The sequence below is a fragment of the Budorcas taxicolor genome, chromosome 8 (genome assembly GCF_023091745.1).
Source record: "Budorcas taxicolor isolate Tak-1 chromosome 8, Takin1.1, whole genome shotgun sequence".
Classification (NCBI taxonomy): domain Eukaryota; kingdom Metazoa; phylum Chordata; class Mammalia; order Artiodactyla; family Bovidae; genus Budorcas; species Budorcas taxicolor.
In genome coordinates this window covers 76,376,504-76,448,592 of record NC_068917.1, presented here as the reverse complement: position 1 = coordinate 76,448,592, position 72,089 = coordinate 76,376,504, and the positions used below count along the sequence as shown (strand labels likewise).

The following is a 72,089-nucleotide window of genomic DNA, read 5'->3' as shown; positions in this document are numbered from 1 at the left end:
CTCATAAGTTCACTTTCTTCTCCTTCCAGGAGGGAACAGGACTAAGTTATCAAGTAGCGCCAGGCTGGGAACAGCTCTAGTTTTAGGTACATCATAAATCTTCAAAACAGTGAGCTGCTGTGCCACCTACAGATGAGGACATGGAGGCTCAGAAAGGCTACCAGCGGGTCACGCTGCAGGCTCTGGATGGGTGGGGCCTTTCCAGCTCGCCTCCCACTCCTCGGGGTCTGGACCCCAGCAGGCGCTTGCCCCCATCACCTTGCTTCCTCGGCCTGGGGAACCCACATCTCCACTGGCCAGATATCCTGCTTTTCTCAGGGCCCCAACCTTCTCCCCGCTGAGGCTCACAAACCGTGAGGTCACGCCCCCTTCAAAACCCTCTACAGGAGACTTCCCTGGTGGTCCAAGGGGTTAAGACTTGGAACTTCCAAAGCAAGGGACTCAGGTTCAATCCCTGGTCAGGAAACTACGATCCCAGAAGCCCCAGGCAAGGTCAAAACGAAACAGAACAAAAAGACAAAAACCTACAGCTACCCTTCTCCGGGGTCCTCCTGGTTACCTTATACTCCAGTTCTACAGCCCACAAACCGCACCCAATACACGGGGAGGTCCCGCTGCGGGTCACTAAGAGCGCCCACCCCTCGGCCCGCCAGCCGGAGCCGGGGACACGACCTTTCTCCCCTCCCGCTTGGGGCAGCAGCCAAGGGAGGAAAGGGCGGCGGCTGTGAGAACGGCCGGCCACGGAAGAACCCAAAAGCCCAGAGACGTGCTGTGACCGGAAACCTCCCGGCGGCGCAGCCGTGCACGGAGCCAAGGCTGTGGGGATGACTGCAAACCCGACCCCGACCTGGCGCCCCCCGCGGGCCCCCTCCCTCCCCGAAACCCCTCCCCCAGCAGCTCAGGCTCGGTCTCCTCCCCTCCTGGACCAGTGATGATTCACCAGGGACACCGTCCTCGCATGGACAGGGGTGGGATAGGCCGGGATCAGGTCTCCGCCACGGCCCCAGGAAGGCGACCCCCATCCCCACCTAGGCCCTCCTCCCTCTTCGCACCCTGCCCCTCCTTCCCTCCCCTGCCCGCCCACCCCGTCACTCTCTCCCCTCCCCACCTGGTTCCCCTCCTCTCCTCCCCACCTGGTTCCCCTCCTCTCCTCCACCCTCCACCCAATCTCACCCCCACCCTGCTCTCCTCTTCCCTCCGCCCCTGTCTCGCCTCTTCTCCATCCTGTCCGTGTCCCCATCTCCCCCCACCCCGCCCCTCTCCGGTTCGGCTCCCTTTCCGCCCCGCCCCTGGCACCCCGCGCACCCCGCGGCGCAGTCTCCCGGGCTAGGAGCGTCACTGCTCGTCCCACCTCCCACCCAGCCAATCAGTCTTCTCCTTACCCGGCCTGCCCTCCCCGAGGAGACCAGAGGCCGGAGACAAGTCGAGCACGCCGAGTGCAATAACCGGGCGAGAGGGCACTGCCAAGTGCAGAAGAAACAGGAAGACGGCTGGGGTGGTTGGCGGGGGCGGAAGGAGCAGACATCCATCCTTCAGCCAAGATCAGCGAGCTGAAGTTAGCCCCGTGTATTTAGCACTCTGTCACTTAACAAAAATGCTTTCCTTCAAATGCTCTCTCGAACCTCAGAACAACCCGGGGAGGCGGGTGTTATCTCCTTCTCAAAGCCGAGGAAAGGACCGCGTGGGGAAATCGAGTCACTGCCCACAAGGTCCCAGGCTGGGTGGCGGAGTCCGGCTGGATCAGACGCGGAGCCAAGCCGGACTCCACATCCTGTTGCCCAGAAACCAAAGACCGCTGGAAGCACGGGTGATGTGCTAGGCCGGCCCCGTTTGAGAGCCACTTGCCTGGATTCCTCTCTTAAGAGTTTCGAGGGTGCAGGCGTGTAAAAACGGGGATGAGAGCAGGGATGCGAGGAGGAGCTGAGGCCGGGACGTTTAGGTAGTCGTGGGGAGAAAAGGGTAGACTCTAAGGTTTGCCTTAGGATTTCTTCCGCTGCTAGCCTGGCTGGTGTAAGGCGGGGGCAGGGAACTGTATTTTTAAAAGTCTTGGGAGCTGCGATGGAGCGGCAGAAACCCTAGGCAGGAGAGCGTCACTCGCCAGTGCCCCCGAGTCAGCGTAGCGCACGACGCTCCTTAACATCCCGGCGCGCGGAGATCTTACAGCGCTGCGCTCGGAAACCGCGCGGCCCGGGCTCAGCTAAAACAAAAGGCCTGGGATCGCGGCCCAGTGAGGATAAGTCGGCCGTCTTGCGCAGCCTCCTTCACCCGCTCACTCTGCCTTACCGTTTGCGGCAGCTTCTTCCTCCGGGTATCTACCGGAGCTCACGGCCTGTACTCCAAGGCCCCCTTCCCAGCGAGGGCCCCCTTCCCTTTTGACTGTCTACTTTTCTCCTCAGCATTTAGCAGGGTCTAAGCAGTGCTCCTCAAACGCGAAAGTGCCTGTGGATCCTCCTGGAAAACTTCTTACAATGTTACAGGGAAGACTCTATCTGCTTTACTTCGCTTCCCCTTGCTTTTGTTCTTTAGAAGGATAGGTCTGTATACATAATCACCTGCCTTGGGGAGCCCTGCCCCTCTGCCTGAATTTAGATCTCAGTGCCTTGGGTTTGGGAGACATCCTGACCCAGTCCAGCTGTGAATGGCCGCAGGACAGAAGAAATTAACACATCCCCTCGCTGAAGCTGACCATTCCGGAGATACCTGCAAGATTAATGGTCTTTTTACTTTATTTCCTACCTACCCGCCACTTCTATATAAAGAAACTGGCATCCAGACCCCAAGGTGATTTTGAGACACTAGTCTACCATCTTCTCTGCCAGCTTTCCGAATGAAGTCACTATTCTTTGCCTCAACACCTGTCTCCTGTCTTACTGGCTTGGCATGGGGCAAGCAGAGCAAGCTTGGATTCCGGACCAACAACAAAGACACACACTCCGTTGGTCCAAGGTGGATCCTCATGTTTCTAACCTGTTCCCATCTTGTGTCTTTGGATCTGTGAGCAACCCTTTAACTAGAAAGGACTTAAAGCATTAGACCATATCGTATATATTTTAATAATAATTATATAGGCATATAGCCATACACCCATTTACCCAATAACCTTATTCTGTCAATCTATCTCTAAGAATAAAATAACAGTATGCAAGCATAGATATTTAAGGCTGCTTACTGCAGCATTATATGTAAATTTAGCAAAATTAAAACAAAGGAAAAACAGAAGAAAAGGTTTCTTTAACAAAATAACCATTTTCTCAATGAACAAAATGTTAATAAATCATGAAAAAAGTTTTAATAAAATAAAACATTAAAAATTGGAAAAAATAGATCATATTTTTCATATTTATCTTGTTTTACTTTCTCCCACACTAGAATATAAATTCCAGGAAGTAAAGATTTGATTTTATTTCTTGTCTAATCTGTCTTCAGCACCTAGAAGGGTTCTTGGCACACAGTGTGGACTTGTGGTTATTCACGGAAGGGTGAAAGGAGGGAAGAAAGCAGAAGTGATAAATCCAATGTCCTACAAAGTAGAATTCAAGGTGAAATCAGTAAATGGAACAAAGGAGATGAGAAAAAAATACATTTTTGGTATTTACATTTTATATGGGAGGAAATAACAATCACAAGTAAAAATCACCCAAATAACAAGGAGAATCACAGATATCACATTGAGTTTAGAAACCTTAACTCCTCTGTCTTGGCCACATCTCATAGGAAAATGGTGACATAGAAGGCCTAAAAACAAAATTAACTTGATTTAAGAGTTCTGTAGTTACCATTTTATTGTGTTAAAATGTAACATAAAATTTTGAATTTTTGTATGTATGATTTGATGACATTAATTACGTTCACACTGTTGTGCAATATCACCGCCCACAGAAATTTTTCATTTTCTCAAACTGCAACTCTGTACCCACTAAACTCTATCTCCATCATTTCCCTGTCCTCCCCAGCCCTAGGCAACCCACATCCCAATTTCTATCTGTGTATCTGACTGCTCCAGGTACCTCACATAAGTGGAATCTACAATATTTGTCCTTCCATGTCAGGCTTATTACTTCGTTTTCAAGGCATCCATGTTGTGACATGTGTCAGAATTTCCTTCTTAGTTAAAATTGAATAATATTCCATTTTACGTGTATATGACATTTTGTTTATTCATTCACCTGTTAATCGACACTTAGGTTGTTCCCACCTTTTGTTTACCGTGATAATGCTGCTCTTTAACTCTTGGATCAAAGAGAAACTCAAGAAGAAATGAAAGAGTCTTTAGAAAATAAAGACTGAGAATATTTAATATTTGAAAAATAAATTTAAGGAAATCAAAACAGAGATTAAGGCAAATATTAATTATTATAAAAAATTTTAAAAGCAGTGAACAAATTTTAAAAAAAAAAAGATTTTTTTTCTAATTACGAAAAACGGCTAAGACTTCCGTGATGGTGCAGTGGTTGGGACTCCATGCTTTCAATGCAGAGGGTTCAGGTTCAATCCCTTGTTGGAGAACTAAGATCTCACATGCCGCAGGGCACGGCCAAAAAATAAATAAAAAATAAAATGTTTTCATCAAGAAAATGCTATAAGAGATGGCCGGAAATAGGAGATACATGCAGGTGGTGCTAAGAAGAGAGAAAAGGAACCATAGGCGTATTTGCTTCCTGCTCCACGGCCTGAGGCTGACCTATTCAGAGCTCAAGTCTGACAGTCCTTTCACATACTAGGTTTGTGAATGTGGACCTATTATTCAATAGGTCTGAATACTATTGTACTGAATACTCTCTGAACTTCAGTGCGTTTATCTGAGAAGTAGAGATACATCTATCTACTTGTAGAGGCTTCCCTGGTGGCTGATATGGTAAAGAATCCGCCTGCAATGTGGGAGACCCAGGTTCAATCCCAGGTTTGGGAAGATCCCCTGGAGAAGGGAATGGCAACCCACTCCAGTGTTCTGGCCTGGAGAATCCCATGGACAGAGGAGCCTGGCGGGACTGTAGTCTATGGGGCTGCCGAGTTGGACATGACTGAGTGACTGTCACCTACTTCTTAGGAGGGAGAAGTAAGTGAGCTACTGACCAGAAAGGACTAAATACAGGGCTTGGCACACAGGGAGACTTATTACTATTAATTTTGTTGATGATGATATTGTTCATGAGAATATTTATATTTTGTTTCCCCCTAAGAGAGGTCATCAAGAGGAGAATGTGAGTAGTGTAAACCTTAAAAAAATATCATTGACAAATTAGAAAAAGCAAAATGGAGCTTATTCAGAAGAGCTGAGGAATAGCCTGTCAGGAAAAGGAGGCTATGGTGACCTAATAGGCGAGTTGGAAAAGACAAAAGAAAGGTCAGCTTTTATTAGGTTTTAGGAGGAAATTGGGGAGGGTCATTTTAAACAAAAGTTGATTGGAGGAGAACAAGAGGCAGTTTCTTATCAGCTACCAGAGGTGGTTAAACTGTTGTCTCTAGGGCAAGGAGAGATCTTCCTTCTTAATCTTAAAAACAGGAGATAAAATCCCCCAGTGGAAAATGCCTTCCCTTTCAGAAAAATTCTCATCAGTTTTCTCCCTGCTGGTGTCCTGGGCTGAGTGTGTGAGAGCTCCCCCTCAGGACTGCCCAATTCCATTTTAAATGAGGTTTCCTTTGTTAATTTTCATGCCAGCAGTCCCCCCCACTGGGTATATACCTGGAGAAAACCATAATTCCAAAAGATACATGTATCCTAACGCTCACTGCAGCTCTATTTACAATAGTCAGGACAGGGAAGCAACCTGAATGTCCATCAATGGAGGACTGGATAAGGAAAATGTAGTATATATATACAATGGAATATTACTCACCCATAACAAAGAATGAAACTGAGCCACTTGCAGACATGTGGACCTAGAGACTGTCGCATAGAGTGAAGTTAATCAAAAACAGAAAAACAAATATCGTACATTAACGCATATTTATGGAATCTACAAAAATGATACCCACGAACCTATTTGTAAAGCAGAAATAGAGACACAGACATAGAGAACAAACACGTGACCACCAAATGGGAAAGGGGGATGAATTGAGAGACTGGGATTGACACAGATTCAATGCTGTGTATCAAATAGATATCTGACGAGAACCTACCATATAGCACAGGGAATGCTACTCAGTGCTCTGTGGTGACCTAAACGGGAAGGAAATCCAAAAGAGAGGGGTATATGTATACGTGTAGCTGATTCACTTTGCTGTGCATCTGAAACTAACACAAAATTGTAAATAAAAATTATAAAAATTAAGTTTTTACAAAATAAACTGACTTACCCTTTTGTGTATGTTGATGAAGACAGCTCAATAAATAATTAGGCTGGCAACATGTTTGAAAAAAAAAAAAAGCAAATGCCCAGTAGAGGGTGTGAGTGGGGGCTGTTCACCTGGGTCAAAAGCAAGACAGGCATCCAAGGGGCACAGCAGGTCAGCACGGTCCAGGAGGCTCATGCTGGTCAAGGCATGACATGCCCTCTCTTCCTCCATCGCCCCACAGGCAAACGAGCATAAAAATGAACATGTCACCATCTATACTGGGAAAGGCCTAGTTGTCCCTGAGGCTTTTCCTAGCTCTGCTGGCCTCTGTTCAGGGAACTCAGGCTGAGCAACACAGAAGAGAAGCTGGACAGAGGAAAATAGGACAGGTTTCCAGCTCACATGCTGATTGTGATGCTAGTGGTAGCAGCATGCTTACAGAACCATGACCCAGGTATGGACTTCAAAATGTCTTTAGCTTCTCACTAGTCTAAGCTAGGAGAGATAGGAGCAGGGCAGTATGAAGCACTTGGCAGAATAGGTTCCCTGCCCTCCGAGGAGTTCTGGGAGAACCTGATGGGTGGCAGGCAGTCCCAAAGGGCAAGGAACAGCACCCAGCTGCCAGCCACACCCAGTGTCATGGCCCCAGAGGCACAGACAGCAGAGAGCCTCTATGCTCTAAGCACAGCTCATTCATTGGGTAACCCCTCCCACTGGGTCTTATCCCCTCTGGGCTGGTGAGGCAATGGGGAAATGCCAGATTCTTGAGCAGAATAAAGTGTGGATCACAATAAACTGTGGAAAATTCTGAAAGAGATGGGAATACCAGACCACCTAACCTGCCTCTTGAGAAATCTGTATGCAGGTCAGGAAGCAACAGTTAGAACTGGACATGGAACAACAGACTGGTTCCAAATAGGAAAAGGAGTACGTCAAGGCTGTATATTGTCACCCTGCTTATTTAACTTATATGCAGAGTACATCATGAGAAACGCTGGACTGGAAGAAACACAAGCTGGAATCAAGATTGCCAGGAGAAATATCAATAAGATCAGATATGCAGATGACACCACCCTTATGGCAGAAAGTGAAGAGGAACTCAAAAGCCTCTTGATGAAAGTGAAAGAGGAGAGTGAAAAAGTTGGCTTAAAGCTCAACATTCAGAAAACGAAGATCATGGCATCTGGTCCCATCACTTCATGGGAAATAGATGGGGAAACAGTGTCAGAGTTTATTTTTTGGGGCTCCAAAATCACTGCAGATGGTGATTGCAGCCATGAAATTAAAAGACGCTTACTCCTTGGAAGAAAAGTTATGACCAACCTAGATAGCATATTCAAAAGCAGAGACATTACTTTGCCGACTAAGGTCCGCCTAGTCAAGGCTATGGTTTTTCCTGTGGTCATGTATGGATGTGAGAGTTGGACTGTGAAGAAGGCTGAGCACTGAAGAATTGATGCATTTGAACTGTGGTGTTGGAGAAGACTCTTGAGGGTCCCTTGGACTGCAAGGAGATCCAACCAGTCCATTCTGAAGGAGATCAACCCTGGGATTTCTTTGGAAGGAATGATGCTAAAGCTGAAACTCCAGTACTTTGGCCACCTCATGCGAAGAGTTGATTCATTGGAAAAGACTCTGATGCTGGGAGAGATTGGGGGCAGGAGGAGAAGGGGATGACCCAGGATGAGATGGCTGGATGGCATCACGGACTCGATGGACGTGAGTCTGAGTGAACTCCAGGAGATGGTGATGGACAGGGAGGCCTGGCGTGCTGCGATTCATGGGGTCACAAAGAGTCAGACACGACTGAGCAACTGAACTGAACTGAACTGAACTGAACTGAGCAGAGTAAAGTAAAGGCCAGACAGAAAATAGCTAGTGGGAACCTGCCATATAGCACAGGAAGCTCAGCTAGGTGCTCTATGATGACCTAGAGGGGTGGGGGCAGGATGAGGGAGTGGGAAAGAGGCTCAAGAGGGAGGGGATGTATGTATACATCAGCTGACTCACATTGTTGTACAGCAAACACAACATTGTAAAGCAATCATATTCCAATTTAAAAAATACTAAAAAAAAAAAAAAAAAAAAAAGCTGGGCAAAGATGCATCCATCAAAACCACACGAACAGAAGTCAGTGGATACAGTGCCTGTCCATCGTATAAGCTGCCCAGAAAATCAAGATGACCAGGAAGCAGCTGGTATTTACAGCCGAGACTCTCCCCTGGCCCTCACTTGGGCAGAGGCAGCCAAAGAACACTGCCCGGCAGCACTTTAGGGAATTCCCCCCACCCACACTCTATAATAATCTGCCTCTCTTGTTGTAATCTGAGCCAGTTGCCTCCAAGGATGGGCATGTGACCCATGACTCCCGTGGAGAGATTGCGATGGATGTTGCTGTTGTTCAGTTGCTTGGTCGTGTCTGGCTCTTTGCAACCCCATGGACTGCAGCACGCCAGGCTTCCCTGTCTTTCACCGTCTCCTGGAGATTACTCAAACTCATGTCCACTGAGTCAATGATTCCATCCAACTATCTCATCCACTGTTGTCTATCTCTCCTCCTGCTTTCAATATTTCCCAGCATCAGGGTCTTTTCCAAAGAGTTGGCTCTTTATATCCAGTGGCCATGGATGTAGGGGGGATCTTTTTTTCTGAGATTACCTTTGTAAATGTGGATATGATCAAGGTGGGTGGAGGGCAATTTTAGCCACCCATGGAGAGCTCCTTCCTGACAATGAAGCCAGCTTGTGGAGAGCAGAGCCATGCCTGCATGCTTCAATTATGCAAGTAGGTAAAGTATCTTTCTTCCCCTTAAACTAGAGTTTGTCTGAAACTTTCAACTGGAGTTGGCTTAATATACCTGTATGGGTTGAATCTCATACCCTGAAAAGATGTGTTCAACTCTTAATTGCTGGTACCTGCATGTGCGTGTGTGCGTGTGTATGCGTGTGTTAGTCGTTCAGTCATGTCCAACTCTTTGCAACCCCATGGACTGCACACTGCCGGGCTCCTCTGTCCATGGAATTCTACAGGCAAGAATACTGGAGTGGGTAGCCATTCTCTTCTCCAGGGGATCTTTCTGACGCAAGAATCAAATCCAGGTCTCCTACATTGCAGGCAGATTCTTTACCATCTGAAACTATCAGGGAAGTCCTGGTATCTGGGAGTGTGAGCTTTTGGAATTAGGTTCTTTGCAGATGTGATTGGGCTAAGATGAGGCCATATTAGACTAGGGCAAGACACAAACACCCACAGGAGGGAGCACCGTGTAATGGGGGCAGAGACTATGTATCATTAAGCCAAGGGATGCCAGGAGCCACCAGGAGCTAGGAGGGAGGTGTGAAAATTCCCTCAGATTCTCTCTCAGAACTTGCAGAAGGCGCTAATCCTGTTGATACCTAAGTTTTTTAAATATTTATTTGTCTGCACCCGGTCTTAGTTGCAGCACGTGGGATCTTCAGTCTTCATTGAGGCATGCAGGATCCTTTTTAGTTGGGCCATGCAAGATCTTTAGTTGCAGCATGTAAACTCTCACTTGTGGCATGTGGGATCTAGTTCCCTGATCAGGCATCGAACCCAGGCCCCCTGCATTGGGAGTGTGGCGTCTTAGCCACTGAACCACCAGGGAAGTCCTGACACCTGAATTTTTACCTTGTAGCTTCCAGAATCCCAAGAGAATAAATTTCTGTTGTTTGGAATCATCTACTTAGCAGTGCTTTGCTACGGCAGCCCAAGAACCTAATTCAACCCCCTCACAGATGGTGCTGGGTATGGTATCATGTTCTACCCCTTCCCTCTAAGAAACACATGCAAGAGACTTTTAGGAAGTGTTATCAGTGGTACAGGGCTTTCTAGGTGGCTCAGTGGTAAAGTATCCACCTGTCAATGCAGGAGACACAGGTTCTATCCTTCAGTTCATTTCAGTTCAGTCGCTCAGTTGTGTCCGACTGTTTGTGACCCCATGAACTGCAGCACGCCAGGCCTCCCTGTCCATCACCAACTCCCGGAGTCCACCCAAACCCATGTCCATTGAGTCAGTGATGCCATCCCACCATCTCATCCTCTGTCATCCCCTTCTCCTCCTGCCCTCAATCTTTCCCAGCATCAAAGTCTTTTCCAGTGAGTCAGCTCTTCCCACCAGGTAGCCAAAGTATTGGAGTTTCAGCTTCAACATCAGTCCTTCCAATGAACACCCAGGACTGATCTCCTTTAGGATAGACTGGTTGGATCTCCCTGCAGTCTAAGCGACTCTCAAGAGTCTTCTCCAACACCACAGCTCAAAAGCATCAATTCTTTGGCACTCAGCTTTCTTTATAGTCCAACTCTCACATCCATACATGACCACTGGAAAAACCATACCCTTGACTAGACGGACCTTTGTTGGCAAAGTAATGTCTCTGCTTTTTAATATGCTGTCTAGGCTGGTCATAACTTTCCTTCCAAAGAGTAAGCGTCTTAATTTCATGGCTGCAATCACCATCTGCAATGATTTTGGAGCCCAGAAAAATAAAGTCAGCCACTGTTTCCCCATCTATCTGCCATGAAGTGATGGGACCAGATGCCATGATCTTAGTTTTTTGAATGTTGAGCTTTAAGCAACTTTTTCCACTCTCCTCTTTCACTTTCATCAAGAGGCTTTTTAGTTTTTCTTCACTTTCTGCCATAAGGGTGGTGTCATCTGCATGTCTGAGCTTATTGATATTTCTCCTGGCAATCTTGATTCCAGTGTGTGCTTCTTCCAGCCTAGCGTTTCTCCTGATGTACTCTGCATATAAGTTAAATAAGCAGAGTAGTGATAATATACAGCCTTGACGTACTCCTTTTCCTATTTGGAACCAGTCTGTTGTTCCATGTCCAGTTCTAACTGTTGCTTTCTGATCGGCATACAGGTTTCTCAAGAGGCAGGTTAGGTGGTCTGGTATTCCCATCTCTTTCAGAATTTTCCACAGTTTATTGTGATCCACACAGTTAAAGGCTTTGGCATAGTCAATAAAGCAGAAATAGATGTTTTTTCTGGAACTCTCTTGTTTTTCTGATGATCCAGCAGATGTTGGCAATTTGATCTCTGGTTCCTCTGCCTTTTCTAAAACCAGCTTGAACATCTGGAAGTTCACGGTTCACATATTGCTGAAGTCTGGCTTGGAGAATTTTGAGCATTACTTTACTAGCGTGTGAGATGAGTGCAATTGTGTGGTAGTTTGAGCATTCTTTGGCATTGCTTTTCTTTGGGATTGGAATGAAAATTGACATTTTCCAGTCCTGTGGCCACTGCTGAGTTTTCCAAATTTGCTGATATATTGAGTGCAGCACTTTCACAGAATCATCTATCAGAATTTGAAATAGCTCAACTGGAATTCCATTACCTCTACTAGCTTTGTTCATAGTGATGCTTAGGTTGGGAAAATCCCTTGGAGAAGGACATGGCAACCCACTCCAATGTTCTTGCCTGGAGAATTCCATGGACAGAGAAGCCTGGCAGGGCTACAGTCCATGGAGTCACAAACAGCAGGACACAACCTAGCAACTAAACAACAACAGCAGTCAGTGGTACACCATATCTTACCTAGAGATGTAGTTTTGGCAGTTGTTTTCATCAGATCCCAGTTTGTTGGCTATCCTGCTCAACTCCTCCCCCAGTGCCTATGCTATCAGACATCTTAGTGGAAGCCCTCACCATATCTTGCCTAACTTGCCAAGTCCCCTCAAACTAATGGGTTTCATCATTCCTCTTGTGAAAAATCTCCATTGAGAGACTTCCCTGTAGATTCAGCGGTTAAGAATCCTCCTTCCAGTTCTGGGGACTCGGGTCTGATCCCTGGTCAGAGAACTAAGATGCCAAATGCCGCAAGGAACTCAGGCTGCACCCTGCATTGAAGACCCAGTGTAACCAAAAAAAAAGGTAAAAATCTCCATTCGTTACCCAGGCCTGACAGAAAAATTCCAAGGTCTTTAAAGTGTGATTGGAAAATCTGAGTAATTTCATCACAACTCATCTCTATCCTGTCTGCCCTCCTTCCCTAGCCATGTGCCCTATACCTTGATGACACTAAATGTATTACTGTCTCTGGAGTTGTCATATAGAAAACAGTAGCTCCAGGGGGCAGACAGCATCAGCAGACAGTCTGAGAAGGCCTTCATCCTCGATGGCCCCATTCTCAAGTCAGAAGACCCAAGCTGCGGTCTTGATTTTTGTCTCCGATTCAATGCACACCATGAGGATTCCAGACACAGGGCTGGCATCTCACCCACCTGCAAACCAGATTTGTGTCAAGTTCCCATCCCATTTCTGACTCTGACTTTTCACATGAGCGGACTGAACACCGGGCCAGATGCATGATGAGTTAAGAAAGGGCAAATGGCCACTGGGAGTTTGTTCGCTAACAGCCACCACCTCCGCTGTCTCGCCCACCTCTCCATGTTGCTGCTTCTGCCCGTGCTGGTTTGGTGACTGTGCTGTGTAACACACAGGAGGAGGGGGAGGAGGAGGGAAGTCATGGAGAAATGGGGTCAGATGCTGGGCGATCAAACCACATCGTGAAACAGAAGCTGTGATGCAGCTCCCAGAACCACCTCTGGCCACAGCCCCCCCCAGGTCTGGAGGACAACCCTTCGCTTATACTGACGGGAGATCCCTCGGCCATAAACTGATGGGTACAGTGTACACAGCTTACCCCCTACCTCAAGGTGGATCAGCTCTGCAATGTGGTTTATGTCCCAGAACCTTCCCCAAATGGTTAACCCAAAGCTACGCGTGACTTGAGACTGCATCCTGGCTGGACCCTGGCCCTTCTTGATCCTGCTTCCCTCTCTCTCTTAGGTTTTTTCTGAGAAAGTGGCGTGAAAGTGAAAGTCACTCAGTTGTGTCTGTTTGTGACCCCAGAGCACTGCCTGAATGAATTATGTTCAGAACTTCCCTGGGGGTCCAGTGGGAAAGAGTCCACCTTGCAACCTACTGCAGAGCATGTGGAACTCTGCTGGATGTTATATGGCGGCCTGAATGGGAGGGGAGTTTGTATATGTATGGCTGAGTCCCTTTGCTGTTCACCTGAAACTATCACAACTTTGTTTTTTTTAATTTTTTACAATATTGTTCTATGTTTTGGTTTTTGGGCCTCAAGGTATGTGGGTTCTTAGCTTCCCAATCAGGTTCTTAGCTTCCCGATCAGAACCTGTACCAATGAAGCCTTAACCACTGGACCCCCAGGGAAGTCAAACAACATTGTTAATTAACTATATTTCAATACAAAAAAAAAAGTTAAAAAAAAAATCCAGGACTTCCCTGGTGGTTCAGTGCTTAAGATTCTGTGCTCCCAATGCAGGGGGCCTGGGATCAATCTCTGGTCTTGGAACTTGATCCCATATGTCACATCGAAGACCCGGTTCAGTACAGTTCAGTTCAGTTCAGTTGCTCGGTTGTGTCCGACTCTTTGTGACCCCATGAACCGCAGCACGCCAGACCTCCCTGTCCATCACCAACTCTCGGAGTTCACCCAAACCCATGTCCATCAAGTCGGTGATGCCATCCAACTATCTCATCCTCTGTCATCCCCTTCTCCTCCTGCCCTCAATCTTTCCTAGCATCAGGGTCTTTTCAGGTGGCCAAAGTATTGGAGTTTCAGTTTCAGCATCAGTCCTTTCAATGAACACCCCGGACTGATCTCCTTGAGGATGGACTGGTTGGATATCCTTGCAGTTCAAGGGACTCTCAAGAGTCTTCTCCAATGCCACAGTTCAAAAGCATCAATTCTTCTGCACTCAGCTTTCTTTATAGTCCTGGTACAGCCAAATAAAAAAATAAAAATAAACTAGAAGCTACCCTGCTTTAAAAAAAAAAAAAGAAGAATCCTCCTTACAATGCAGGAGACTCAGGTTTGATCCCTGATCAGAGAACTAAGAACCCACATGTCACAGGACGTCTAAGCCTGAATGCCTCAACTAGGGAAGTCTATGTGCTGCAATGAAGACCCAGCTCAACCAAAATTGAAAAAAAATTTAAAAAATCAGTGACTTTCACAAGAATATCCCTCTCAGGGTCTGCTTCTGGGGACTTGATCTAAAACAGGCCCTTTTAATAAATAAATAAATAAAAGTAAAATACCATGAATGGGTAAAACATATATGGGAGCGTGGGGATGAAACTCCAGATTCATTCTGAAAAGGAAAAGGCTGTGTGTGTCCATTTGTAGGGGAAGGAAGCACAGCTTCCTGTTTGTCCTTAGAGTGCAATAAACTGAGCACTTTCCTCGTATCAAAACCCTATTTTCTCCTGATTCATTTCCTACATCACAGGGAAGCTGACAGCTTCCAAAATAAGGATCAGTCCCATGTTCTTGAAAAGCAGTGTTGATCATGCAAGAAAGTCCATCCTCTTTGAAGATATACTAAAGGGACCAGAAACTGCTTTGAATGAAACTCTAGTGTGAATGTGGTCCTTTTCCTTTTACTAAACAGATTGATCTGTTGGGTCCAATTCAAAAAGGCCACAAAGGCCCAAACTGGCCAAAGTCACAAGCCTACAGTAGCCACTCAGGTTCCAACTGAGAAGATCATGCTTAATAAAGATGGTCATTCACTGGAAGGACTATTCACTGGAAGAAATGATGTTGAAGCTGATGCTCCAATACTTTGGCCACCTGATGCAAAGACCCAACTCATTGGAAAAGACCCCAATCCTGGGAAAGATTGAAAGCAGGAGGAGAAGTGGGCAACAGAGGATGAAACGGTTGGATAGCATCACTGATGCAATGGGCATGAACTTGGTAAACTCTGGGAGACAGTGAGGGACAGTGAAGTCTGGCATGCTGCAGTCCATGGGGTTGCAAAGAGTCGGACATGACCGACGGACTAAACAAAAGCAAAATATAATATAAATATATATAAATACAATATATAATAAAAAACTCTCCTGGGCCCATGCCCTGCTCTCAGGCAAATTTATTATATCTTCCAGCACGGTGGTTATTGACACAAGCTCTGGAACTAGCCTGTGTGTGTTTGATTCTTGGCTCTGTCCCTTGGTGGCTGAATGGCCCAACCTCAACATCCCTGTCAGTTAAATTAGGGGCTCCTGTATTATTAAATGCATTAATACAGGAGTTGAGCAGAAACCCATGTACATTCCATGATGCAGTTTAGTAAGTTAACTTGTTATTATCATAAAAAGCAATTGCTCATTCATTTAAGGGCATGTGGGTCCCCCACTAAATAGCTCTACATATCTGAGCAAAACACTTAAAGTGTTTCAAGCTCGTAAACACTAGGTTCAGCCCTATGCCTTCTGAAGTCCTTTCCAGACCTAAAATAGAGCTCAGCCTGGTTCCTATTCCAGGTCCTGAGCTACAGTTATAACCAGGACATATTCCTCATTGATTCATATGAGACTTTTTTTTTTTAATGTTCATTTTATTTACTTATTTTGCTGTACCATGTCTCAGTTATAGCACACGGAATCTTCAGTCTTTGTTTCAGGATCTTTAATTGCGGCATGCTAACTCTTAGTTGCGTCATGTGGGATCCAGTTTCCTGACCAGGGATGGAACCCAGGCCTCCTGCCTTGGGGGTGCGGAGTCCTAGTCATGTTCCCATATGAGATTTGTGATGGATGACTTTGTGTGTCAGCTTGACTGGGCCTGGATATTTGGTTAAACCTGAGGCTGGGTGTGTCTGCGATGGTCTGATGAACAGCACTACTGGGGTCCTTACAAGAGGATGTGAGAACCAGGAAGAGGGGGACCTTGAAGGCCCGGCAGGCCTTGTCTCCCAGGCTCCACCCTCTCAAGGCCAACTGACATCCAGGGAGACCTAGATGACCCAGCTTCCTCAGACCATAAAAATAAACAAGCAGCCAGGGCACTTCCAAGTATGGTCAGCTGTGTCCTGACTCAAGTTCTGTCAACAAAACTGATGGATTTATAACTACGGTTACAATTGCTGAGCTCACGTTGACCAGTTCTTCCCGTTCTCCCAAGAATGAGACACTTCAGCAGTATTTACAGTGGCAATTGGAGGGCCACATGGGGGTCATGTAGGAGATGTGTCCAGACAGCAGACTCTTGAGAACAGCTGTCCATAAAAATGAGCATCTTTTTAAGGAGAATCTGTTCACAAAATAACAGTAACAGCCATTCACTGGGCCTGGCTCCACACTCTTTACATGCATGAACCCATCTAGGCCTCCCAGAAAACCTGCCAGGCACATATTACGTGGGATCTTATAAATACAACAAACTAGTGAATATAACCCCAAAAGAAGCAGACTCACGATCTAGAGAACAAACTACTGATTACCACCGGGGAGAGGGGAGGGAAGAGGGGCAAGATAGAGGTAGGGGATGAAGAGGAACAAACCATTATGTATAAAAGGAAATACTGTACGCCATGGGGAATAGGGTCAATATTTTATAACAACTATGCTATGCTGTGCTTAGTCACTCAGTTGTGTCTGACTCTTTGTGACCCCATGGACTATAGCCCTCCATGCTCCTCTGTCCATGGAATTCTCCAGGCCAGAACACCAGAGTGGAGAGCCATTCCCTTCTCCAAGGGATCTTCCTGACCCAGGGATCGAACATGCATGTCTTGAGTCCCCTGCATTGCAGGCAGATTTTATACTGCCTATGGCTGATTCATGTTAATGCATGGCAGAAACCATCACAATATTGTAATTATCCTCCAATTAAAAATTAAATTAAATTTAAAGAAAGATTCTGTGCTTCCCATGCAGGGGGTGCATGGTCAATCCCTGGTTGGGGAACTAGGATCCCATGTGCCACTTGGTGTGGACAGAAAAAAAAAGAAAAAGTTTGAGATGAAGCGCTTGTCTTGGATTATCCAGTAGGCCCTAGTGGCCATCATGAGTGTCCTTATAAGAGAGAATCAGAGGAGATTAGGTGAACACACAGGGGTGAAGGTCTGTGGAGATGGAGTCAGAGGCTGGAGTGAAGCAATCACAGAACGCCTGGAGCCTCCAGAAATTGGAAGAGGTGAGGAGAGCTCCTCCCCCTGCCAACAACTTGATTGCAGACTCTAGAAATGGGAGAGAGTAGGTCTCTGTGGTTTTAAGCCTTTACATTTGTGGTGGATTGTTACATCAGTCACAGGAAACTAATACACAACCCAACTCATGGGTGCCTCCGGGTTGTCACGCCGCATGTGCATTCCATCTGGTCTGGCTGAACTTCAAGCGGCCAGCTCTTTCCTGTCTTCAGATCTCAGCACAAGTTTAGGTCTTACCTTCTCAGAGAGACCCTCCTCAACCCCACAACCTCTCCTGATGGGCCCTCAGCATTCTCTATTACGTCATCCTGTTTTTTGTCTCCATAGCACTTGTCACTGATGTTATTATTGTTTGTAACTTATTGTAAATAAGGCAGTTATAACAAGCCACTTACCAAGTGGCTCAGTGGTAAAGAATCCACCCGACCATTCAGGAGACACAGGAGATGTGGGTTTGATCCCTGAGTTGGGAAGATCCCTTGGAGGAGGAAATGGCAACTCACTCCAGTATTCTTGCCAGGAGAATCCCATGGACAGAGGAGCCTGGTGGGCTACAGGCCATGGGGTCACAAAGAGTCAGACATGACTGAGCATGGAGCATGGGCATGCACGAACAAGCCACAAATATAATAAAATGTAAATGAATTTCTGCATCTTATTTATTTCTCCATGACCCAATTTGTAAGAGCAAGGACTTTATCTGTCTTATTCAAATGTTGAAACACCAGTGCCCAGAACACTGCTGTGTTTCTTAGGATGGCTGTAACAAAATACCACAGACTGAGGGGCTTAAACAGTAGACGTTTATTTTTCTCACAGTTCTGGAGGTGGCAAGTCCAAGATCAAGGTGTAGGCAGGTTTAGTTTGTTCTGAGCCCTCTTTTCTTGGCTCGTATACGCCACCTTCTCCCAGCGTCCTCACGTGGTCTTCCCTCTGTGCGTCTGTCCTAATCCTTTCTTCTTACAGGGACACCAGACACACTGGAGTAGGGTCCACCCATACGACTTCATTTCACCTTAATTATTTCTTCCAAGGGCCTATCTCCAGTCCATTTCTGAGATACTGGGGGATTCAATATGTGGATTTTTAGAGGACAAAATTGCCCATAATATCTGCTTAACATAGAGTAGGCAAGCAACACATGTGCTCTTGGGTGAATGACAGAACTATAAGAATAGCTGTGAAAAACAAATGAAGGTGAAAAGTTGGAAAGTCAAAAAGAAAACTCAAATGGAGAGTGAAAGTATCAGTCGCTCAGTAGTATCTGACTCTTTGTGACCCCATGGGCTGTAGCCCACTAGTCTCCTCTGTCCATGGGATTCTCCAGACAAGGATACTGGAGTGCATTACCATTCCCTTCTCCAGGGGTTCTTCCTGACCCAGGGATCAACCCAGGCTTCCTGCACTGCAGACAGATTCTTTATCATCTGAGCCACCAGGGAAGCCCCAAATGGACAGTAAACACATAAAAATATGTCTGATCTCGCTAGAGTCAAAGAGACAAAAATTAAGAGAAAAAGGAGATATTATCATTTGCCTATCAAGACAGCCAAGGTTAAAAAGAATGGATAGCAAAACGGCCAAGGTTAAGAATAGACAATGAGGGGCTTCCCTGGTGGCTCAGTGGTAAAGAATCCACCTGCCAAGCAGGAGACATGGGTTTGATCCCTGACCCAGGAAGATCCCACGCGCCACGGGGCGACTACGCCAGCCCACCACAACTACTGGGCCTGTGCTCTAGAGCCTGGGAGCTGCAGCTACCGAAGCCCGGGCGTCTACAGCCTGTGCTCCACAAGGGAAGCCACCGCAACCAGAGCAGCCTCAACTAGCAACTACAGAAAGCCCGAGCAGCACTGAGAGACCCACAATAGCCACAAATAAGTAGATCAAGCAAACGAAGCAAAGAGAATAGACAACGGCCATCCGTAGGTATGGGAACACGGGGAACCAGCCCTTTGATGCTATGCTGGTGAGGCTGTACTTGGAACACACCTTCTGCCAAGCAGCTTAGCAGGACGTACTTTGCAAAGCACAGTGTTCTGAAGGGTGAGCGGACTTCCTTAAAGAAGTGACCCAAAGGGTAGGTCTGTGTCAAATGAAGGGGGAGAAGGGAGCAAATGAGGCAGAAATAACAGTCTGTGTGAAGGCCCAGAAGCCAGGAAGCATGGTGCCTTCAAACACCTGAGACAGTGGAAAGGGAAGGTGCCCAATTATGCTGTCCCTCATAGACCAAGGTCAACACCAAGGTCACCCTAGTCCCCAGATCACACCTATTCCAACATTTACACTCACATCTGGCTCATTACTCTGTTTTCTTCTCTTTTTCTTTTTTAAAATGTTTCTCTATAGTTAACAATGTCTAGATTCTAGGAATCTGATGGTGAACAAACCAGGGAAGGTACCTACCTTGGGGGACTTCCATTGTCATGGGGAATGCAACTTTATTTTTAAAATATGTATTTATTTATTTGGCTGAGCCAAGTCTTAGTTGCGACATGCAAGATCTAGTTCCTTGACCAGAAATAGAACCTAGGCTTCCTGCACTGGGAGCACGGAGTCTTAGCTGCTGGACCACCAGGGAAGTCCCTAAAATAGGCTTTTAAATAAAATATATTTAAATGTCTATTTGTTTATTTTTATCTTTCCCCGCTTGACAAGAACAGGAGTTTGACCTTTACAACAGTGGCCACTGTAAGCAACTGAAGAGATTTGAACAGAAGACTGTCTGACCAGATTTGCATTTTAGAAAACCACTCCGGCTACCACCTGCAGAATCCTCTGAAGGCTGGTAACACGGAGGCAGGGAGGCTTATCAGGAGTCCACACCATAATCCAGACCAAAGTTTAGAATGAGCAAACCGGAGGCGAGGCAGTATGGAGAAGTAGATTGATGAGAAATACGGGAGTCAGGGCCAATGGACTTGTGATACGTTTGACCAGGGGAGGCAGGCAGAGAAGGAACATAGGTGCCACTCAGGTTTAGAACTGAGCTGCTAAGTGCTGGCAACACTTCCCCAGGGGAGACAAAGAACAGGAGAAGGAGTTTGAGGGGAATGGGTTAACTTCTTTCTTTGATATAATGAAGTACTAGGAGATCTCATTGGAGAAGTCCCAGGAGGCAATGCATGTATAAAGATATTGTCTAAATAAAGTCGGGGGCTTCCCTGGTGGTCCAGTGGTTAAGAATCTGCCTGCCAGGGGAAATGGGTTCGATCCCTGGTCCAGGCCCACATGCTTCAGAGCAACTAAGCCTGAGAGCCACAACTACTGAGCCTGTGCACCTAGAGACTGTTCCACAAGCAGAGGAGCCGTCACAAGAAGGCCGGGCGCCGCAACTAGAGAAAGCCTGCCTACAGCAACCAAGACCCAGCACAGCCAAAAATAAATAAACAAATATTTTTAAATAAAGGGAAAAAAAATTTTTTTTAAGGAATAACGTCAAACCGGAAGTCAAAACCCACAGCTGGGGTGAGATCTTCCAGGTTGGATGTTAAGACTCCCCAGGACCTGTCCACCCATCTCCACCTCTAGGGTCAAGAACAAGAAATCCAAGTGGGGTCAGGGGACTGCCAGGACCGGGGGGTATTACACATTGCTTGATGGAGAACTGTGGGAGCTGAGCACTGTCCCCACAGAAGGCGGATTCTTTTTTTATTTTTAAAAAATAGGGTTTTGGTGTTTTTTTTAAATTGGAGGATAATTGCTCTATAATGTTGTGTTGGAGAAGGCTGATTCTGACAGAAGGGTTTCACAGATTTTATGAACTCCAAAAATTATCATACAGCATCTCCTCTAAAGGCCTTTCCTGAATCACAACCTTCTCCCTTCTCCCCACTTCATCTACTCACACGTAAATGGGAATGGGGAGCAAGGGGGTCCCTTAGAAAAAAAAGCAATTTTTCTTTTGTCATATTTGTTCAATGACCTTTTCCCTGTTTATCATTTATCTGTTGACTTTGTTTATGATATCTTTCACATATGAGTTTACATTTTTTCGATAATAAAATTTCAGTCTTCAAATATTTTCCTTAGGACTTTTGAGCTCAAGTCTGGGGCTCTGAATGTCTGATAAACCTCCTTTTTCTTTGTTTTTGTTCTTCTTTTTCTGACCCCACGGCGTGTGGATCTTGTTTCTTTGCTAAGGATCAGATCCATGGCCCCTGCCTTAGAGGCAGGGAGTCTTAACCACTGCACCGCCAGGGAAGTCCTCTCTTTGTTTTTCATGAATCAATTTGGAAACTTATAAAAAAACTAAGAGCTCACAAAGACAAGATCAGCGATATCTTAGGCAAAGGGCTCTTCCACACAAGCCAAGCTATGGTTTGCTGCCCCACTGACTTTCTAAAAAATTTAGTACTGTATTTTATTCTGGAGATAACTGGTGAGCATGCAAGTACTGACAGGACACTGTGTCCTTTTAAAATACGTCTCAGGGGAAAAACATCTTTCAGGCATCATTGATCAGAACTGCACAATTGAAAAAAAAAGAACTATGCGATTGGCTTGTTTTAATTTTTTGTACTGTGTGAATGATGTCTTGGATTATGTTTCCCCCTTTGCACTGGACGCTGGGATGGTCAGATCCAATTTTCCTTTAATAAAAAATTGTATCTTCCCAAAGCATGTGTTCATATTTGCTCTAACTTTAGAGTTTTCCTCTATCTTTTCTTTTCTTCCCTCCAATTTTTCTTTTATACTCATCTTTGATATGGTATACCAAGCACTTTTTTAAAAGGGGTAGGAAAGAAAAGAATGCAGGAGAGAGAGAAATGGAAGAGCAAGACAAAGAAAATTTTCTCAAAGCTCATATTTAGCAAGTGCATTAACTATTTATGTTACCAAATTACATTTAACTTCACCATGGGATTCTTTCTTGTAAAGTTCTCTGAAAACATTTACATTTTCATTTGCTTTATTAAAAATCCACCCCTGATAAGCACAGTATCTTTTCAACATGTCTGCTGTATAAAGTGAACTTTATCTGTATTTCAAAATTGAGAAAACCACCCATATTGAGCAAAAACTGTAACATGGAAAACTCAGCTATGGGCTGAACTTGACTATTATCTACCCAGTTCCCTTTGGGTGTTTCCCTTTATTTACTCTAGCTGGCGTTATTATTAAGTGTTTGATACATGTCAGCCTGTATATTTCTTCTAATTCTCATTATGAAGAGACTGAGGGGCTTCCTGTCGGCAAAGTGGTAAAGAATCCCCCTACAATGCAAGGGACAGAGGAGATGAAGGTTCAATACCTGGATCAAGAAGATCCCCTGGAGTAGGAAATGGCAACCCACTCAAATATTCTTCCCTGAAAAATACCATGGACAGAGGAGCCTAGTGGGTTGCAGTCCAAAGTGTCATCAAGAGTCAGACACGACTGAGCACACAAACACATGAAGAGGCTAAGAATTCACAAGATCACTCACAAAAACTCAACTCAATGGCAAAAAGACAAGAATTCCTTTCTCCTCTGCCTGGGTTTTTGCCACCAGATCACCTGTATCCATTCTCAAATAATTCCAATTATATTCTCCATGCTAATTAGCAAAAATAGGCAGTTCATACCTATGCATTCTCTCTCTCCCTCCCTCTCTTACACTCACACACATATAAGTGTCTGCTAACTATGTTGTATATCTAACTTAATGTAAATCATTTCTGGATAAAAATTGAAAATTTAAGTCCTGATCACCTTACACAGATTTAGGATGGCTATTGTCAAAAAAAAAAAAAGAGAGGGAAAAAAAAAACAACAACAACAGAAAATAACACCTGCTGGGGAGTGGGGAGGATGTGGAGAAATTGGAACCCTTGTACATTGCTAGTGGAAATGCAAATTGGTGCAGCTGCTGTGGAAAATAGCATGGAGGTTCCTCAGAAAAGGTTAAAAATAGAATTACCATATGATCCAGCAATTCCACTTCTGGGTATATATCCGAAGGAATTGAAAGTGAGGCCTCAAAGAGATATTTGTACACCCATGTTCATAGCAGCATTATTCATAATAGCAAAGAGATGGTAGCAGGTCAAGCATCCATTGACATTTTAATGGAAAATGTGATATGTACACAACTGAATATTATCAGACCTTTTGAAAGAAGGAAATTCTGTCACATGCTACAACTTGGATGAACCTTGAGGACACCATGCTAAGGAAAATAAGCCAGTCAGCAAGAGACAAACACTGCGTGGCTCTACTAAGCTAAGGTATCTAGAGCAGTCAAATTCATAAAGGCAGAAAACAAAAGCATGGTTGACGGGGGCTGGGGTTTGGAGGAAATGAGGAAATGTGATGTAGTTTAATACATGCAGTTTTGAACTGTTACACAACAACTCACACATAGCACTACTGAACAGACACTTGAAAATGGTTGTGTGGCCTCAGCCATTCAGTTGTGTCTGACTCTTTGTGGCCCCCTGAATTGTAGCCCGCCAAACTCCTTTGTCCATGGGATTTTCCAGGCAAGAATACTGGAGTGGCTATTTCCTTCTCCAGGGGATCTTCTCGACCCAGGGATCAAACCTACATCTCCTGTGTCTCTGGCACTGCAGGAGGATTCTTTACCGCTGAGCCACTGGGGAACTATTTAACTTCGATAACACCCTTTTCCCTTGTGACTTATGGCCCTGTTTAAAAATGGGCCAAAGACCTTACCAGACACATCACCATGGAAGAAGAGCAGACGACAAATAAACATATGTAAAAATGTTCTGCATCACATGTCATCAGGGAAATGCAAATAAAACAATGATGAGGGACTTTCCTGGTGGCCTAGTGGTTGAGAATACACCATGCAACGCAGGGAACTCAAGTTCAATCCCTAGTTGAGAACTAAGATTCCACAAGCCTCAGAGCAACTAAGCCTGCGAGCTGCAACTACTGAGCCCTTGTTTCACAACTGGAGTCCATGTGCCACAACAAAAGATCCTTCATGGTGCAACTAAGACATGTTGCAGCCAAATAAATAAATATTTTAAAGGAAAAAAGCAACAATGAGATACCACAGCCCAACAGTTAGAATGGCCAAATTCCAGAATGCTGGAGAGGGTATGCAGCAACAAGAACTCCCATTCATTGCTAGGGGGATAACCACTTTGGAAGACAGGTTGGCAGTTTCTTACAAAATTAAACATACTGTTACCATATGACCCAGCAGTTGTGCCCCTGGTATTTACACAAAGGAGTTCAAAACTTATGTCTACAAAAAAACCTGCACACACATGTTTATAGCAGCTTTATTCATCATTGCCAAAACTTGGAAGCAACCCATATGTCCTTCAGTAGGTGAATGGACAAATAAACTCTGTCAGACCCAGACAATGAAATATGATTTGGTGCTAAAAAAGAATGAACCATCAAATCATGAAAAGACCTGAGGAGACTTACATGCATACTACTAAATGATAAAAATCAATCTGAAAAAGTTGCATTTGGTAGAATTCCAATTATATGACATTCTGGAAAGACAAAATTACAAACAGGGTAAAAAGACTGCTGGTTACCAGAGGTTAGGGAAGATGGAGATAGCAGGTGGCACACAGAGAACTTTTAGGGCAGTGAAACTATTCTATATGAAACTGTAGGGACTTTCCTGGTGGTCTAGAGGCTAAGATTCTTTGCTCTCAATGCATGGAGACCCAGTTCGATTCCTGGTCAGGGAACTAGATCCCACATGTTGTAACTAAAGATCCTGAATATGGTAACTAAGACTTGGTGCAACCAAATAAATAAGTATTAAAAAAAAAAGAAAATGTAATTACAGAGACATATCATTATCTATTTATTCAAACTCAAATCTAAGAGTACACAATGGACTTTAAGTAATCGCTATGTATCAGTGTAGTTCCATCAACTGTAACAAAATTATCACTCTGGTGGGAGATGGTTTTAGTGTGGGAGGCTTGCCTGAGGACTGGGGGCGGAGTGCAGCGGGCATAGAGAAGTCTGTACTTTACACTCAATTTTTCTGTGAACCTAGAACTGCTCTAAAAATGTAAAGTCTATTTAAAAATAATAATTTTTAAAATGGTTCCAATGGTAAAATTTTATGTTATGTGTCTTATTGTTTAGTTGCTCAGTTGTGCAACCCTTTTGTGACCCCCTGGGCTGTAGCCCTCCAGTCTCCTCTGCCCATGGTATTTTCCAGGCAAGAATACTGGAGTGGGTTGCCATTTCCTCTTCCAGGGGATCTTCCTGACCCAGGGATTGAACCCATGTCTCCTGCATTGCAGGCTGATTCTTAATGCTGAGCTACCAGGGAAGCTGATATGTGTTTAACTGCAATTAGAAAAGAAAACTCCTTTGGTCTCAAAGGGACTAATCAATGTCTATCAGTTGGACAGGCTCAGAATTTGACTTTAATGAGAAAAGATTGATAAATTCATGTTTGCAAATGTAATTATTCATATCAAGAAAACCACCTATTTTAATTTAAGCATTAAACCCTGATTAGTCTCAAAAAGTTGGAAGGGCTTTATTCAGGAGATTTATCCATTTGTCTAAGACTTTGAGCTCTGAAATGTTCATTTGTCTTATTCACATCTCCCCACTCCACACACATGCTTCTTTCTCCTTCCCTCTCCACCCCCCCAAACCACCACCATCATGAAGTGCCTTTCCCTACCCTCCCTCTCCCCTTGCCCATCTTTATTTTATTTTATTTTTTTGGCTGTGCCATGAGGCACCTGGGGCTCCTTCCCCGATGGCTCAATAATAAAGAATCTGCCTGCAATGCAGGAGACTTGGATTCGATCTGGTTAGGAAGATTCCCTGGAGGAGGGCATGGCGACTCACTCCAGTATTCTTGCTTGGAAAATACCATGGACAGAGGAGCCTGATGGGCTACATACAGTCCGTGGGGTCACAAAGAGTTGAACACAACTGAAGTGACTTTGCTTGCATGCTTGAAATCTACAATAGGAATAGAAAAGTTTTATCTGAGCCAAACTGAGGACTATAGCCGGGATGACAGCCTCCCAGGTAACTCTGAGGAATTGCTCTGGAGAAGCATGTTTTTCAGCAGTTTAATCTCTTGTCAAAACAAACCATCAAACAAGCCAGGGGTACATTCTTTCAAGGCTTGAACAAAACACACACAGTTTGTCAGTACCAGTTCAGCCAATGGGAAGGAAATCTTATTGAAGGAGACCCACACAGGGATCCCAGGAGGACAAGCATTTGACCTATATTTTTAACATGGCTATTCTTTACTTCTGGTCAATGTGCTCTTTTCTTTGTTAGTTAAAACAGAATAGTGAAATGTTAGTTGCTCAGTTGTGTCCAACTCTTTGCAACCCTTATGAACTGTAGCCAGTCAGGCTCCTCCGTCCATAGGCTTCTCCAGGCAAGAATACAGGCTGCTGCTGCTAAGTCACTTCAGTCGTGTCCAGCTCTTTGCAACCCCATAGACGGCAGCCCACCAGGCTCCCCCTTCCCTGGGATTTTCCAGGCAAGAACACTGGAGTGGGTTGCCATTTCCTTCTCCAACGTATGAAAGTGAAAAGTGAAAGTGAAGTCGCTCAGCCGTGTCCGACTCTTCGCGACCCGGTGGACCACAGCCTACCAGGCTCCTCAGTCCATGGGATTTTCCAGACAAGAGTACTAGAGTGGGGTGCCATCACCTTCTCCGAGAATACAGGAGTCGGTTGCTATTCCCTTTCCCAGGGGATCTTCCCAACCCAGGGGTCAAACCCGGCAGGATTGCAGACAGATCCTTTATGGTCTGAGCCACCAGGGAAGCCCAGATGTACAATGCCCAGATGTAAAATGTTTTAAAATTAAAACAGATGTACAATGTATGCTTGATAGGCTACCAAAAGGCTGTTGTAGTCAGCAAACATTTCAAGTTAATTCATGTATAAGCCAGAATGACTTCCCCAGACCTCAATATGTGAAATTCTCTTTTATCAGTGTGTGTACACATGCATACATTTTAGGATAAGAGTAGAATTTGGCAGGCAAGCAAGTCACCCTGGAAGCCATTGAGAGATCTCCATGTTTCAAAGGTGGAGACCTACCCAGGCGATTAGGGTAGATGGTCCATGAGGTGGCAGAGGTCAGTCCTTTGGTGGAAGAGGGAAGTGACCCAACTTCAGGCAAAGTGGACTCACTGAGTCTGAAGGAGGAAAGGCTAGCGATTCAGGAGAAGGTCAGTGATCTGAGTCCCACTCATGTACAAATGAATCCAGTTATGTGTGTCAACAGTCTTCAGAAAGCAGCATGACATATATACACTACCGTATGTAAAATAGATGGCAAATGGGAACCTTCACCGTAAGCTATCATCTTGGGGGCTTGTCCGGGATCTTCAGTACAAGGTAAGGACACTCAGAGCTCTAACCTCTCTGCTTTCTCAGTATACACATTTTCTGCTTTACTTTACTAACTCTATGCTGTGCTTGTGTGAATGAATGACACTCCCTACACAAAGCAAGTGATGAGCCCTGCTCTGCAGTTTCGAGGTGCCTTGTAATGACTGAAGGCAGCCCCCAAGAGGGGAGCCTTGTCAGGGTTTATACCGACCTGCCAATGCCAAGAGACACCCAGTGTAGCAGCCAGAAATGGGCAAAGCGTGTGGACCGAACTTTCCTTTCTCAGTCACCTTTGCCTGGCCTCTTTGACCATTTCATAATTGTGTGGGGAATTAGAACTACTTACCTAATCTGCTGGATCACAGACTTTCAAGGGACTTGTGATCCATGCTGTTACTGTGTACTTTTACTCAGACCCCATGTATGGAAGCGCCTAGCCTTGCTACAAGCCAAAAGGTACGTGAGTACATTTGGGAGCAAGGCAGAGCTCTAGCTCCAGAAACATCTTTCAGGCTAGAGGTCACTCTCTTGGCTGCCTGCCTCAGGGGCCAGAGTCCTAAAAGTGCGTCCTTGTCATTGCCGTGCCCCTGAACTATGTGGATGGAAGCGCTGATAGCGAGCGTGAGGTTTCTAAGAACACAGGTCAGAAATCCCAGATTGGAAGTACAGTGGGGTTCTTCCTTTGCAGATCTAGCTCTTAGCAGACCAGAGAAAGCTCTCCAATGGCTTCTGTCTCAACTCCTTAGAAATTTCTTTTGTGGAATCTGTGGAAATGAACTGGAAGGATTGGTCCTGGTAGCTTGAGGACAAAAATCACGTTTTCCTCTCTGGTCAACCCTCTACAACCTCTTTCGCTATCACATATACTGGTATGGTGACACTCAGAAGGGACATCTTAGTTATTGTTCGTCTCTTTATGACTCACTGCTTCTACTGTGGTCAGGACTGTACTCAGGAATGTGCGTAGGCACGTGGGACATGGATGTGTCCCCTAGTAGGTGTAGCTTGGGAAACATTCCAGGAAAGCTACTCTGCTCCACCCCAGGTGGCATCAGAAGAAAAGGGCAAATCAAACAGAGGTCTTGGTGGTAAGGAACTAGAAATCAATTTGGGATGCCATCAGGTCTACGTCTGGGACATCTCCACCCCGCCTCAGTGGTAGAACCAGGAGGGAAAAGTAAGGTGCCTGTGTCAGTAAGGGACAGACTAAGTCCAGCCAGGGAAGGAAAGCTTTAGTGGAAAATCTGTCTACACCCCCATCTAGAGCAAGAAGGGACACCTCTGGTGGAAAGAACCCATGGCTGTGGATGCCGCTTTTTTCTCTCCTACAGATGGGAGCTAGCAGTTCTAGAACCACTCCTTTACAGTGTATTTAAAATAAACTGGGACAAGTTGGATCCTCAGAATTGGGAAAAAAAAAAAAAAAAAAAGACACGCCTGATCTTCTTCTGTGATACTGAATGGCCACAGTATCCTTTAGAAGATGGGGAACGCTTGCCTGTTGAAGGGTCTCTTAATTACAATACTGTTTTACAACTAGACTGGTTCTGTAGAAAAGAAGAGAAATGGGCAGAAGTGCCATGTATGTTGCTCTTTATCTCTCTGCAAGACATGGCTGACTTATGTCCTAAGGGTGCAGATTTGGGTGTGAAACCTTCAGCTCCTTCTTGTTCTCTTACTTTGCCCCTGTGTCTATCTGGGGCTCCCAAATGAACGGGCTGAGAATCAGGGCACCCTTCCAGTAGGGGTTGCCTCGGTCTCGGTAGAATTTCAAACAGTCCCAGTTGTGGTCAAGACTATTTAGAGGATCCAAAAAGATGCCTTTATGGAACTAACTTATTACCTTACTTGGAGAGATGTAATGTACACCTTCAGACAGATGCTGACTGCTAACTCGAGAGCTCAAGTTTTGGGGGAAGCTACTACTTTTGGAAAAGAATGACTTGAGTGTGAGGCAAGGGGAAAGAGGAACATGAAATAGCCCTCCTCCCTACCAGGAACCAAGCAGTTCCCATAACAGAGTCACTTTGCTAGAAGTAATCTTGAAGGACTCAAGTGCACACTAAGGCTTTAAACTATGCCAACCTGGCTGACATAGAAGAGGGAGAGAAGAAAACTCCTCATAAATTCCTAGACAGACTTTGGGAGCAGAGAAGGCAATGGCACCCCACTCTAATACTCTTGCCTGGAAAATCCCATGGATGGATGAGCCTGGTGGGCTGCAGTCCATGGGGTCGCTAAGAGTTGGACACGATTGAGCGACTTCCCTTTCACTTTTCACTTTCATGCATTGGAGAAGGAAATGGCAACCCACTCCAGTGTTCTTGCGTGGAGAATCCCAGGGATGGGGGTGCCTGGTGAGCTGCCGTCTATGCGGTTGCACAGAGTCAGACACGACTGAAGTGACTTAGCAGCAGCAGCAGACTATGGGAGGCTCTCTGAAAGTTTACTGACATTGATTCTGAAAGTTCAGAAAGAGAAATAATCTTAAAAGATAGATTTCTCACTTAGTTGCCTCCAGATATCTGCCGAAAGTTATGAAAACAGATGTTTGGACCAAATCAGTCTTTAAAAAACTGTTACAACTGGTTCAGACAGTATATTACAGTAGAGCATATGAGGAGGAAAATAGGAAGCAAAAAAAACCAGGCAAAAGACTGAAGTCCCAGCATGGCTGTTAGATCTGCTCTGAAACAGCCTGTGGAAAAATGCCCAGAGGAACCCAGGTGAAGAGGGACTTGTTATTACTATGAAAAGGAGGGGCATGTCAAGCAGGATTGCCCTCAGGTATCTAAGCCACCTGTTGGGTCTGTAAAGGACCACACCTGAGGAGAGACTGCCCTCTGAGGCACAGGCCCCAGGGGTCAGACTCTCAGGACAATCAGGACTGAATTTGCCTAGGGGGTCCCCACACAAGCTCCTGTCCTAATCACACTTAAGGAACCCCAAGTATTAATAACTGTGGAGGGCCAACCAGTCGGTTCCTTTTGGACACTGGGGCAACTTTCTCAGTGCTCACTGAAGCCCCTGATCCTCCCAATCGACTACCATAATGAGATTATCTGGATGGGCCAAATGCTCTTATTTCAGCTGTCCTCTGTGCTGCGACTGGGACTCTATACTATTTTCTATAGTTTCTAATCATCCCAGAGACTCCCTCACCCCTTCTGGGGAGGGATATACTGAGCAAGGTCCAGGCCCCTGTTTTCATGAATATGGAACCTGCTCTTTTTAATTGTCAAAATGTAAATCCTAGAGTGTGGGGTGATGAAAAAACTGTCGGTTGAGCATAAAATACTGTTCATGTTGTTATCAAGCTCAAAGACCCTCACCTATTTTCACATCAAAAGCAGTATTCACTAAAGCCTGAGGTTAAGGAGTGGGTGAAATCTTACTGTACTGACTTCTCATGATTTAAGTGGGATCTTAAACTCTGATCTTAAGTTCAGAGCAACAGTGTTCCATCTTTAAAGCTACTGTAACTCATGGAGTGTCAAAAGTTCTAGCAATAGAATATCACTTTACACTGTTCCTGGAGACCCCAATCTTCAGGAAAGGTTGAAAAGGCTGATGCCGTTATTAAAAGACATCTGTGTAAACTAACTCAGGAAACACAAGACAGTTGGTTTAAAGTTTCACCCATGGCTTTAATGAGGGCTTGAACTGCTCCTAAGAAGAAGGGACTGTCTCTGTGAGGGACTGTTTTTGCTCATAGATATTGTCATAGATCCTGAAGCCTTAGAATCTAACTATGTGACTCAGCTTTCAGCTTCTCAACCTCCTCATCAATTGAAGACTTCCCATGGTGAGTTTCTCCTCTTCAAGGAAAGGGCTTTCTTCAGCTCTGCGAATACCTTCACCAACAACAATCATATACAACCTCTTCTTGATGTGATGACATCTAACAATCCTAAGAGGGACTGATGTCTTTTAATTTTGATTATGTTTTAACTTGGTTTAATGACTATTTTGCCTTAACATCTCTAACTGTAAAATGAGGTTTGTTTCTAACAGTCTGAGAGCTTTTAAGTTACAAATGGTTGTTCAAGCTCCTATGAGTGCCACGACCTCCTCCAATTATTACTTGGGGCCCCTGGATCAGAGACCCTCAATATGAAGATTATGAAAATATGTTGCCTCAACAATTTAGGGATGACGCCCCCAGCAGCAGGAAGTAGTTATGGAATGAAAATGACACTTTTTTCCTTCGGCAACATAATTCTAAAAGAAAAGAGGGGGAATGAGAGAGTCAATTCCTAGGCAGGTTGATAAGAAGTTCAAGGTCTCCAAGGAGGAGAAAGGGGTCTGGAGCCCTCAAGAAGGAGAAAGGGGTCTGAGGCTCTCAAGGAGAAAAGGACAAACTTTTTTTCTACATTGCTTTGTCCTAGTCAATATAACAACGTATTTTGCTCGAAGACATGCTTTTCCTTAACAAAAACCTTCTGACTAATCTTGTTATCTTAAGACATATATTGTGGGAGTGGGTCTGGTAAGACCTTTCTATTTTTAGTTCTAATCTTGTTAATTTAGGATGTATGTTGTAGGGGTGGATCTGGTAAAAGTATATACGGCCTTGATAAGACTAGTGAGTGGGGGCTTTCTCCATCCCCCTTCTGATGTCTATGTCAGAAACCTTCTCTGTCCCTTTTCAGACTTTAATAAAACTCTGCTACACAAAAGCTCTTGAGTGATCAAGGCTGGTTCCTGGTCCCAAAGCTAAATCTTCTTCTTTGGAGATCGCAAATCTCTGTTCACAGTAAGCTATCACAACTATCCTCCAATTGAAAAAAAAACCAAAATCATAGCCAAGGGATATTGGGACTTACCTGGTGGTCCAGTGATTAGGACTCTTGAGTTTCCACCATAGGGGGCGCAGATCAGGGAACTAAGCTCTTGTATGCCTTGTGGAGCTGCCAAAGTTTTTTAAAATAAGAAAGTAGAAAAAAAAACTCATGGCCAAGTTTTGTTTATCTCAGGAAAGGGAGAATGATTTTGCATTACATCTCCTAATACAATTTGCCATGTTAACATACAAAAGTAAAATATATCATCTCCTCTCAAAAGATTCAGAAAAGATACACAATATAGGTCAAAGTCCATTATGTCAAAATTTCTTTTTCTATTTTTTAAAAATAAACACGCACACGCACAGAGGTTTATGGAAATGGGATTATATCACACGCTGTTTCGGGCAATGACCTTCCCTCTCCCTCACCTTCTTCTGTTTCAGGTCCCCCATTGCCATACCTCCTATTAATCATTTTTCTCCAAAGTCTAACAGTGCCACACACACCACATCTACCTATGTGCACTGATATAGAAATGAGAATGGACACTATTACATAAAAATAATGGTATTTACAGACTGTTTTGCATCATACTTCTTTTCATAGAACAATACCTCAAGGAGTTCCTTGCAAGACAACTGATATGACCTTAATTTATTCTTTATTTTCTTCTAGTTTTACTGAGACACATAATTGACACACAGCACTGTATAAGTTTAAGGTGTAATCATTTAAGCATAACGATTTGACTTACATACATACTGAAATGATTATCCCAATAAGTTTAGGGAACATCCATCATCTCAGATGCATACAAAATTACAGAAATATATTAAAAAATAAAAGTTTTTCCTTGTGATGAGAATTCTTAGGATTTAGCCGAACAACTTTCATATATAACATAAGCAATTTCCATTATATTTATCATGTTGTACATTCCATCCTAGTACTTATTTATTTTATAACTGGAAGTTTGTACCTTTTAACCACCATCGTCCAATTTCTCCTCCCCACTCCCCACCTCTGGTAACCACAAATCTGATCTTTTTTCTATGAATTTGTTTTTGGAAGTATAATTGACCTACAATGCTGTTATTTCCTTTTACACAAAATAGTGATTTGGTACTTCTATACATTTCAAGATGATCACCACTGTTCATCAGTGATACTGGTCTGTTTGAGAAGGATAGGTATTAACTCTTCTCTAAATGTTTGGTAGAATTCATTTGTAAAGCTGTCTGGTCCTGAACTTTTGTTTGCTGGGCATTTATTTTTAAATTACTGATTCAGTGTTATTACTAGCAATTGGTATGTTCATATTTTCTGTTTCTTCCTGGTTCAGTCTTGGGAGATTGTTGCCAGGAATTAGTCCATTTATTGTCCATTTTATTGGTGTATAACTATTTGTATTAGCTTATAATGATTCTTTATATTTCTGTCCTGTTGGCTGAAACCTTTCCTTTTTCATTTCTGATTTTATTTATTTGGACCCTGTTTTTCTCTTGATGAATCTTAATAAAGGTTTATCAATTTTGTGTATCTTTTCAAAGAACTAGCTCTTAGTCTCACTAATCTTTTTTTAGCCTCTGTTTCGTTTATTTCTACTCTGATATTTATGACTTCTTTCCTTCTGCTTACTTTGGGTTTTGTTTGCTTCTCCTTTTTTTTTTCCCTAGTTCTCTTATGTTCAAGGTCAGGTTGTTTCTTTGAGAATTTGTCTTGTTTCCTGGGGTGGGTTTGTATCTAAACTTTCCTCTTAGAACTGCTTCTGCTGCATCTCATACATTTCAGACTGTTGTTCTCATTTTCATTCATTTTGGGGTATTTAAAAAAAATTTCTCCCTTGATATCTTCTGTGATCTATTGGTTGTTTAACCTCCATGCGTTTGTGGGGTTTTTTTGCAATTTTTTTTCTTGTGGTTGATGTCTAGCTAATGGCTATTTAACTAACATTCCACAATGTGGGTGAACCATGGCTCAGCCATCTCCACTTACAGGCTCATGCTCAGTCACTTCTGTCCAGCTCTTTGCAACCCCATGGACTGTAGCCTTAGAGGCTCCCCTGTCCGTGGGGGTTCTACAGGCAAGGATACTGGAGTGGGTTGTCATGCCCTCCTCCAGGGGATCTTCACAGGGATCAAATCCATGTCTCCTGCCTCTACTGCACTGCAGGCAGACTGAGCTATTACTGCTGAGCCACTGGAGCAGACCCTCCCCACTTACAGCCTTTGCTTTTTTTCTAGTTCTGGCCTCTACAAACACCACAGGCAAACACTCTTGTATTCCTGTCATTACAGACTTGGAACTTTTTTCCCCACAGGAAAGATTCACAAGAGCCAGATTTAAAGACCAAAAACTATATATAAATCAAATGGTACATGCTGCCAGATCATCTCCCAACAGCCCCCGAAATCCTCTCCGCCCCTCCCGTCATGAGAGAACTCTTCAAGTTTTGCCAGTCTGCTGTATATAAAGTAGGGACTCATGTTTATTTCAATTGCAATTTTTCCTGATGGCTTATAAATTTGAGCTTCTTTTCCTTTTATTTAGCTTTATTTTTATTAAAGTTCTACATCTACATCGTTCAACAAAGTCAAATAGAGGTCTCGGATTGGAGAGGGCAAATCCAACACCCTCATCTACCTGGGTTACCTCCTGAGATCCGATTAAAATGACAGTAAAGATGGGTTTCTTAAAGGCGTAAAGGAGCTCCCAGATAGTGCTTGCCTTTTTTCAGTTGGCTGGTGGCAGTCATTCTATTATTTTGCATATCTTTTTTTTCTTGGCTGCACTGGGTCTTGAATGCAGTGTGCAGGCTCTCCAGCTGTGATGTATTTCAACTATCCTCTGGTGCCGAACATTAAAGCCCTGTTTTTATATCTTCTTTGTATAATTTTATTTATTTATTTTTGGCTGTGCTGGGTCTTTGTTGCTGCATGCCGGCTTCTTGTTGTAGTGGCTTCTCTTGCTGGGGCTCCTGGGCTCTGGAGCACAGGCTCAGCAGTTGTGGCCCGTGGGCTTAGTTGTTCCAAGGCATGTGGGATCTTCCCAGATCGAGGATTGAACCTGTGTCTCCCGACAGGCGGATTTTTTACCCCTGAGCCACCAGGGAAGGCAGCCCCAGGATTTTGTTCTTAATATGAGAATAATATGAACAATATGAGGATGTGTGGATTTGGGGGTGGGTGATAGAACTGTTGGTGTCTTGATTATGGTGGTGGTTATATAACTCTATGCATTTGTCAAAATTCGAAGAACTGTATACTAGAAAGCTTTACTTTGTGTAACTGAAACCTAACTTTTTTTCATGAAGAAAAACAAGTTATCTGGTAAGTACAGCTTTCTCTGAATCACAGTTTTGACTCAGTTGTGAAACACAATATCCCTTTGAATACCCCCAAATAATCTACTTAGTCTCTGGGACAAGCAGGGCAGATTTCACTGGAGACTTTGTTTGGGGAAAAAGAGACTTACATTCCAAAGTGCCTCTCAGATAGAGAATATCTGTGGCCTCTTTCCTCTTCCGGGCTACTTCTCCATCCCCTAGGGACCTGATCTCTACACTCACCCCAAATTCCTCTGCCTGGATTTTGAAGAACAGTTTAGCTTTCTGCCTTGTGCAGAAACTGACAGACCAGGTGTGATTGCATGGTTGGATGTAGTTGCACATTCATTGTTCAGTCGCTCAGTCATTTCTGACTCTGCAACCCCCTATGGACTGCAGCACGCCAGGCTTCTCTGTCCACATATGCCTTTAAAAATCGTTTCAGAGACTTCCCTGGTAGCCCAGTGGTTAGGGCTCTGCATGTCCACTGTAGCGAGCACAGGTTCAATCCCTAATCAGGGAATAAAGATCTTGCATGCTTCAAGGTGCAGTCAAAAAATAAAATCACTTTAGAAGCAATATTTTGTGGTTTAATGGTATTGAAGGTAACCACATCACTGCACTCAGAAAAACTGCACTCTACCCCCCACGCCCCAATGCCAGGCATTAGGCTATGGACCACTCAGGGGCTTAGAGGAGAGAGTCCCAGTGAGACTTCTCAAGGCAGCTTCCTCCTTCTCAGGGCCATTGATCTTTTTTTATTATTATTGGAGTATAATTACTTAACAATGTTGTGTTGTTTCTGCTGTACAATGAAGTGAATCAGCTCTGTGTATACACATAGCCTGGCATGCTACAGCCGAAGGGGTCACAAAGAGTTAGACATAACTTAGTGACTAAATAGCAGTCTCCCTCGTGGACCTCCCTTCTATCCACACCCCCCCAACCCACCCCTCTAGGTCATCACAGAGCACCCAGCTGAGCCCCCTGGGCTGTACAATGGCTTCCCACTAGCTCTCCACCTTACATGTGGTAGTGTATACATATCAATGCCATTCTCTCAGTTGTCCTCCCCGCCCCTGCCCCGTCCTGTGTCCCTACTTCTCTATTCCTGCCCAGCAAATAGGTTCATCTGTAACATTTTTCTAGTGATCTTTATGTAGCAAAAGGGGACTAAAGCAAAACCCTGCTCATTTGTATCTCTCCTTTATCTTCTTTTTCTACTAGATCCTTCTCTTACGTATTTAAATATGCTGAAATCTGTTCAGCTTTAAAAAAGAAAAAAAATCCTCCCTCAAGTCCTATGCCCCAGTCACCATCCTATCTCTTCTCCTCTGTGGCCACGAGTTCCAGAAAGGACTGTCCCTGTTCCTCCGCCTCAGTAAAGATCTCTAGTCCAGCTCCCACCCCCAGCCAGTTTCCAACTGGGCCGCGGTTCCGATCAGTGTTTCCATGTTGATGAAACCAGCAAACGCTCTGCAGTCTCTCATGTAAATTGATCTTGAAACAACATTTGGCATCGCTGCTCTATAAATACACTCTTCTCTCAGTTCCCACGCCTGGCTTTCCTCCTCCTCCCTGGCTCTTCCTTTTCAACCTCCTTTTAGTTTCTCCCCTGTCCAAATCATTCCATGTTGCCATTTATCTCAGGCTCTTTCTAGACTGTCTTTCTTCTCTCCCTCTAGACCAGCAGTCCCCAACCATTTTGGCACCAGGGAGTGATTTTGTGGAAGACAATCTTTCCACAGACGGGGGGTGGGGGGATGATTTTGGGATGATTCAAGTTCATTACATATACTGTGCACTTTACTTCTAGTCTAAGGCTGCTGCTGATTTGATAGGGGGTATCAGTCTTTGGCTCAGAGGCTGGGGACCCTTGTTTGAGGTGGCACCTACTCCATGGCTTCATCTGATTAAGACCAAACTCTAGGTTGGTCTTTCTTATGAGTTCCAGACTCATCCATCCAGTGACCTGGTGTGCATGTCTGTTTGGTGATCCAAAAGTGCTCCACCTCATTCTGGACCACTAGGCTGACTGCCCCTCAGGAAACTGGACTCTCACCTGGTGGCACTCTAAGAGTAACCCTTTTCATCTTTGGATGACAGCCAATTATTCATTCCAACCAATACTTCCCAGATATTCCTCAAATCCCTTTATTCTCCCATCTCTTCAACCACAGATTTTCTGTTGTTTACCGACTAAGTTGTGTCCAACTCTTTTGCAGCCCCATAGACTATAACCCACCAGGCCCTTCTGTCCATGGGATTCTCCAGGCAAGAATACTGGATGGGTTGCCATTTCTTCCTCCAGGGGATCTTCCCAACCCAAAGACTGGACCCGTTTCTCCTGCATTGTCTGGTGGATTCTTTACCATTGACCCACCTTCACGTTAAACCACTATAATCTCTTTGTCCTAACTGGTCAACCCACACCCACTCTTGTCCTTCTGAAGTTCATGCTCTAAGTCTGAAAGAGTGGTCTTTTAATTATGCAAACCTATGCCTGTTGATTTTCTGGTTAAAATTCTTCAATGACATCCCTGAACTCTTGGAATGTGAAGTCCACAGTTGTTAGCCGGGCCTCCAAGACTCTGCATGTTCTGTTATCTGCCTCTCTGGTTTCCCTCCAACACTCTAAATCACATCACTCTGACTTCTTTCAGTTATTCACACACAGTTTCTTTTATCTTCAGAGCATATGCTGCTCCCTGTGTTTACAAAGATCTCCTCCATCCTTTTCTTCCTACAGCTTTTTCTCGGTTTCCAGGGCTCAGTTTAATGCCACCTCCTCTGCTCCTTCGCGTTCATTTAAATCTCCATAATAGGTTCTCCAGGTTTCCTGTTCTTAACACTTATTGCAATGATATGTACGATTATTTATTTCTTTCCCTGCTAGATGGAAAGTTCCATGTCTGTTTTGTTCAGTCATAATGCCATTTGTCTTTCTTTTTAGTGACCTGGCACCTAAACTTTCTAGCTTAGAAGAATCAATCAAACAAACAAAAAAAAGAATTAACCATTTAGGGACTTCCCTGGTGGTTCCAGGTGGCACATTTGGTGAAGAATCCACCTGTCAGTGCAGGAGATGCAAGAGACATCAGAAACATCCCCTGGGGGAGGAAATGGCAACCCACTCCAGTATGTGAAGTGAAGTTGCTCAGTCGTGTCTGACTCTTTGCGACCCCATGTACTGTAGCCTACCAGACTCCTCCATCCATGGAATTTTCCAGGCAAGAGTACTGGAGTGGGGTGCCATTTCCTTCTCCAGAGGATCTTCCCAACCCAGGGATCAAACCCAGGTTTCCTGCATTGCAGGCAGATGGTTTACCATCTGAGCTATTCTCCACTGGAAAATTCCATGGACAGGGGAGCCTGGCAGGCTAAAGCTCCTGGGGTCTCAAAGGGTCTGATATACTGAGCATACTGATATACGATGCATTGGTGGTCCAAGACTTCGCATTTCCACTGCAGGAGGCACAGGTTCAATCCCTGGTTGGGGAACTAAGATCCCACATACCTCAAGATACAGTCAAAAACATAAAGAGCCAACAATTCAGTGAATCCTGGTGGGAGAGGCAGGAAGGCCAAAGACCACCCATTTGCCTTTCGAGGCTCCACTGCACCTGAGACATGAGCATCCCCCCATCAGGAACATCAACAGAGGATTTAGGATCAAGAACTGATCACACAGGAAGAACTGAAGAGTTGGAAGGATCATTCCTCTCCTTCTGGCAGAAGCAGTGGCGGTGGCTCCAAGAGGAGTGACTGGGACAGAAACAGTTTTGGTTCTGGCAGTGACAGGGGCTGCCAAGTGAGGTCCTGGCATAGGATTGAAAAGTGTCCTTGCTGTACAGCAGAACTAACACAACACTGAAAGTCAACTGTACTCCAATAAAACTAAAAAAGATAAAATGACCACCAGTTACAAAAAAAATAGAGACAGAAAAATGTAGTCCTAGGATTTAGGAACTTCACTGGTTCAGAGGTGTGGCTTTCCAGCCTTCTCCATGGTTCTGTCACTTGTAAATAATTTTTTAATAGGCCCTGCATGCATCAGACTAGACCACAATCCACTAGTCAGAGGTGACTAATGAATGCAGCAGCATCTCGGAGGAGTTACTGACATGAAACACATACACTATTAATATTCGCTGGTTAAAGGAAAGCATGAAACAAAAGGATCATAGATGTCTTTGTGGACTGAAGAGCCTGTATATACTTACAGAGGACAATTTTCAAACTTCACATCTACCTTACATTTAAACGGGGCTTCCCTGGTGGCTCAGATGGTAAAGAATCTACTTGCAGCACAAGAGACCTGGGTTCAATTCCTGAATTGGGAAGATCCCCTGGAGAAGGGAATGACAACCCACTCCAGTATTCTTGCCTGAGAAATTCCATGGACAGAGAAGTCTGGGGGGGCTACAGTCCACAGGGTCTCAAAGAGTTAGACACAACTGAGTGACTCACTTTCATTCACATTTAAATGGCAAAAGTTACCAAGGTTAAACCAAAGTTTGGAAACACTGCATTTGTTGATATTGGAAATTCATTTAAGACTGTGCTCACTGCATTAATACCTGATTTCTTTTCCCACTAGGAAAAAAAAAAAGGGACTTCCTTGGTGGTCCAGTGGTTAAGAATTCGCCTTGCAATGCAGGGGCTGAGGGTTTGACCCCTGGTCTGGGAACTAAGATCCCACATGCTACAGGGCAACTAAGCACGCGTGGGACAACTAAAGTCTGTGTGCCAAAATGAAGATACTGCATGCTGCAATTAAGACCCGATGTGGCCAAATAAATAAATAAATAAATATTTTTAAAAAATCACATCCACCAAAGAATAAAAAGTTGACCCAGCAACCAGGGAGTTTGCATTATAGCAAGGGCAGTTCACCTGGAGCTAAGGCTCACAGGCTTATAGACTAAAACCCAAAGGAATTCAGAAGTTGCTCTTATGAGCAAGAACGTGGGTGAGATCTGGGTCATTTATTGAACCTAGATTTTCTCTTCTGTAAAATCTCAAGAGCAACAATATAGGCTGTTGTGAGGATTAAAGAATGTAAGAGCTCAAATCTACTAAGTGCTCTGTGGTGACCTGAATGGGAAGGAAATCCAAAAAGAGGGGATATATGTATACATGCAGCTGATTCACTTTGCTGTGCAGTAGAAACTGACATAGCATTGTAAAGCAACTATGCTCCAATAAAATTTTTTTTAAAAAGAATATAAGATTCAATTTCTGGTCAGTGCTAAATGGTCCCCTAGTGTTTTCATATTTCCTTCCTCCCTCACTCATATTGTCTTCCTTCCCTTGCCCCTCACTCTTCATCTCAAAAAGCAATGTATTTATTAAATCACATGGCTAACACGGCAATGTTTAAGAAGCCAGTGATACTGACAGTTTCTTCATGCTGTTCTCAGCCTGAATTACACTCCACCCAAAATACAGATTCTTTGGCAGGAACGTTATAACATGGATAAAGGCACAGATGATATGAAAATTAACTTTCAGAAATCGTTAAAATGTGTATAGGCTTTCTTTTTCAGATTTATTCCCAATGCTGAACTTGGCGATGCCCACATGGATGGCTTGAAGCTTCAAAAAAATCTATCTTTGCACAAGGCATGTTAATGTTGCCAATATAACAAAATGTGCCACTCACTCTGACAATACTGCCCAGGGTTTGATTCAATTCTGTTATTTCCTGGATTTGGGCTTCCCAGGCGGCTAGTTGGTAAAGAATCTACCTGCCAATATAGGACATGTAGGAGTCGTGGGTTTGACCCCAGGGTTGGGCAGATCCCTTGGAGGAGGAAATGGCTACCCACTCCAGTATTCTTGCCTGGGAAATCCCATGGATAGAGGAGCCTGGCGGGCTATAGTCCATGAGGTCACAAAGAGTCAGATGCAACTTAGCGTCTAAGCCCATATGCACCATTAGAACAGTTGACAAGTATTTTCAAGAGAATTAGTTATTAAAGAAATCTAATGTTTGGGTTAGAAGCTGTAGTTTTCAGGATATAAATAGACACTTAAGAAACCCCAGACACTTGATTTTAAAAAGAGCCATGAAAAGTGATTTTTGTTTTTAAATTAGCAACTCAACTCTAATTTATGAATGGTGTAATATAGGTGAATTATTTAAGACCTCTGAGCCCTGGTTCCTTCATCTATAAAATTACCTAATATAGGAGTCTATTAAGCAACAGCAACCACAATGCTCAGCAAAAAGAAAATCCTCACCGGATGCAGTTTTTCTCAGCAGGCAGTGAAGACAATGTGTTAGAAACTCTGACTTTAAAAATTCTCACAAAATCTTGCCATTTGCAACAACATGGATGGATTTGGAGAGCATTATGCTCAGTGAAGTAAGTCAAAGAAAGACAAATTCTGTGCGATATCACTTATATGTGGAATCTAAATAATACAAGAAACTAGTGAATATAACAAAAAAAGAAACAGACTCGAAGATATAGAGAACAAACTAGCAGTTACCGGCATAGATGGGAGGGGCAGTATAGGGGCGGGGGAGTACGAGGTGCAGACTGTTCAGTATAAAACAAATTATAAGGATATATTGTACAACATGGAGAATAGATTCTGGGTTTAATTCAGTTCAGTTCAGTTCAGTTGCTCAGTCGTGTCCGACTCTTTTCGACCCCATGAATTGCAGCACGCCAGGCCTCCCTGTCCATCATCAACTCCCAGAGTTCACCCAAACTCATGTCCATCAAGTCGGTGATGCCATCCAGCCATCTCATCCTCTGTCATCCCCTTCTCCTCCTGCCCCCAATCCTTCCCAGCATCAGAGTCTTTTCCAATGAGTCAACTCTTCGCATGAGGTGGCCAAAGTACTGGAGTTTCAGCTTTAGCATCATTCCTTCCAAAGAACACCCGGGACTGGGTTTAATTAGAAGGCTAAATAATCAGCTTGACCCATGCAGCTTCAAGAGATTTCCATAAGCTCTATTCTTTCTCTTAAGTGTTTCTTAAACATTTTCCTCTTCTCTCTCCAAAATGAAACTTTTCAAAAACCTGTTGCCACTCTATACAATTTCCCTAGAGTTCAATCCTCCCTAATTCTTAAGTTATCTCGAAATATTTGCTACTCTACTTCAGGTAAATTCAATAAAACTGGCCTGAAACTAGCTCTGTGTGTGTGTGTGTGTATTAAAAAAAAAACAAAATTCACTTGGAAGAAATGGGCTTCCACGGTGGCTCAGTGATAAAGAATCTGCTTACAATGCAGGAGACACAGGTTCAATCCCTGGGTCGGAAAGATCCATTGGAAAAGGAAATGGCAACCCACTCCAGTATTTTTGCCTGGGAAATCCCATGGATAGAGGAGCCTGGTGGGCTACAGTCCATGGGGTCACAAAGAGTTGGATGTGACTTAGCGACTAAACAACAACAAATTCAGTAGAACTGGCCTGAAACTAGCTCTGTGTGTATGTGTTGAACACAAAATTCAGTAATTTTCACTATTTTTAGCACGCATGTGGTGACAAGCATTGTCAGTTTGGGGACACTGTGGAAAACAAATCAGATACAGCACTTAACTCAGAGAGCCTCAGGGCCTGTGAGGCATGGAAACAGACTGTCATATTTCAGGGTGAACTGTGCTGCAATGGGGGTAAATGCCAAATGTGAGGGGGAAGGGCTATCCTGGCAGATGAAACCATATTCACAAGGGCCAAGAGTTAGAAGAGCATGAAGATCTGGTCAGTCTGACCTGTGTTGGGGAGGGAGTAGAGAACAGCCACTGGAGAGTTGAGGCTGAGACAGGCAGAGCCTGATGGGAAGGGCCTGGCAGCAAACTCGCCCGCTCAGTTGCTCAGTCTATTTGAGCCCCCATGTGTAGCCCACCAGGCTCCTCTGTCCAGGGAATTTTCCAGGCAAGAGTACTGGAGTGGGTTGCCATGTCCTCCTCTACGAGATCTTCCTGACCCAGGGGTCAAACTCACATTTCCTACATTGGTAGGCAGGTTCTTTACCACGAAGCCAGCCAGGAATCCCGGCAGCAAACTTAGGACACTTTACCCTTAAGATAACAGGGAACCATTTAAGGGTGACACTGTGATCTGATCAGAGTTGCACTTGAGAACAATTGCTCTGGCTGTCAAGGAGACCAGTTAGGAAGCTCTCACAGGGGCCCAACAAAGGGGGTTGCGAGGTGGCCTGGATTAAGGTAGGGGAAGGTGGGGAGAATTAGGTGGAGCTATTTTGAAGGTGGAATTAATAGCCCATGGTGACAGACTGAAGTGGAAAGGAAAATAACTGGTGAACTTTGGATTTGGACAACTGAAAGGATACTTGTGTAATTCACAGACAACATAAGAAGATGTGGAAGGGAAGATGAACAAGAGTTCAGGACAGAAGAAATTTAAAATGCCAGTGGTAGGACTTCCCTGGTTGTCCAGTGGTTAAGAATCCACCTTGCAACGCAGGGGCACAGGTTCAATCCCTGGTTCAGGAACTAAGATCCCACAGGCTGTGGGGCAATTAAGCCTGTGTGCAACAACTACTGAACCCACATGCCCTAGAGCCCATGTTCTGCAGGAAGAGAAGCCACCGCAATGAGAAGCCCAAGCACCCCAATGAAGAGTAACCCCTGCTCATCGAATGCAAGTAGAGAAAGTCCGAGTGCAGTAGCGAAGACCTGGTGCAGCCAAAAATTTTCAAAAAGAAACAATAATCTTAAAATAAAATGTCAATAGTAGCTGGATATGTGGACCTGGAGTCCAGTAGAGATCTGCCATGATTATAGCTGTGGGCCTCCTTCCCAGGTACCTGTGAGTCAGTGAGTCAAAATCTTGGCTGTGCAGAAGAATCATTTTTGGAGCTCTTTGTTTTGAAAAGCCTGTTATTTTTTTCCTTCTGCAATATATCTACAATTTTTCCATATTCTTTGTATGAGTGAGAGTAGAGGCCAGGACATTAAGTGGAGGTCAAATTCATTGAGGTTGAAGAAGTAAAGACAATTTTGTTTGCTGAGCATTTCAAGAAATGATATGAGCTGCCTGTGGGCTGCGTTAGCGGCGCGGGGCAGGGGGCGGGGGGGGGGGGGGTAAGGGTGGGGAGGGCAGCAGTGGGTATGTGTGTGTGTATCTTTTACTAAGTGGTAAGCAAACGATTTCTGACATGACTCGTAGCTCTCCTTCCCTCACCCCAAGCTTCCAGCCTCATTTCACTTAAGCAAACTTCAAGTTTGCATTTCCAAGTCTAAGACTTGAACAGCAGCTTAACTATCCATTCGCACTTCAAAACTCTTGGAAACAGCTCAAATGCTCTTTCTGGTTATTTATAGGACTTAGCATGGTCCACTGACTTCTGATTGAGTGCTGCTTTCTGTCTTTTCAGCTGGAGAAATGAGGCCTTTTTCCTTGAACTTATAAACTGATGAATTTTATGACCTTTCTATTTGTGTTTCTAAATAAATAATAACAACAAATGAAGTAGATGACATGGTAATCTTTACAAATTCTCCACTCCAAAGTTTCCACTGTTTTATAATTAATCTAGAAAAGTGGCGGTGACTTTGAACTTCATACCCCTCGCAGAGCAGAGCTATAATAAACAATCCCAGGCTAAAATACACAAAAATTTAAATGTCAGGAATGGGGTTTACTAATTCACTAATGATTAATCATTTGTTATTTGGAATCCTTGCTTTCCTGCAACCAGAATATATAGCTTTTCCTCTGCATTCTGGTTCATTACCTTGTCCATTTACCAAGAGACATAGGGAGACTCAGAAAAACATGGTTTCTTGTTCCACCAACAAATATAAAGGAATACTTATAAGAGGTCCATAATGCCTATACATCATTCTGCTATTTTCAATTCTGCTTTTTAGACTGAACTGTAATTTACTGACAGCAATTACATAATTAAAAGGTCCCAAGACATCGTTTAGTCCAATCTGAGACAGCTGAAAACACAAAAGCATCATCTAGGCTGAAAGGTGGCAGAACCTGGTCTGGGCTTCCAGCTGACTCAACGTCAAGGAATGCTTGGGGAAGATGCCAGGAGCAATTAAAAGGCTCCAGGAGTCTCCTGCTTAGTTCCAGCTGTTTTCAGATCAGGACATACAGATGAAAAACAGTTCCATCTTCCTTCAGCATCTACCACCATCCACACCTTTAAAGACCTAGACTTCATGGAGAAAAATAGAGCCCATCATGTGTGAATTTCCTCCGTTCTGTGTTCCTCACAGATCTCACTTCACCTTTTCTCACCTATCTCATTTCCTACTGTGAATGTTTGGGTTCAGTGAATTTTGAATGGTTCCAACAGTTTCTCTCCCCCTTTCCAAGGTTAATCTCGTCTCTGAGTCCTAAATATAGTCTTAATTTTTGTCTTGGATAAGGTCCTGTTTGTGCGTGCTTAGTCACTCAGTCATGTCTCTTTGTGACCCTGTGAATTGTAGCCTGCCAGGCTCCTCTTTCTACAGAATTCTCCAGGTCAAGATCCCAGAGGACCATTATTTATCTGCTCCCTTGCATCTTATTTCCTTTTGTGCTTTCTCCTACCCTACATTCACCCCTCCCACCTTCTATACCCCAACCTAAGCAAACAATCCTATCAGCTGGTCTCCTCTTGGAAATCTTCCCCTTCATCTCCAAACTGACTGAGAAAAGTCAATACTTTCTTAGTTGCAATTCATCCTTTGACCCAATTCAATTTAATGTGGGACCTCTTTTGCTCTGACAGAAAATGCTCTTGCAAAGATTAGCAGTGATTTAATTGCCAAGTGCAAAGGCTTCTTTTCAATTCACCCTCTTAAATTGGACAGGGTTGGTCACCACCTCTTTTCCGGGAGAGGTGGTTCTCCCACCACACTATTTTACTTTTTGAGCTTCTCTTCTGCTCAAACGCTGCACTTTACTATTTTCCTGACTTCTCTCATCTGTCCTCATGTCCAAATCTTCAAATATGATACAACACACTCACGTGTGTGTCTCAGTGTGCCTGTTTCATTTCCACTCCACACCTGACTCCTGAGTTCTAGTTCTATACAAGGTGTCAGGCACTTCACTGGTGGGTGGTCCAGTGGTTAGGATGCCACACTTCCACTGCAGGGGGCATAATGAGAGAAGAACTAGGATCCCACATGGTGCTTTGTCAAGGCCAAAAAAGGGAAAAATTAAAAGCAAGTGTCTACTGGGTAAGCTCAAACCAGGCGAAATATATTCAAAATTGAAGTCATCTCTCTCTCCCCCTACCACTCCATTCTTCTTCCCACCCTTGCTCAGTTAATGGGATCAATAAACATTCAGGCCAAGAAAAAAAAAAGATCACACATGCCTTCTTCCTCTCTCAACCATCTCCTTACCATTGACTTGGCTTTGTCTCTCAAACCTATCCTAGCCCACCTTCCCCATGCCTAGGTTACAGCTGAGGGCACGGTGTTATTCCTTCCTTAGAGTTCACAGGTCTCCTGGACTTTGGTGCTCATCACCTTTCATAACCATCTAAAATTTGTCTTCAAGCATTTTCCTGCTTTAAATAACCCCTTGAAAGGTAACTCACTATTCAAGTAAATTCAGTTTTGGTCCACCACTTCACAACATTTTCAGTGTCCTCCCTACCTACCGTGTTTTCCAGCCACAATGAACTTGGTTACGTCCGGAATGTATTTTCACATGTCAGTTACAGGCATGTGCGTAATCCCTCTTGTATTTGGTGAACACTTACTCATCCTTCAGTAGATTCCCTCATCTGTGAGCAATGCCTTGATGCTTTGTGGCAGAACAAATGCTCTAAACCAGCAGTCCCCAACCTTTTTGGCACCAGGGATTGGTATCGTGAAAGACAGTTTTTCCGAGGGCCAGGGGTGGGAGGGGGGATGGTGTCGGGATGATTCAAGCGCAATACATTTATTGCGCACTTTCTCTTATTAAGACATCAGCTCCACCTCAGATCATCATGAGGCATGAGATCCCAGAGGTTGGGGAGCCCTGCTCTAAACTTAAAACCCCGTCATACCTCATACATGATAAATGATTACATCGTGTGATGGCTGTCTCCTCAACCCCAGAGTAGCAGTACCAGGAGGGCAGGGGCATCATCCACTCCTATATGCTGGGCACACTGGCAGGTCCTCTAGGATCTGAGCAATTCAATGGAAAATGTGTATGTAGACGGGTATTCCCCTCAACTCCCAGGCAACACACGGGACATAAAATCATATACTGACAGAAAGAGTTTTGTGATAGCTTTAATAGCACAAAATGTTTGTTGCTACAAGTTATACATGGATTGTAAACTGTATATAATCATACAAAGTGCTAACTAAATAGATGAGGAATGCATAATCACTTTGGCTCAGTTAAGTCTGATAATTTCAACAACTGGTTCACTTGAAGATTCATCTGACTGGCTAAATCTTCAGTTTTCATTGTTTAGAACAGTCAATGTTTTTACTGCAATCAGCATAACTTGCTGCACTTGTCAATGTGCAAGTTTGTGCAGTTTTGCTCTTGATTATATTTACAAATATCTTACGCCAGTTTTCATCAAACATAGGAAAAGGAAGCCTGCCTTTTTGTCCCCAAATTGTGAACAGGCATAAAGCTTTTTAAACGTTGATCTTAAAACATGTCAACTGTTCATTGTCCAATTCTCCTTTCCAATCACACAATCTGGCTCCAGTCAAAAGAAATCTGGGGAGGAGCATAAACATTTATCGCACACGTTAAGGTTATTGATAAATACTGCATGATTTCATCTTATGATTAAGTTCTACTGTGATCGTGTATTCATGTTCTAAGTTATAGTCCAAAATTTCACAGCTATTTGAAGGGGCAGGACTACATTTATTTTCAATGTTGGAAAACAAACAAACAAAAAAACCCCACAAATGTACTCAATCACACTCCTTATAGGATTACTACTGAATTTCAAAAGCGAGTCCTGTGTTGTCTCTATAAACTTGCTTTTCTCTAATTTTACTTTTCCCTCCCGTGATACTCAATGTAATACAAACTGTGTTATCAGAACAGTTTAGCTCTTTAGTTTGCTTAAGTTTACCAGCCTTTCCAATTTTATTCAAGGCTTTTCGAAGTCCAACGAGCCAGCAGATGTACTTTCTTCCCAAAGAAAAATGAAGACTTGAAATAAATAGGTTATAGAAGGCAAATCAGGTGTTATTAGATTTGTGAATAAGACACAGAAACAAGGCATAATAAAAAGATGGCCAAAATTGTTGCGACAACAAAAACTAGAAAGAAAAAGTCGAAGAATTCAGAAGACTACCTGGATATACCATTTTCCTTAAAGATATCCAGATGTATTCTTGAATAAAGAGGTCAGAAACTAATTTTTTTTGTTTAAGCTATACGTTATTTTCCACTATAACACATCAACTTTACAAAACTTGATGTGAGAGAGAAGACAGATAGTTTCTGCAAACTAGCAAACCTGGTGGTTCAGAGTTCTTTTATTCAAGTTGACCTGGTTTTCCCTATGGTTCTCTAAATATTCAATGTCTATACCATAAACAGTAACTATTTATATATGACACATATAACAGCATCCCTTCAGAGTCATGCTGTGTGTTCAGAGAGCCAATCAACCTCCTTGAGATAAATGGTAACTGATGCTTTCTAACAATTTGGTCCTAAAGCTTCACATTTGAGAAATGAACACAAAAGTGTATCATGAGAGGAAGTTGTTGAGTGTTCTGGGACTTGCAGAGTGGAACTGGAAAGATGGGTATGGGAGGAGGAAGTGGCCAGCGCCTGTGGAATCACAGGAATCGTCTCAGGCAGGTGGTATGGCAAACATGAGAAAGGGAGGGAGCAGAAGAAAACCGATGGCTTCTCTTCAAAACTCTGTCAACTGTTCCCACAACCCAGGTCTGGTTTTCCAAGTTTCCCAAGAGCTTGAAATAACTCTGAGACAACTGTCTTCAGAGCTGAAAGGCTTCAGAGTGTAAGTGATGCTTCCTAAAACAAGAAGCCTGTATTTATACCACAAATTGGAACTCATTCCAAAGCCTCTTAGGAAAAAATAAAAAAGGAAAGAAAATTCCAAGTGGTGAAAAATTCACATGCAGCTAATAAACATAAAAATACCAAACACACACACACACACAAACCCCCAAAGCAATTTCATAGATTTCTAGGCCTGAGACATCTCTTACCAGAAATAAAGATTCTACACTATAGAAAAGACAGCATTATAACCTACTAGTATTAAAATCTGCTAATGTATTCTAGTTCTTGTACTTTATACCTATCATTTACATAGCCTGCCTCCAACAAATTAAAAAGGCGCCATTAAGAGGCTTAGACAAAGAGTGGCTCCAAAGCTGGTTTAAAATAACTTTTTATTGCCCAGGATATTTTTTTTTCCTTGTGTTATATTTTGTCTGTTTTATTTGTTTTTGTTTTCTTTTTTCATAACTATAAATTCAAGCTTAGGGAAGCTTGCCTTTGTCTTGAAAAACAAAACAACAAAGCTTTCATATCATTTGCAACCTGGTCTCATTTGAAGAGACAGGTGGGTTATCTTGTAAGAGTAAGATTTATACCACGAATGGTGCAGGTCTAGGTCTGGTGGTACTGAGAGAAGACAATGGCATTCTTGACAAAATTACAATCTGCTGGTGGCGTTTGCGGAAAAGAAGCCCTTGCAAATTTCTAAACGACAGTAAACTCTTATTAGGAAATTCTAAAGTGTTTTACAGGCCAAAAAGGGAATGAGGGTATTAGTAAAATGCCTCAACAGAGTTGGAATAAAATACTGGATTTGAGAGTTACTGGAACTTGGATACGTAAAAAGAGGGTGTAGGTTGGGTCATGCTTACAATGGTCTCAAGTTCAAATAAACTACTGTGACAAGACACCACTTCACAAGTCACACGCTGGCCCAGGGACTCTTCTCCTCCCTTAGTAGGTGCTGGCAGAAGGCGTGCTCAGTCGTTTTCCAATGTAGATGCTGAAAGGGAAACAGAGTGTGTCGTGTTTCATCTGTTTCAACAGCTCTATACCAACTTGTCCACAGACTGCACTGTACAAAGGAACGTCTTCAGCCGTTTGCGAAAAAGGGCTTTTCTAAAGGTCTTCGTGCACAGTTCCCTGACACCCTGAAATCATCACTGACTTACCTGAAGCTAGTCACCAGCCAGCTAAACTGGTTTTATGTGATTATGTTTACTCGTGGGGCAGGACTGGAGTAATCACAGCACAGGGCAGTGATTAGACACAGTCAAGCCAGAGAGAACGGATGTTTCTGAAGAGACAAGCAGAGCCAACCTCCTTTGAGGTGGTCTGCTGTGGTGGACAAAAAATTCTACCGATATTTAAGCTAAGAAATACAGCAATATACCTAACTACAAAGCTGCCTGTGCTTTAAAATGTTCTAACAGTTTAATTCTTTTTTAAAAAATTGTTCCATGATTCTTTCTCATTAAATTTATTTACTTCTAATTGCAGGTTAATTGCTTTACAATATTGTGTTGGTTTCTATCATACATCAACATGAATCAGCCATTGGTATACACATGTTCCCTGCTTCCTGAACCTCCCCCCGCCACGCCCACCGCATCTAGGCTGTCACAGAGCACTGGGCTTGAGCTCCCTGCATCATACGACCAATTCCCACTGGCTACTGATTTTACATATGGTGATGTATGTTTCCATGCCACTCTCTTCATTCATCTCACTCCTCTCCTTCCCTCGCAGTATACCAGTTTAACTCTTAAGGGCCTTATATCACTTTCCCATGCCAAGCAAGGGTTTTACCCTTATAGAACAAAAGCAGAAGGGAAGTTAAGTTAAGGAAAAATACAGAACCAGCCCACACCCCAATGTAATAAAACTGTAATTTTTTCTACATTTAACTGCGCTGGGTCTCAGTTGCAACTCGTGGGATCTTCCTTGTGGCATGCTGACTTATTAGTTGTGGCATTCATGTGGGAGATCTAGTTTCCCAACTGGGGGCCAAACCTGGATCCCTGCATTGGAAGCTTAGAGTTCTACACACTGGACCCCCAGGGATGTCCCCCAATAATACTTTTCAAAATCCTTTTTTCCTCCATCTGATTATATCAGTAGTTACACCAGCAAAAGAAACAGTCCAAAGATTCATAAAAGGAAGATAATTCAAGGTACAAAAGCCAGCCAACCTCTTGAGGGCAAATGAACTGCTGTGCAGTCAACCCTGGGGCAGGGTGGGGGGTGGGGAGTCTGGGCTCTGAGCCTGCCCCCGCACCAACCACACACAACTTTCACACACTCCCTGTTTTGCTGTGTGCTGAGGCTGTCCTCACCCTCATGGAAGCAGGCACCCAGAAAGACAGAAGAGGTGTGTGAGACAGTCAGGTGTGTTTCCAAGTTCACGACTGTGAACATCTCTCCCATAGGCTGAGCTCCTTATAGGGAAGTTAAAAGACGCTATATCTTCTGTGCATTCTACACAGAAAATGACCCACTGGGCATGCTCAAAGAGAAGGCCGGATACATCCTGAATGTAAGTAACAGCAAGTGCCTAACTCCTAAAATACAGGGTTGGCCAGAAAGTTTGTTTGGGTTTTGTCCACAAAATGTTATGTTAAGAACAAACTTTCTGGCCAACCCAGTATTTAAAAAATATATTTCCTCAATTGTTCAAATTAAAAAAAAAAGAAGAATTTAAAAGACATGCCAGAAAAATGAATGAATTACAGGTAAATGTGGGGTCAATTTTAGAAGAATTAAAAAAAAAAAAGACTATAAGGAGAAAAGAATCGTACTAATAGTATCAACCAATTTTCCAGTTTCACTCAAGGACTATTCAATAGAAGTGTGCTTTCCCACCTGGGAAAAAGAAATATTCACACCAACTCCAGCTTTACACACTAAAGGTTCATCTACTTTCAAACTCAGCTGATCCTGAGTAATTTATAGACAACAGCAACAAAACCCAAAAAGAAAAATCAAATACAGAAGAGTTCACTTAAAAAAAAGATCATTTCAGGGATTAAATCATAGAAACAACTTGTTTTTAAATGAGGAAAAAAACTCTACCATTACAAATCCTTGTTGGGACAGGTGTAGCCCACTTTTCAAAAGTTTGGTTTATGTCACTTCACTACGTAAGTTAGACCTACATTAGTACCTGTTTTTGCTCACTGAAAGAAATCTGAAGAGGAGTTTCACTTGTATCAAAAAAAAAAAAAAAAAAAAAAGGCAAAGTGAAAATACCACTTAGGGCTGGTTTTGAAGAGAGCTGTTAGGCAGACAGGGAACCCCAAGCAGTGAGAACTGCCCTGCCAAGCTCCTTCCCAGGGACCACACTCAGCATCTCAGCACCCAGCCTCCAGAGATTCAAACTGAGTCTGTGAACATCTGTGCTTTATCTTGCACCCGCTATCAAGATGTGTCCTCAGGTGACTGCTGCTTCACCTTATACCATTTCAGCTATGGAAGGTTTCCTAGAAATGCTCTACTTTCAGAGAGTGGAGGAGGGGTGGGGGGAATGTGTGTATCAATAGTGTATCGTATCGACTCATTCTTATAAGTTCACTCCACTTGTGCTAACATATGAAAAGGAAAACAACACAAACTGGTTTCACATGTATTCCTTATATCCTGAGAACAAAATCTGGGCAAAAAACGAATGGAAAAAAACTTCAGCCATTGACCAGTACTTACCCTAGCCCCAAAGCCAAAACATGGGAGAGGAAGAGAGATGGAATGAACACCTTGAGAAACTCTGCGGAGAAGATCCCCCCTTTCTTCATGGCTCCACTTTTCCTCATGCTTAAGGAAACGGAACGCTTAGGGTGCCTGAAGTGGAACTCCCTGGGGGAAGAAACGCAGAGGAGGGTGTCAGGCACATGTCTGATAAATGTGTCTCGGGCACTGGCGGGCCCACACCACTGCACTGCGTCCACTGGAAAGCGACATGTACCGACTTACTTGGGTGGAATGTTTTCAGGTCTACTGGACCAGTCGGACACCCAGTCTACGCTTTTCTTCAAAGCATCCACTTCTTTCTCTCCTTCTGCAACTTCTTCTTCTGACTGTAGAGGAGAATGCACACTTTAAAAGGGGAGAAAAGGAAGACAGAGCCTTCCTACTACAGAAGACAAATATGGACAGAAAATATGCAAGAATCATAAACTTGGGCATCAGTAATTTTTATGTAAGCAACATGCCATGTTTCTAAAAAGGCTGATAAAATAATCTAAGATCAGAGTATTTAATATCTTAAAAAAAAAAAAACCTTGAGTGAGTTTCACTGTGGCTATATAAACATAAAATGAACCTGAAACTTGAATTATATCTCAATTTAAGAAAAAGAATATGAATCTGAAAAAAGTGTACATTAAGACATGTTAAATGTGGAAAGCATTGATAATTGCTGAATCTGATGTATGGATGGCCATCATAATAGGCTCTATTTACTTTCGTATGCATTCAAAAATTTTCACAATTAAAAACTAAAGGGATCATACCAAAAGTATATGCTAACAAATAGGAAAGAAAAAAACTGGGAGAGGTGCTGTGCTGCAGAAACAATTTAAATAATTATTAACAAGTAATTTAAAATAAATAGTATTTATTAAGCATTTACCAAGAGACAAGTATTGATCTAAGCACTTTCCATGTACTAACCTTTACTTAAAACAACCTTATTTAAAAAAAGGAACTATTACTATTCCATTTTACAGATGAGGAAACTGAGACATAAATAACCGCTTAAGACTATATGAGTAGTAAGTAGCAGGGCTGTATTCAAACCCAGGCAAACCGTCTCTAGAGCCCCTACTCTTAGGGATTAGGTTTTGTTTTATTCCCTGGAAGAAGATTATAGTTTTTAGACAAATTGCTATCCAAATATTTCCCAAAGTTTATTCAAAACTGGTGGCACTACTGGTAAAGAATCTGCCTGCCAATGAGAGGGCACAGGAGACGCTGATTCAATCCCTAGGTCGGGAAGATCCCCTGGGGAAGGAAATGACAACCTACTCCAGTATCCTGGCCTGGAAAACTCCATGGACAGAGAAGCCTGGCAGGCTACAGGCCACGGGGTCACAAAGAGTCGGACATGACTGAACAACTGAACAACAAACTACATTAAGTCAAAAGTTTTAAAAAGTAATGTATTTAATACTAAGAATTTGACATCTTTCATATCAAATTTTTTTCTTGCTAATAAGAACCTAAACTTTCGGCGTAAGAACACAAAATTTCCAATAGCTTCTCTTTCAACAGAATCCACACGGATGACCAATTTCTGAAAAATGACAAATTCATTTATTCAGTTTTCAGGAATATGAAGCTAAGACCCGAAACCAAAGGGTCTCAAATGACCTGAAACCAAAGGATCTCGAGGCTAAGAATTATTTTGATGTTCTTTTGTTTGGACAGAGTTAAGTTTTTGACCCAAACTTTCATTCTTTTCAGTAGGTAGTTATGAAAATTCTCTATGAAACAGCTGCCCCAGGAAGGTAACTTCAGAGAATCTCTAGGTATAGATGGCCCCTTTTGCTGTCAAACGGAAATTAAATCCCTGTGGATTTTTGCTACTCTGGTACTATCATTCTTAGTTCTGCTGGGCTTGACAAATTCCACTGAATGACACAATGTAGCCTTTAGGATTAAGCTTGTTCCCACTGGGTTTTGAGATTACTGGGAACCATGAGTTGGCTCTCTGGAGTAAATTTGAAAACACTAAGTCAAAAGTGATCAACTGCTGCAATTTACTTAGAGATCAGCCTGTCACAATGTCTCATTCAACATACTGTGGGTCACTTCAGTTTCCAACCTTGGTCTCAATCACCTCTTTTAAAACCACTCAAAGATTTAGATTTAAATTTGTGAATAAGGTAATATTTCATACTTTCCAAAAGAATGAAAATATAATAAGACTTTATGCTAATTTTTAGAGATGATGATCTTCAGACTATGATTTAGGGGGGAAAAAAAAAAACAAAACCCTGATCAGTTTAGAAAGCTGACCTTAAGAATAAGGGCTGTAACCTTTCCTCATTCACTACCCTTTGCTTACTTTTATTAACCTTAAATTTACCAGTTTTAGGCTTTAAATTGCCTTCTGACTTTTAGAATTTTAGAATACTGTAAAAATATGCTTCATCTAATGAAGTGAGAGTCATGCCTTTATCCAAATCAATACCCTTCGCCCCACATCTACGTCTATTATGATGGAAGATTCTGATCGTTTCAGTGTGTCATCATGTGGAAGTCCCTCACTTTCTAATCGCTTACATTTTCCTTCTCTGGCCCACCCCAAGCTCTCTGAGGTCTCTAAACATCGATATTAAATTCCATACCACGGTACAGATAAACCACAGTTTTATAGGAGAGAAAAGGAAGGCATTTTCAGTTTGTATCATCTTCCAACCCATGCTGGCCTCTTTGGTCCCAGAAACACATTGAGAATTGCCTCTGAGAGACAATTTGTGGTCCGTTTTCTGCTACAAACGTGAGATTCATGGGGACCAGCATTCTAAAAGTCTAGTTTGAACAGTCTTTCTCCTAAATGCATTACATCTTAGGCTTCCCTGTACCATGAACAACTCACCTGACATGTCTCAGTTCATTCTCATGACCTTGTGAGAGCTCCCGGAATCAATCCTATTCATCAGCTTACTTTAGTACAACAGGGGCCACAGGCCCAGACAGCCGGGGTTTCAGCCCTAGTCTATCACTTACTTCCTTGGGGATCTTAGGTAAGGAACTTAATTAAGACAAAGCTTCGTTTTTCCAGTTTTTTCATGGAGATACTGTCACCTCTTTCACTGAACTGAAAATAATGTGGGAAAAGCTTTAAAAAATATTCTAATAAATGAGTGTGGAGACTCCTTAAAAAACTGGAAACAGAACTGCCATACAACCCAGCAATCCCACTGCTGGCCACACACACCTAGGAAACCAGAATTGAAAGAGACACGTGTACCCCAATGTTCACTGCAGCACTGTTTACAATAGCCAGGACATGGAAGCAACCTAGATGTCCATCGGCAGATGAATGGATAAGAAAGCTGTGATACATATACACAATGGAATATTACTCAGCTATTAAAAAGAATGCATTTGAATCAGTTCTATTGAAGCGGATGACACTGGAGCCTATTATACAGAGCGAATAAGTCAGAGAGAAAAACACCAATATAGTATATTAACGTATATATATGGAATTTAGAAAGATGGTAACAATGACCCTATATGCGAGATAGCAAAAGAGACACAGATGTAAGAACAGACTGTTGGACTCTGTGGGAGAGGGCAAGGGTGGGATGATTTGAGAAAATAGCATTGAAACATGTCTATTATCATATGTGAAATAGATCGCCAGTCCAGGTTCAATGCATGAGGGAGGGTGCTCAGGGCTGGTGCACTGGGATGACCCTGAGGGATGGGATGGGGAGGGAGGGTCAGGATGGGGAACACATGTACACCCATGGCTGATTCATGTGAATGTATGGCAAAAACCACGAGAATATTGTAAAGCAATTAGCCTACAATTAAAATTTTTAAAAAATTCTAATAAATGAGCACCTTTCCTTTGTCTTCCTAAAAAGGCTAAAAAGTCATATATTCTTCCTGTGGATGATATAAAAATATTTAATAAGAGCCAGTAATAGGCCTTTGTTAACTGTACTGTTTCCTAACCCTAAGCTTCTTTCCCATTTATGAAAGAAAATTCATCCTTCTAAACCCTAAAGTAATTAAATGATCACGTCTTCAATTAAAAACAAGCAATATAAAAAGCTTTTTGAAAGTGTAAGTAAATTACACCTATTGATTTCTGCCTTACTAAGAGTCCTACTCTGAAGGATATAATGTTTTTCTACAGGAGTTAGACTGCTTTTCGAAAAACATAGCCTGGCTTAAAGAGACTGATTTGATTGTTAGCATCACTTACGCAGTGCTTGATGATAACCGGTGTTCTTTTAGATACTTGTTTCTGAATAGGGATCACAGTAGCGATCCTATCACAATCTGACCGGAGACCACACTCTATTCTCTCCTGAATTTCACAAACTCCTTTGGAATTCTAGGATGGATGCAGTCAGCTCCACAGTTCCACTTAAAATACAATTCCCAGGTGAGCCTAATAGTACACCTGCCACCCCATGAGCCAGGACTGTTCTTCTCTGTGGTTGTTAGTTATCAGGTAGATTACTAGGGGGAAAAGGGGTGTGTGTGGGGGAAGGAGGTCTAAGGTCAAAAAAGTTTGGGAAGCAGTCAGCTCTCAGTATCGATGGGTCACACATCCTCAAATGTGGAAGCTGACTGCACTACCAGTTTACATAAGGGACTTGACCATCCGTGGACTGTGGTATTGGGGGTAGGTGGTGGTGGTCCTGGGACCAGTCCCCTGAGAATACCGAGGAACGCCAGCACTTGGTGGACATCAATAGACTTCTTTACTGCAGGAATTTCCAGAGCCTTTAATGTGTTTCTCATGCCCTGGTACCACTGGAGAGGGAAGGTGAGTGAACCTGGGGATCGCAGTGTATTTCCCAGATATCTGACTTCAGAACTACCTTATGGAACCTCCCATTGAGCAAATGTTCCTCAAAATGTTTTTAAGGAAACACTAACTCTGGACTTTCAACTTGTCTGTACAAAAGGCTATATGGATGGAGACAGCTAATTCAGGAAAAGATTGAAGCAAACAATTAATTTCACTTCTCCATCTTGGGATTCCTTAGTACACTTTTTCCACCCCCTCCCCCCATGGAAGCATCATATGGTCTCCTCCTTGTTAGCTATACCTAACTGCACACAACAAAACTGGACAGAGGCAAGCAATTCCACAATCACAGGCAGCCAGCTCCCTACATGAGTGCCTTGCTGCTACAAGCGTCTCTACAACATAAAGCTCCTTGTAAAATCGTTAGTAGTCAGTCCCATAGATTTTCTAGGTTTCAGAAAACAGCACAAATGAAGCACAGTCAACAAAGGGAGAAAGTGTGCAGCTTCTCAAACAGAAAGAACACTGAGTGGATCCCAGGTAACATGCAAAATATTTCCAGTGCAAAGGGAGTCAGGACACTGCAGAGTGAGAACCCCACAAAACAGTTTTTGTTAGCATTCACTGAAACATTCATTTAACATACATTCTTCAAGTACCTTAACGTGGGAGAAAAAAAACAATGCTTCCTGTTCTCAAGAATTTGCACTCTGACACTGGAAGGTGATCTGACATGTCAATAAAGTCAAGGGCTGGTTATGAACATTCTACATCATTAACATCAATACTTATTTATCACAAGGTTTATAATAAAAACCTTTGTAAGCTTTCAGTACTACATCCATCAATATTTCCAACAGTGTCAACTCCTAGTGAAACAATATCTAACTTCTTCACCTTAAGGAACTTGGCGTGTGTAATTTAGGTGAGTTTTATCTCTTGCTGCTGAAAATCATCGCCAACAGTCATTGACTTGATTCTAGGTGCAAAAAAAGCTTCACACCTGGTTCTACAACAACTTTCATTTATTCGGTGACCTTAAATAAGTCATCACTCTCAGTTTTCAAATATTTATAAACTCAAGACAGTAGCCTAGAATATCAGAATGATATAGACAAAAGAATTTCCCAATTCTTTTAGGTGACAAGATCCCAAATTCTTGGTTGTAAAGGAGCACATTCATGACCATAGGCATAAGTAAATTTCAACATCAGAACCTCAGTAAGTTAAAACAGCTTCAAACTATTTTTTAAAGTCTTTACTCATATTCTTTACTATATTCTAGCAAAACAGACTTAGAGATTTGCATTTTCCTAATTATTTAATCACAAAATTAAACAAACACACACACACCTGAGAGCTGTGGTCCTTGCTGGTGTGCATTTCCACATCAAACATGATCTGCCCATCTTCTTGTGGGGAAGGGCTGGAAGAAAAAGACATTGAGCCGTTACTTTTCTTTCAATTTGTCAAATAAATTAGCCTCTATTGGATATTAGAAAATTTAAAAGTTACAGTAGTATGGCTTTGAAAAAGCAACAAATCAGTAAGTATACCATAATGCTGTGTAATAAAACTGAGCACTCTTACTGTCCAAATGATCTAAAATTTTTCAGTGGTGTTAAATTCCTTCACAATGATAAACATGTGATGGAAATATTACCTAAAGACAGAAGCCTGTCACATTTTCTTATTTTCACTTCTTTTCTCAATAATAGTAAAAGGATCTTCAAATTCAGAGACTCCAGTTTGGGCTTCTTTTTCTCAACGCTCTCTCATCATTAAATAATTCACCAGTAAAGTGTGAGCAGCTTTTAAAGACTCTTTCAGAAGGTCTGCAAGGTTGAAACTGTTTTTACAATACCATTAGGATTTATTTGCCTCTTTCATGCTCATTTGCTCATGAGAGTCTAGTGCAATTTTCCAAAGGCTGCATTATGTATAATATCATGACAGAGAGAATGCAAAAGCACATGAGAATCCAGCTGTTTTCTATTAAGTCAGATATTAAAGAGACGTGCATAAATATAAAACACCACCACTATTCTTACAAATTTCTTGGTTATGGAAAACAGTTACTTTCTGTTTAAAAAAGTTCAGTTCAGTCGCTCAGTCGTGTCCGACTCTTTGCGACCCCATGAATCGCAGCACGCCAGGCCTCCCTGTCCGTCACCAACTCCCAGAGTTCACTCAAACTCACGTCCATCGAGTCGGTGATGCCATCCAGCCATCTCATCCTGTCGTCCCCTTCTCCTTCTGCCCCCAATCCCTCCCAGCATCAGAGTCTTTTCCAATTACTTACAGTAATGTTTGTTTGGTATGGTAGGTTTGTTATTATTGACTGAATGAATACATATTTTTTTAATGCTCTGAGTTTTACTTTCTACTACAGTAAATATCAAAACATATAACCCACATAAATAAAAGATCTTTGGGGTCCCTAATAGTTTTCACAAGTGTAAAGGAGTAGTGAGACCAAAAAGTTTGAGAACCACTATTTTACTTGTTTTTAGAAATATTAACTCTTTGAGATATTTCAGAGTGAATTATAAAAGCTTATACCAAGTGATAACCTTTAACAAGTACAAGATGTATTCCAAGAATTATAAACTTTTAGACAAAGATACATGATCATGAGTTCAACCTGGTAAGTGCTACTCTTAGCTCTATTGATGACTCCTTGTGTAACCATAGCGAGTCACTACATCTTTCACTACACAACCCACCTCCCCACATGTAAACTCAAGTGGGCATGAAGGATGCTCCAGGGTTAACTTGCTCAAAGGAATTGATAATGACTATTATGAAATTAAAAGACGCTTACTCCTTGGAGGGGAAGTTATGACCAACCTGGATAGCATGTTAAAAAGCAGAGACATTAGTTTGCCAACAAAGGTCCGTCTAGTCAAGGCTATGGTTTTTCCAGTGGTCATGTATGGATGGGAGAGTTGGGACTGTGAAGAAAGCTGAGCGCCGAAGAATTGATGCTTTTGAACTGTGGTGTTGGAGAAGACTCTTGAGAGTCCCTTGGACTGCAAGGAGATCCAACCAGTCCATCCTAAAGGAGATCAGTTTTGGGTGTTCATTGGAAGGACTGATGCTGAGGCTGAAACTCCCAATACTTTGGCCACCTCATGCAAAGAGTTGACTCACTGGAAAAGACCCTGATGCTGGGAGGGATTGGGGGCAGGAGGAGAAGGGGACGACAGAGGATGAGATGGTTGGATGGGATCACCGACTTGATGGACATGAGTTTGGGTAAACTCCGGGAGTTGGTGACGGATAGGGAGGCCTGGCTGCGAATCATGGGGTCGAAAAGAGTCGGACACGACTGAGCAACTGAACTGAACTGAGGAAGCTTTTAAAATTTTCTCCTGTCTTGAGAACAGGATGAGAATCTCTAGGGACAGGGTCTCTATGCTAGTAGTTTTAAAAGCTCCCAGGGTGAATCTAGTGTATAGGTTGGAAACTCCAACAAGAGGCTGGAACACAAAGCAAAACACACGGAGGTTATTTTCCAACAATCACTGCAGTGACAATCACGTTTGTTTAAGTCATGTCTGACTCTGTGTGACCCTATGGACTATAGGATTTCCCAGGCTCCTTTGTCCATGGGATTTCCCAGGCAAGGATACTGGAGTGGGCTGCCATTTCCTTCCCCAAGTGGCAATCATATAGCTATGGGATAATTTTTAAATTAAAAATATACATAGGTACTTCCTTGGTGGTCAAGTGGTTAAGAATTCAACTTGCAAAGCAGGGGACGTGGGTTTGATCCCTGATCCGGGAACTAAGATCCCACAAGATGCAGGGCAACTAAACCTGAGTGCCACAACTACTGAGCCTATGTACTCTGCAGTGACCTGATGTAGCCAAATAAATAAATAAATATTTAAAAATAAATAAATATTTTAAAATAAATACACACATAAGTTAACTTTGGAACTAATAGCCAACACTCCTAAAACACTTCCGCCTACAAGAAACAGTTCTTAACAATTTCAAGTATAGACACACTGGCAATTTTGATGACATGAGCTGTAAAGATGTTTTTAAATGTTCAGGTGTTAGATATCCCTAGAAAGCATCATTGAGCTAGAGTCCGAGGCCTCCTCTGAGGGGTGACTGGTAACCCAGAGCCTGAAAATGAGTCAGTGAGAACACAAAAGCGTCCAAGAGCACCTACCACACATCAATTAACATGTTTAGAAACCCAACTGGAACACGTTCACGGGATCACAAACATAACTGCAACGCCTGGTGGTCAGTGGTAAAGAGCCCACCTGCCAATGCACGAGACATGTGTCCCATCCTGGGGTCAGAAACATCCCCTGGGGGAGGAGATGGCAACCCACTCCAGTATTCTTGCCTAGAGAATCCCATGAACAGAGCAGCCTGGTGGGCTACAGTCCACAGGGTCGCACGAGATCAGACATGACTTCTTGACTAAACACACACATAAATGACACAAGATGACCAGAAGGGTGAGCAGGTGATCTTTTTTCTGCTCAATGACATCACCAAGGGAATGGCAGGTTACAACACTTGCCAGTTCCCCTGATGCAGGACTGCATATTTGAACATATAATAAAAGCCTTATCAGCAGGCCCATAACCAGCAGAAAACTTCAGAAGCCCATCAGTGAGTCCCACAACATAAATGTACCATAATATAAATGGGATTCACAAAAACAGACTTCTGCTGGAGCTCCTATACCTGGCGGCAAGCTGCTCAGAGGCATGCCATCTGCTCGGAACAAGAGCCATCCTGGCTCCTCAGAAGCCCAGGGACATGTGAGCGAAGTGATGAGGTGCTGGGGGTGAGGGGCGTGCCACAAGGCCATCACACCAGTCCTTTGTGGCCTCAGTAATAGCAGTGGATCACGTGTCATGCAGGAACTCTGAATATGACTTAACTCTTGATTCTCCTTTTCTACTTTTTCTGGTAAGAAACAACAGCATATACTATGCACAATTTTTATGAAGTATAAAAACTCTGAAGAAGACCGATGGCCAGCACTGCATCCCCTACAGATAATCACTGTTTACGTTTCAAGGCGGCTCCTTAATCCACGTCCTGTGTGTCTGCATTTTCTATATGGCCAGTGTCAGTGAACTCTCATTAGCCAGAAGACCATCCAATACCCCAAAGTGCTAACACTACAGCGGTCACCAGTCTAAGAATTGTTCAATATACCGCTAATGTCATTTAATTCCTAGTCCCTCTGGAAAAAAGAGAAGGCTGTACTGAGAAGTATACTAACAACTCAGTTCCATTCTCCTCATATGTTTTTGTATTCTGAACTCCCTCACAATAAGCAGTCCTTCATCAGAACTAGTCTCCCCAAGCCAAATATAGGAAAACAAGAAATAAAACTTCTTCCGAGCTTTAAGGAAATTCAATAGCCTTCAGAATTAACTATCTTTACAGACCGTGGTTGGTGCCTCCATCAGACTAATACTGGTATAACTTGAATCAGCTTGTAGTTCCTGCAACTCAGACATTTAGTGAGTGGCTACTATATGCCAATACAATGACTGTCAAGAGTGAAGCTGGACCCCTGCCTTTTAAAGCCTCACAGACTATGTAAGGGAGGACAGATACATACAAAGGTAACTGTATTCAAGGCAGAAAGAGACCTGTGAAAGGACAAAGGAAAATGGGAGAAAGATTCTTTCTCTAAGTAAACATATATATCACTGCCTGGTAAATATCTGAAAATGATACAATAAAGTGGGAACTCATGTCCTTGTCAACCGGCTGTCTGATTTAAATACATGCTGCCAAGAAATCAGGAGCTATATTTTTGTCCAATGAGGATGTAAGTGAATTATTTTTTCTAATGGGAATTAACCTGGCAGCCCACCCGTTCTGGAACTCTACCAGAACATGGATCTCACTCACCTGTCGCAGTGAGAACTGCCTCTTGAACTGCTCTGTCCGGATTCATGCTGTGCGTCCAAAAGAATCTTCTCCATGTCCCCATTGTGAATGGAGGATGAGGAGGGTACGTGCTCTAGCCCCCCATTCTTCCCATTGCCATTATCATTGCCATTGCTGCTGTTCATGGGGAGCTCCACCCAGGAACCTGTTGGACAAGTCAGATAACTGAAGTCAACCACAGCAAACGGCGGGCTCAAGTGTGCATGTACCATGCAGCCATGGTGAATTCAGATAAGAATTCTGGCTTGCCTGGAACCAGAGGTCCAAGTATTCTCAAGAAGATAAATAAAGAGCAATAAAAGTCGGAAGATCTACACCGCTCTGTTCCCGAAGGTTCTTGTGCAATCCACCAATGTAGAAGAAGCTGGAACTCTAAAATGAGGAACTTAGAAACATGTCTTTCAGCCAGTTTTCTCTCTGGTTAAAACTTATGTACAATAAACACTGCAGAACTTTTAGGTTGCTTTTCAGAAAATAAATAGCTATTTTATTAGCAGACAGGCTACTTACCTTTAATATTTTAGTTACATAGATATGTATTTTCCATAGTCTGCCTGTATCTATTTAGTTGTATAGTCTCTATCTGACTTAGAAATTTCATAAAGTTTATCTTAGTAGTTAGCAACTGTGCCCTAATTAGTACAAACAACTGAGAAGCTCCTGGAGAGGCAACTTAAGCTGATCATAAACATGTCAATTTGTGTGCAAGTCTGGAGCATAAAAATGAATGCAGCTGGCTCCTTGTTAAATCAGGTGAGAATCCTAAAAACTCTAAAAAACGCTTTCCTGTCACACAAATTAGTTTCTTCCCTTCCTTTATACCATATTCTTTCTATTCCTTCTCCTTTCTCTATGCACTAAACATACCTTGCAAACTTGGCTTTTCTTTCTCCGCTCCCACAAGTCCCACTGCCTAGGGTTTTCATGAAGCCGAGCCAGTGCCGGGGAGTGCGCATGGGCAACACGACTGCCTCAGATTAAGAGGGTGGAGCCACAGGAAATGGGCGGGGCCCTGGAGGTTTGGATTGGTCTTGAAAACACGGCTCCATGAGTCTGCTGACTACAAGGTCCTTTAATTTTAGTAAGAATTGACAACAATAGCCAGTAAAGCAACTTCACAACAAAGGAAAGAGTGGTATATTTTTTCTCATAATTTCCATTCCTTACAACAAATTTTGTTTTAGAAAAGGTAATCACACAAGTTGGTGGAACCGTTCCTGTAAACTCCAAGCAGAAGTGTTGGAGAGAGTTCTGTGGCTGAACAGTCTCCTATCGGTAAGTCAGAATAACAGGCTCAATCCCTAAACTGCACCCTAAATGAGGTGATGGCTAATCCAGACCCAGAAGTGAACTCAATATGACCGGTCTACAAAGGAAAAGCTCAAAAGGTAACCCTGGCTGGAAATGACTTTCCCACTTACTGTGACTTCAGTTGCCTCATTTGTAAAACAGAGATGATAACAAAGTACCTTCCTCCCAGCCTTGCTGTGAGGAGTAAATAGAGGAATACAGGAAAAGTGTCTCGTAAAGAGGAGATGCTTGTCTATGCACTAGTTAAAAGAGTTGGTATTTGTAACGTACAGTGTTTGCTCCGTAAAAATGAAGTTCCCTTTTCCTTCCTTTCCCTCCAAGGCAGTCCCAGTGGCTGTCAGAATCCCATCACCACGACCAAGTCTTTGGCGTTGTATTGTCAAACAACACAATTGTGAGACATCTCTGAGGTCGTCTTCTGTCCACACACAAAAATGTACACAGACTGGACAGGACTCAAAACAGATTAACAAATTCCACTAGCAAAGCTAAGAAAGCTCTAACATGGGAGGTCATTTAACGAAATGCTTATGCTTGGAGGGCATCTGGAGTGTACAAGAAATACACTAAAAGCATCCTTAAGTTTACAGCTCTGTCAAAATATTTTCTTTCCTAAAGGCAATCAACCCAGAATATTCACTGGAAGGACTGACGCTGAAGCTCCAACACTTTGGCCACCTGATGCAAAAAGCTGACTCACCTGATGCTGGGAAAGACTGAAGGCAAAAGGAGAGGGGGGCAGCAGAGGATGAGATGGTTAGATAGCATCACTGAGTCATCAATTTGAACAAACTCAGAGAGATAGTGGAGGACAGACAGAGAAGCTTGGCGTGCTATAGTCCACAGGTAGCAAAAGTCGAACATGACTTAGCAGCTGAACAAGAAAGTATTTTAACTGAAAAGAGTGACACAGAAAGGTATATGATGAACAAACTGTTTTGTTTTCTACTCCCACTCTTTTCTAGGACTGAAAAAACCTAATTTACACCAATAAGACCAGTTCTTCTTGTTCAGAAGCCCAATGTGACAAATAAACAAAAGGCCAGAGCTGCTCTGGTAGAAGTAGAACTAAGGAACCAGGAGTTCTAGAAGGGTCTCTGTGAAAGCCAGTCTTCCCTAAAATAATTATTAACGTTCACTGCAAGCAGCTGATTAGGAGAAAAAAGGCTCTAACAATATCAGTGTTTGGAGACCTTGCTTTTTTTTGAAGGACTTCCAAACCCATGTGTAAATTCCACTTTCTGCATTAAACGTATGTAAATAATCAGAGTGTAGGAGCTTGAGACACACCTAGAAAGGCTTGGTGAAAATGACCTGCAACGGTCTTAATGTGTGTGTGCTCAGTCCCTCGGTCGTGGCCCCCCAGGCTCCTCTGTCCACGGGATTCTCCAGGCAGGAAGACTGGAGTGGTTTGCCACTTCCTCCTCCAGGGGATCTTGTGTCTCTTCTGTCTCTAGCACTGGCAGGCGGGTTCTTTACCACTAGCACCAGCTGGGAAGCAACCACCTCTACTTCGTGAATATCATCTTAAAGGGAGAAGAAACCTCTGGCATAAGTCCTGGTAATATCACCATGTGATAAACAGCATGATGACTATAGTTAATAACTGCATTGTGCATCTGAAGGAAAAGAGAGTAGCTCTTAGAAGTTTTCACCATAAGAAAAATATTTTTTGTAACTTTGTGATGATGAATGTTATCTAGACTCAACTGTAGTGGTCACTTCAGAATAAATAAATAAAATCATTATTTTGTACATATGAAACTCACAGTGTTGTATCTCAGTTACACCTCAATTTAAAACACACACACACACACACACACACACACACAGAGGCAGCCTGGATAGGAGGAGACGTTTGGAGGAGAATACATACATGTGTATGTATGGATGAGTCCCTTTGCTATCCATGTGAAACTATCACAACACTATTAATCAGCTATGTTCAAACATAAAATAAAAAATTAAAAGAATACAGAACGGTTGCCTGCACACAGTATGAAAGCAAAAACAAAACAAAACACATCTACCTCATAGAGTTGTTGGGAGGATGACAGGGATAATAAAAATAAAGTGCTGTGTGTTAGTTACTATTATAGTTCTACTAATTATCTTTTAAAAAACACTTATTACAAAATTAATTCATTCCTTGAAAATGTAAACAGTACATGAAGGACAAATTCACCCCTGTTCCCAGCCTCCCATTCCTATTCCTAAAGGAAACTAAATAGCTTCATATGGGGACTTCTAGAGAATATTTCATTTTTTATGTTTTGCTTTTACGAAAAAAAAAAAAAAGGAACTGTATTGCACCTACTTTTCTGTAACTAGTGTTTCTTACCTAACAACGTGATGTTTTTCAATGTCAATATATGTTGCTTTACCTTATTCTTTTGCATTGCATCCCATCATAAAGATATACCATGCTTTAACCATTATCCACATGGCAATGGTTAATCATTACCCAAATGACTGTCTCTTCATATTTTGTTTACAACCAGGACTTCCGTGAACATTCTGCCAAGGAATCTGGCAATATCCAGTAAAAGCCTTAAAAAAGGAGACTGCCATTAACTCTTAATTCTCTTCCAGAAATATCATCTATAGAAATATTCAGTGAAGAGCAAGTTAGACACAGATATTCATTAAATGTTTACTTAGTAGCTTTATCTTTTGAGTAAAAATGAAAAAAGGCAGACTTGTCTTTCTCAATAGATGAGCTACATATGCCTTTTTCTTTTTCTTTTTACCTACTTCATGCCTGATTTGCAGCCTCAGAATTCCTGCCTGGTCTAAGGTTACCAAGTCCCTTTTTTCTTGGAAAGGAAACATGGCAAGATATGAGCACCGTGCTGTCCAAGTATCACAAAGTTGAAAGAAAAACCTCAATGAATTCTCTTCCTAATAAATAAGCTTTAAAATTAAAAACTGGAGGCTCTATTATGCTAAAAGACTACTTACAAACTAACCATGGTTCTGTTGTGTCAGGTTGCACATATACACACTACAGGAGCTATTTTCCAGTTGAAGTGTGAGAACTGCTAAGAGGATTCAGAGATGCATGCCTCTACAGTGTGTAACACAGTTCACTGTGAAGGCTGGTCCGGTAATTGTGATTACATTCATGACTGCATGGTGTGTTTACTCTTTATAATTTTATAACCACCAGTTCAATTCTCTTGCAAGAAGGGAAATGGGAAAGTGAGAGAATGTGGGAAGGGAGAGAAGGAAAGAGTTTTTCTCATTCTTTCCCCAATTTTCCAATCCCACGTGCAACTCATTCTAACACATTTCATTATGTCTTGTCTTCTTTCCTCAAAACCTTTCTTTTACTTCAAGTACCTGATGCTGGAATCCAGCTGAGAACATTCACTGAGATTTTTCTTTAAAACAGCAACAACAACAACAAAAAAAACAATATTATAAAGCACTGAAGTGTCATGTATCATAGCCTTAAAGGCCTTCTTGTAGTCCTGTGGAACCAAGTACACCATAGCTGAAGATGGTTAAAAGATTAAAAAAAAAAAAAAAAGCTGTACTGTCTACATGAAACAATAACAAAAACTGGATTATTACTGTAATTTTCCTCATCTTACCTACTGAATTTTATGACATAAATGTCCAATATCCTTAAGTAAATTGATAGTTTTCTCTAAACTAAAAGTAGCAACTGGAAAATATTCTTTTAACTTTGGAAGTAGTTCAGATATTTTTCCACTGATTTGTAATGAAAGCAAACAGTCCCTCCACACGGATAAACTTTTTTTAAAAACTCAGTGAAAGGTTTCATTATTCCAAAAATTTCAATAATTTGCTATTAAAGTTCCGCTTTGACCCCTGAACTAAAGATAAAATCCCAAGCTACAGATTATCTGTACAATGAGTTCATCTCCTGTTTTTCAGACTTGTGCAACTTTGCCCAACAAAGAACTTCAACTTATCAGCAATTTGGGTAGTATTAGATGCCTGAATAAGTTGTTTTGCAGAGTGTCCAAAAATCACTTGAAGGAATCAATAAGCCTTCTTGTTTTGTTCAGTCCAGATTTGTATATCAGGCTTAAAAAAAAAAAAAAAAAAGAGTGAAAGGCAAGAGAAGCATAATGAAATGTGGCACCATCTAAAAGCTTTTCAATAACATTTCAAAGCAGTTCACCCTAGCTCCAACAAAATACTTTCTATCTAGCAGATGTCCCGAAACAACATTCTGATACTATACACACAGGCTGAGCATCCTTGCACTTCTGTAACAGCTAATACAAATGGATCAGCTCCTGATTGGTCAAGGACATCAAAGACCTCAAGGGTCTGTCAGGACAGGGAGGAAAATCATCACATGGAGTGCAACCCCATTTTTCTGTTACACGGTCAAGGGTAAAGAAAAATTCCTTTGCTTTCTGTGATGTCAGGGACATATACTAACCAAACAGCTAATTTGTATCACAGAAAAACTGGAGTGCAATCAAGAAACAGTATACTACAAAGAGATCCATAGGCAGGTCACCTCTGTACATTAGGTGGGATAACACAGGGAATAAATAAGAAACACACAAGATCAAGGGATTGTGGACCACTGAAGAGAAGTGTCCTGAAAGGAACACTAGATTGGGTGAAAGTTAAACCTCAGCTCTAGGATCTAGCCTGTGGTGAACTTGGACAACACACCTGACTCTAGCCTTGTTTCTCTTTTAAACTGGAAGTAGAGTTGACTTACAATGTGCTAATTTCTGCTGTACAGCAAAGTGGCTCAGTTACACACATAAATATATATTCCTTTTTACATTTGTTTCTAATACGGTTTATCCCAGGAAACTGGATATAGATCCCTGTACTATACAGTAGGACTTTGTTGTTTATACATTTTAAATAGACCTGTTTCTTTATCAGTAAAGAACAGTGGACAGCTACTGCTAATGTTTCTTCCCGTTTTAAAATCACATGCTTCTAAAAGAGTATGTTTTTTTAAAAAATAATTAATAATTTTAAAATACATATTAATATGTGTGGCAAATAACATTAAAAGACAAAGAAATTAATCCTAATTTACTGTGGGAAATAATACATAAACCTTACATTCCAGAACATAAGACACTTCAAATTCTTGAAGTCAACATTACATTTTTAAAATACTCAAATTCTATCTCAATATTGTGAGGAAAGGAACTCTTCTTTAAAATAATTGTTGGGCCATGTTGAACACCTCTCCCTGATCAAAGATCTTGCAATGCTTTTAAATGTCATTTAAGCATCCAATTGATTTTTAAAAGACTTTATGTGGCCATATGCTAACTGTCCCAACTACCTCTTTCAAAAGGTAAATTACAGGAAGGTTAGGCAAGAACCTTCCCAGGACTTTCAGCGAGCTTTAAAGGTAACTGGGAAAAACCTCAGAACAAGATGTCTAAGCACCATAATGTTAGGAAAAGCAATTGTATTTGGTCGGAATTCGATATTGGCATTGACTTTCAACAGCCCACTTTTAACACATTAAAAACGAATGAGTTTTTAATCCCGTCTCTGAAAACCCATTGCCCCAGACACCAAGATTTGTGCAATCTTGGACGGTTCAAGAGGCTGTTTATAATCAGGTTTACAGGACACACAACACGATCGTTAAAAAAAAAAAATTACTTGAGCAACTCTGAAACATCTTTTTTTTAAAAAAGTAGCATAGCCTCCTCACCCCCACCCTCACGTGATACAAGTAACCACTAAATTACCAAATAATTTTCCTGGCCAGCCTTTGCTAACAAAAGAACGCAACAAGAGGACTCACGTTCCGAGCCCAGGGGAAAGGCCGACCCAGAGAGGTGGGGTCAGCCGGGCCTGGCCCAAGCTCCCAGCACCCTTGACCTCCCGCCCGCCCTCGGCCGCCCCCTCCTCTCGGCCCGCTGCCCGCGTCCATCCCCCGGCGTCCCAGCCGCACGTCCCCATCTCTGCCCACGTCCCCTTTGCTGCCCGCTCCGCCCACCCTCCCTCCCGCGCCGCAAGGCCCACCCCTCCGCGCCCCGATTGGCTCCTCTCTGGGGCCCACCACAGGTGGGATCTGCTTGACCCCTCGTCTTCCCACCCAACTATCCTCCCCAACCGCGAACCCAAGCCGTTCCCCATCCAAGACTTCAGGAAAGAGCGGAGCCAGGTTAGGAGGAAGACAGAAGCGACTCCTCCTGACCGGTGACGGGAGCTGTCAGTCATCCGCACATCCTCGGCCTTGACCAATGGGCTGTCTTCTCCTCCCGCCCCCCGCGCGGAGCTGGCGGCGGCGACCCGAGCAGCTCCTCCTCCCCCATCGCCTTTACCGAGTCCGCTGGCCCAGCACTCACTGTTGAGGCCGGCAGGCGGTGGCAGAGACTGTTCGCCTTCCTCACAGTTATTGTTGTTGTTGTGCGGGGGCGGCGGCTGTTCTACTAAGTGAGACGACATTGTCTGGCGGCTGGAAGAGCTGCAGCCCCGCAGCAAGGACCGTCTCCGGTTCTCGGGCAGCAACACAACAAGCCGAGTCCCCCGCCCCCTTTTCCGCGCCTGCGCAGTCCCTCCCCCACGCTGACGTCGGGACCCGCCCCGACCACGTGAGGACAACACAACAAGCGACGGGGCGGGGCGGGGCGGGGCGGGGCGGGGGCGTGCCCAGGCGAGCAAGGTACGTGGAGACGCGGGAGTCGCGCTGACGCGCGCGCCGCGCTGACGCGCGCGCCAGGAATGAATTCC

The 72,089-nt window shown here is 43.0% G+C and overlaps 1 protein-coding gene across 4 annotated transcripts; it reads right to left on the bottom strand.

The window, feature by feature from the left end:
• Window positions 1-48,022: 48,022 nt before the first annotated feature.
• BNIP3L (BCL2 interacting protein 3 like) lies at window positions 48,023-71,880 on the bottom strand. 4 transcript variants are annotated; one of them, XR_008199820.1, is made up of 7 exons: window positions 71,681-71,880; window positions 64,035-64,218; window positions 59,484-59,556; window positions 53,603-53,706; window positions 53,336-53,485; window positions 50,509-50,639; window positions 48,023-48,361 (listed from the first exon to the last, which is right to left on the bottom strand). XR_008199820.1 is itself a non-coding variant. In XM_052644975.1 (6 exons), the coding sequence occupies exons 1-6, from the start codon at window positions 71,802-71,804 to the stop codon at window positions 50,591-50,593; spliced, it is 684 nt and encodes a 227-aa protein (XP_052500935.1). In that variant the 5' UTR covers window positions 71,805-71,880; the 3' UTR covers window positions 49,930-50,590. The 4 variants fall into 4 exon arrangements, 2 of the variants coding, with proteins under 2 accessions (XP_052500935.1, XP_052500936.1); XR_008199819.1 differs by lacking the exon at window positions 48,023-48,361 and adding an exon at window positions 48,399-49,645; XM_052644975.1 differs by lacking the exon at window positions 48,023-48,361 and having other exon boundaries at window positions 49,930-50,639.
• Window positions 71,881-72,089: the final 209 nt, after the last annotated feature.

Bases quoted from the DNA above. Each gene is read 5' to 3' on its own strand.
- BNIP3L (XM_052644975.1), bottom strand. From the start codon at position 71,804: ATGTCGTCTCACTTAGTAGAACAGCCGCCGCCCCCGCACAACAACAAC. The intron at 59,557-64,034 runs GTGAGTGAGATC...TTTTTCTTCCAG, and splicing joins GGCAGTTCTCACTGCGACAG to CCCTTCCCCACAAGAAGATG. The intron at 50,640-53,335 runs GTAAGTACTGGT...TTTCCCTTTCAG, and splicing joins GTTTTGGCTTTGGGGCTAGG to CATCTACATTGGAAAACGAC.